Source organism: Macadamia integrifolia, chromosome 14 (genome assembly GCF_013358625.1).
Source record: "Macadamia integrifolia cultivar HAES 741 chromosome 14, SCU_Mint_v3, whole genome shotgun sequence".
Classification (NCBI taxonomy): Eukaryota; Viridiplantae; Streptophyta; class Magnoliopsida; order Proteales; family Proteaceae; genus Macadamia; species Macadamia integrifolia.
The window spans coordinates 5834412-5903981 of NC_056570.1; the positions used below are offsets into that span (position 1 = coordinate 5834412).

Below are 69570 nucleotides of genomic sequence, written 5' to 3' on the forward strand. Positions count from 1 at the left end.
CTAAATTAATACTACACTAATGCAAGTGAATGTTGGAGTACAGAAGATAGGAGATAGTAGGAAAACCCAAATCCCCAATACGCACCTAATGCTACGAGCCGGTTTGAGGGGCCAGCCACGCCCGTCCTAAACTAAACACGCCCTAAACTACGTCCCATATATTCATTTGCTGATTCAAAACCCTAACTTAATAGAAATTAGTGAAACCCCATGGTTATCATATGATTAAAAAATAATGAGCAAAACCCAATCGGTTTCAGCCCTCGATCCTAAGGGGCTGGATTAGAGTGACCCTAGGACTCCATATGGAATCCCCTAAAAATGTTAATTGAAACACGGCGAATTAATTAAAACACGGCAAAGGCAAAAGTGAAATGGGAGAAATGTCACACAATGATAGGGGTTGGGAGCATATTACAATTTGAATTACAAAAATAAATAAATAAATAAAAAATGAAATGAATAAACAAAAGAAAATGAACACAAGAAAAAGAAAATAAAATAAAAAAAGAGGTAGAGAAGGAGATGGGGTTTCGGCCTTAGCAGCAAGGAAGGGCAGGGAAGAACAGAAGAGGAGGAGAACTGCATTGGTCNGGAGAAATGTCACACAATGATAGGGGTTGGGAGCATATTACAATTTGAATTACAAAAATAAATAAATAAATAAATAATGAAATGAATAAACAAAAGAAAATGAACACAAGAAAAAGAAAATAAAATAAAAAAGAGATAGAGAAGGAGATGGGGTTTCGGCCTTAGCAGCAAGGAAGGGCAGGGAAGAACAGAAGAGGAGGAGAACTGCATTGGTCTGTAAGTCTGGTGGAGATCGATCCCACTTTGATCAAGAACCGCTTCGTTGTTTTGATCTGATGCGAATAGACCTTCAATCACCTTGCAAACACTTTCACCACTCTTATTGTTGCTTTCATCATCATCAAACCAAGTTTGTTCCATTTCTTCAACTGTTTCTATTTTCCCATTTGAAACCCCGGAATGATTCAAACTGGCATTATTTGTTGCAGACTAGAGTGAGGAGGCAGCAGAGAGAAGTGTAGCCAACGAAATGTGACTTCACCGCTTGAGCTATCAAAAAGACAACAAGGATAACAGTGTACACGAAGGGAGAAGGGAACAGAGACATGACCAATTGCATAATTGTCAATGTCTTCCTCGGTTCTTGGATCTGCCTCTGAAACCTTAGAGAAACTCCTAGAATCTAAAACAATGGAACTCAAACTTGCAATGCTTCTTGTAAAACAGACTTGAGAGACTATGCAGAGGTGTGTGACAGAATATATGAACCTCACTATGAGAACGATCGACAAGACGATGAGGGGGATAATAACCATGACAAGGCAAGGACAGAGAGCTACCATTACGAAAGCACATTTGCTGTCCGCGAAATCCTCTTTGTCGTCTGGATCGTCTCTGATCTCAAAAGCATAACTTGGAAGAGGAGCAGCAGTGGTGGCCATGAAGATGGGAGATTTGAGTTCGGTTAGGAGGAATAGAAGAGGAAGAAGAAGGGAGTGGAGAGGGTTAGGTACGACTGCGGTTCGGTTGCAGCAGCAGGGAAGGAAAAAAGAAAGAAAAAGAAGAAGAAGAAGAAGAAAAGGAGGTTCGGTTGCTGCTGCAGGAGAAAAAGAAAAGAAGAGAAGAAGAAGAAGAAAAGAAGAAAGAGGGGGAGGAAATCAGGGTTTGAGATCCTAATCTAAGGGTCTAGATAAAAAGAACAAAAAACAATTTAAAAAGACTAAACCAAATCAAATCTACATAAAAAAAAAATTAAACTTAATTAATCTAAAAAATCAATTACCTAACAATTACCTAAATACCTTTAATTGGACCGAAATAAACCAAACTGAGACTAATTAAACATAATTAACCTAAACAAATCAATTATTAATAAATTAGAGATTAATTTATCAAATTAGATAAGCTAGTTCTAAACTGCAATTAGGAGAAGAAAAATACCTTAAGCCGGCTTTAATCAAGAAACAAGGGGAGATAACCCTTGTGCTTCAAGGCCAAAATCGAATCGAACCGAATCGGACCGAACCGAATCAGACTAAGTCTCCCGGCTCAAGGAAGGATTACACATTTAAACTTTTATACTTTGAGAGATTATTTATTTAGAGAGAGGGAATTAGCAAAAACCTTCATGGGGCCATATTCCTTCTCTCAAATTTTTCTCAATTTTTTCTCCTCCCCTTTGGAAGAGGGGAAGGGCTATTCTTATAGCCTTGGGACTTGGGACAATTCTCTCATATTTTCGATGTGGGACTAAAACACTATAGAGAATTGTCCAAAAAGCCTTGCTTTTGGACAAAGGGGTTTGGGCGCCATGTGGCACGCTTTGGTTGCTCGGAATAGAATTTGATACCGAACTTTGGAGTCAACTTTCGGGGGTCATATCTTTCAAACCGTTTGTCGGAATTCGACATGTAATATGTCATTAGAAAGCTCAGTCCGAGCACTATCCAATAATGTGAGACACGATTGCAGTCTCGATCGGGAACCTTTACAAAAATATGCATAAAGTAGTGACCCGGATCATATAATGAAAGAGAGAATCGGGCGTCGATTCGCATAGTTCTCGCATCAAAGTGTAATGTCCGACTTGAGAGGACAAACAACAATAATCCACAACATCGAATTCTAATTTTTGAAAACATTTTCTCTTGAAAGTTTATAGGAAAAAATGGTCATTTTCTACTCCAAGTTTGAAAATTCTTCAAGTCTAAAATATCCAACATGTAATCCTTCATATTGTCATCATTGCCGGGGGGTGACAAAATTCGGTGTCTACAACTCCTGTTAATATAACCCATTAATGGAAAACACATGACATATGGGTCAAGATTGAAGAAAAATCAGACACTAAAAGGTAGAGAAAGAAACAAAGAAAGAAAGCAAAATTCAGCCATGGCAAGAATAGTATAGTATAGTATACTTGATAGGGATAAAGAAAGTCATTGGGGGTGGGGTTCATTTGTTTGATTATTTCTTCTTGAGGATGGATTGAAATATCTTGGCCCATGGCCCTGTATTCAGGTTGTCTTTCCAAGCTAAAGGCAACGGTGTACTGCTATATAATTTTCCTAAAAAAAGAGTTAAACATTAGACCCTTTCCTTAGCAAATGATTCTGGCTACAAAATGTACAGGAAATGGGGAATTGGATAATAGTTTTACCCATTTGGATCCTTTCTAGTATTTATCTTTTCACTACATATGGAACCAATTTAGAGGACAGTTGAACATGATTAAACTCCATATTCATCACTTCTGAATATGGGTCAGATTTATTGCTGCTCAAGGACCTTTCACATTAAGAATGAGAAGATACAAGTGAAGGCAGCATGTACCGACTTAGAACTTAGAAAGAACCAAAAGGACAACAGCAAATGAATTAAGTCTAGATTAAAAAAGAGAAATGAAGTCAGATTAATCATTCTCAAATTATGGAATAGAAAGGTAAAGTTCACTACACATTTTGATAAAATTTCAAGATTAATCCATTTAATTCATCCAAGAATCAAATTAAAATAGGTTTAGTGCCTGCAAATTCTCACATTCATCTAAACAAATTCCATGATCTCAGCCATACCATATGTGAAGTTATCATTAGCATGTTTAAAAGATCAAGAATAATGAATTTAGAAAGTAAATTGGCAGAATTTTACCTTACTCTGAGATGACTGACTTTTCAAGATTGCAAACCTCAGTTGTCTCCCAGAATTGAAGAAATAGATCAATAGAGCACTTCAGTGCTTGAAATCCCCAGGCGAGCTATGATCCAAGGCTTCCATTCTCCCTTCTGTCCTTTACTCTTTCTCTTCCTAACCTGCGAAATCATCTCCTTTGAAACCCTCTTCATGCTGTGATTTCTTTCTGAAACCCCCTCTTAGTCAACCGGAGAGAGCTACCTCTTCTTCCCCAGCCAGCGAAATAGCTTCTCCTTCACTCTTCTCTAACCCTCACTCTCATTCTTGCTCTCTCTTTCAAATTTTCAACTCAATAGGAACTTAAAAGAACCCTTCCCTGTCTCTTTAAAATCTAAACTTTAAAGAGACAAACCATGTGAATGGAAGCCTATTCTGAAATTACAGATTCGTACCTTTTTCCTTCTTTTTTTCTCCCTTTTCCCTCCTATTTTCTTACTCCTAAACCCTCTCAACCTCACTATCTCCCTAACCTTCAACTCCCCAAAACAGAGAAGAAGGTTCCCCTTCTTGGCGCAAGAGAGGATTCCACTTTTTTTTCTTTTTCTTTAGCAAAAATCTCATACTCCTAAGGCCGAAAAGCACCTCTTTCACTCTTTTGTAACTCACAAAATAGGGAAGGAAGAAGAAGAAAAGAAGAAATATTAGATTCAAGATGACCATTTTTATTACACCCCATTCACACAGAATCGGACCGGTGACCGAGTTAACTCCAGTTAACCCAAACCTGCCAGGATCATCTGATACAGTACCCCACCACAGTATAACCACATCTAATATAAGTGTTTAAAAGTTTAACGGAGGACTTAAATTACTTGTAAATATCCCCAATATACTTGATACCCAAATTGTAGTATATAGCTAAATACATGTGGGCCCGTAGGTATGATATTTACACAAAAAGAATAACAATTTACGTATCAAGTACACAAAAGAGGAGGTCATCAAAAAATCAAAAAGAGAAATCTTGTACGGTATCAGTACTGCAGTCCCGCAACATAGCCCTCGCACATGTAATCAGCACCATGCTCATACTCCTCAGGGACCCACCAATCCTCAACAGGAAACTCGACTGTGGGGCCCGACTCCTGATCTTAAGGCGGGTGACCTACAAAATCATCTAAAAGAGGTGTGCACGTGGGATGAGCTCACTAGCTCAGTAAGTGACAAGAAAGACCACATAAACATTCACATCCATATGTACTATATGCTATGCAATTCATTTTAAATCTTATCCACCTAAACAACATTACTAAGTCTTAGGTTATGTACTACTCACAATCACAGTGCGCGTATGCCCCAGGTACGAGTCACGAACTCCATCCTGCGATACACCTATAGGGTTGTCGGAGAAGGCCCACCGTGAGTACTCAGAAAAGTAAAGCATGTCGACTACTAGCTCTCAACATAAAAGTAAATGATAGAAATGTAAAGGTGTCGACCCCAATAATTTAAAAGCAGTACGATTGGCCCTCTTGAATATACCACTGAGGTTGCCGACTGTCCTAATAACCCATCGGGCGTATGTCTAACCGCCATAGTGATCCGATAACCACGACCACTGCTTACCCCAAGTGATAACCTAACACCTCAACCCCTATTGGGAAGGGTCGTAGCACAGGGAATGATAATCCTAAACCGTATGCTCCTATATGACAAAGTACGATTGCATAATGCCACCACGTCCCATACCACAGGCCACCAATGCACTCGTTTTCAAATCGACTACGGCGTCTAGTCTAATAATACATCACACACAGTAATCCAATCATTCATCAAATAAGCACATCTATCATTTAGCATTGAGAATGTAAAGCACAACACACATATCATAAATCATTTGTTTAGAATGCACAAGCAATGCGTGCGAATGGCATACGAGGATGACTAATCAACACATAATTTGCATGATGACATGGCTAGTCTAGATACAATTTAATGATACAAAAACAAGCTAAAAATAAAGTCAAATGTCCTCTTCCCACTTACTTGTTGGGTACAAAAGCTCACGTTCGGTACGGGTGAGATCCAGTGTGAGAAATATAAATTCTAGCGGAACTTATCATAAGCGAATGAGGTTGGAATTTCACCACCTTGGGTCAAAACTAATGAGGTTTGATGTTTAAATCATGTTTAAAATCATAAAAGAATGTTGCCCACCTGTTTTGGGCCCATTTGGGCTCAAAAATCTGACTAGTGGGCCAACAGGTGGGCTGTCTAACCCACCTATCTTCGTCTGCCAGTCCAACAGGCGAGCTATTCAACCGGTGGGCCCCCTTAGGCAGGCAGCTTCGCCCGCCAGTCTTCGTCCACCTATGGGGGCAAAAATCAATTTTCTCCTTTGAAACGCTCCTCAACCTTGAAAAAATCAAATGGGGTTGTTCCAATCACATTTTTCACACATTTAAGGTCTTATAAGATGATTCTAACCTAGATCTAAGTTAGATTTAAGGATTAAAAAGAAATCTTACTTTCTTTGCTCAAGAACTCTTCCAAAACCCCAAAATCACCTCTTGACTCAAGAAATCACCAATGTTTCTCAAATCCTGTAAACACTTCTTTAAACCTTCAAAATCAACACATAGACCATCTGTTAAACCTTAGATTCATCATCTCAAGTGGGATTAACAAGATCTCAAGGAAATCTACCCAAATCAAGGGTTTCACTTGGGGTTTTGCGAAAGTTTAAGAAGTATAGCCTTCGCTCACCTCAAATCGTAGGTCTCATGTTGGGGATCACTTTTTTGATGCCGGAATGAGAAGACCAAACCTCGACGTTGCTTAAAATTATTTCTTCCTCCTTTTCTTTTCCTTTCTTCTTCTTCGTTCTCTTTTTCTTCCTTTCTTTTATCTCTCTTCTTTACTTTTCTCACCCACTCTTTAATGCATAAAATGAGAAAAAAAGAAAAACACAATAAGTACTATTTATACTAGAGAATATCTAGTAACCACATGGGTGGGTCACACTGGTGGGCGGGTTCGCCCGCCTGTGACCACCCACCTGTTGGTCAAAACTTTCCCAAACAATTGAGATTTCGATGGAATTCGACTCTCGGCATGTATCTCACTCTCGGCACAAGATATATATTACGTATACACTTTAGGATATGGCTACATACCAGCATTACCCGTACATGGCCTTATGATAGGTGCATGTATACGGTTTGGGTACACCCGTCTCCTTTTGCACTGACTCGGACTTGTTTGGCCAACCTGTGTTCAAAGTCACCCTTGCCATCATGGTCCATAGGGAACCCACCTTAACCCTCTCTGGTTTGGGTCCTACATTGGTTAAACCGGGTCAACCGTGTAAGTAAATCAGGCTTTAAAAGTAGGGTATCACAATCTTCATGCCAAAATCCCTCTCTCACTCTTCTGCAACTCACAAAACAGGGAAAGAGAAGAAGCCAAACTCAAAATCCAAAAACTCTCACAAAAAAACCCTCTTATTCCCAGCGAAATCTAGGTCAGTTGCCCTTTCACAGCCACGAAATCCATCTACATCTCAGCAAGATGGGAGTTTCGAGAGATGGGGGTTTCTAGATAAAGAGAGAGAGAAAGTATTGATACGAAAATCAGATTTAAGAAAGATTTGGCACGCAGGAAGGAAATTAGGGTTGGATTTTGAATCAAATTTCTTTAATTTAGGGACAGTTAATAATCCGTCGCTAATTTTGTGACGGAAAATTTTCGTCTCCAATGATAAATATGTACCGAATTAATTGTATAGATTTTGGTTCGTTCGAATTTAACGCAATTCAGAGATCTGATTGCATAGATTTTGAAGGAAAATATCTTTAATTTAGGGACAGTTAGTTATCCGTCTCCAATTTTGCGACGGAAAATTTCCTTCTCCAATGTCAAATTAATCGTATAAAATTCAATTCGTTCGAATTTAATGTTTTTTATTCTATTTTATACTTTTAGATATGTAAGGATGGAACCATTTTGTCTTAAATGATTTACTTAGGGACAGAAAAAAATCCATCGTAATAGATATAAATGTCTAATTGATTCGAGACAGCTTATTATCTGTCCTAAATGTGGCGATGGAAAATATTTTGTTACAAATAATAACTTATCGAAAAATAGTTTGCATTATCAAGTGTAATTTTTTATGACATTACAGGAGAAAATATTTCCGTCTCCAATAATAAATATGTAACGACAGAATTCTATCTGTCCCAACTAATACTATTTGTGATGAAAAATAAACCGTTGTAATTATATCACAGTAGCGATAGAAATATACTGTCCCTAATTTCTAACAATATATCCATCCCAACTGATAAACATATAGGGATAACACTATATTTGTCCCAATTAAGTTTAATTGCGATGGAAAATAATTTGTCGTAAATTCAATGACAATAGAGACGAAAGTATATTGTCCCAAATTTCACAACGGCACATGTCCGTCCCTATTGATAAATATTTAGTGACATACTTATATCTGTCCTTAAATGGGTTATTTAGAGACAGAATTACGACCGTTGCAAAAAAAGTGTCGTGAATGTCCATTTTTCTTGTAGTGGGAAGCTACTTACTAGTTGAACATATTAAGTCGAGCTGAGCTAATAACCACGCCAAAGTGTCGAAGGACAGACTTACTATGAGCGAGCTGAGCTGACTTCATCTCTCGAACAAACACGAAGTCTTTTGTGAAGAAAAGCGCCCTATTTATAGGAGATGAAGGCAGTGAACAAATGGTTGGATCTGGCCAAAATCAATGGCCACCCAAAGCGGTCTCTTTGCCTGCCCAAGGTGAAATGGCAGCGGAGTGACACACGGTAAAAGCAGTGCATTTCGTGTCGAATAGACAACGCACGCCATACGAAAGTCGAGATTTAATTAAATGCTCTAGAAAATCGATTCGAACTGCTAAAGCAGGAGGCTGGTGATGAGGTAAAATATGTCCCCATCCTCAGCTCGGCTAAAACGTGTATGCAAGCCTGAACAGAAGGTTGACCTGCTACCTCGGTCTCTCCTCAGGCAGACCTGCCACCTCGGTCTCTCTTTAGGCCGACCTGCCACCTCGATCTCTCCTCAGGCCGACCTGCCACCTCAATCTCTCCTTAGGCCGAGTCTCACCTTGGTTCGACACAAGCAAATAAAGCGCCCAGAGACGCACGCACATCCACTCCTACATTCAAAAGATGTGACCCCTAATTATAGGGGCAAGATTCAACCTACTGCACGTCACCAGAAGTGTCCACCCTTCTTAAGATTTATGCCTTCAAGATAAGAGAGGAATATTCCCAGAACATGCCCTTGAACCCGAAATATTCTTGGAATCATAGAGCCATTCCCCTCAAGGACTCCACGACTAACAGGACTCTCCACAAACGTCTCTCCTTCTCTCATCATCAGCAGGTTATAAATATCAAGGTAAGCCTCCATCACAGGGGGTCCAACACTTTTTCACTAAAACATCTCTTGAGTAACTGTTGTGGAAAGATCTGACTTAGGTATCAAAAGAGTCCCTCCTTGGGTCAGCCTGCATCTCCTATGTCTTCTCTTCTGTGCAGATCAACTTGAACATCAGGAGCTGCAAGGAAGATCGGCTGGTTAATTTTTACCACATCAGCTTAGATGATTGAGTGTAACACAAGATTTAGAGATCGATATCAGGGACAGTATTGGTTAACAGAAATATTGATATAAATTGGTCTAGATCGATCAGTTTTATCCTTAGTTTTCATGAAAAGTCGATTTTTTTTTATTATTTATTTTATCTTTGATCACTAATACCTCATTTTATGGTGTAGCATCCATCATTTCCCTAAGAGGCTTTAACTGCGACAGAAGAGGTAAGTTGTTGCCCCATAGTCTAGTTAAAAGGGCTTCTTACTTTTTCTTTTTTTCCTCATGATTGGTGGGTTATTCTCCCTCCTTTTTTATCCTCAGTGTCCTTAGTTTGAATGAAAGTTTTCTATTGATAAGAAAAAAAACTGTTGTTGCCTTCTGAATATTTTCGGATGAATGTGATGCAAAGATCTTCACATGTACATGTTCCGTCTTCCTATAATTTGACACTAAAGGAGACACATCCCTTCCTTTTTCTTTATTTGCAAGAGGTACAATTAACATAGCAACAAAAAAGGGTAATCTACTAAAAGGAATAGCTTCCAATTAAGGAATATAACTATACATGATTAATTCATCATTTGGGAAAATTTCTCAATAACTATAACGCCTCCTATGACATTAGGGGTGTCAATTCCAATCTCAATCGATAGGCCCAACCTAGGTAGGCTCAATAATTAAACCTGTCAGGCTTTATAAATAGTTCACAGTGCATGATATAAATCAAATCGGTCCGGGACATATTTACAAGCTCGATCATTTATATGATATATATTGATATTTTTATCAATTATTAATGTAATTAAGAGTAATGTCTTTTCTAAATTGTTGATAATTGATTTAATAAATATATTAAATTTTCAAAAATCTAAGAAAATTAAAGTTTGATTAAGACTTTAATGGTGCATATCTCGTTTAAGACTCGACCCGCCGCGCCGACTAGACAAATCCGAACCTAACCAGTTGACACCCCTAACGTGGCCCTATAGTATCTTCAGTGGGCTTCCAAACCACTCCAAATTAAGGAACCCATTTGCCATTGATAACGCTAATGAAAAGTGTATAATCAAGCCAAGGAAAGACTTTTGCCAATCTTTTGACTACTACACCCCCTCTCCGCTCATCACGCTACACATTAAAGGGCAATAGAGAAGATTGGAAAGAGAGGATGACTTCTTCATTACGCGTTAAAAAGAAAAGGAAAAGTTAAATTTCATAGGTCAAGTACACCAGGAATCGGGTTGACTGGCCATAGCAGTTAGCACAAACAAAAGGGGAAAAATTGGGTCCAAAATTTTATAACAGTATGGCCAATGAATGCCCAGTGGTGTTGACAAAAGAAGAGCTAAAAATGGCAAGGCTATACTCCTGCTGAGCCCCAAATTTTCTTTATAAAAATTAGGGTGGAGGAACCTCTCCGACTAGTGTTCCCATGCCCACATATAATCCCTATTTTTTTTTAGATAGGAGTAATTTTTTTCGTAACTTCCTTAAGAAATGGGTTCTGTTTATGGTAGGAAAGTTAGACGGACTAAGGTCAAGGTTCTTTCTCCCATAAAAATAGCATGCGTGTCCTACTATCTCAAGTCTCTCACGCACTCACTAAGATTTAAGAGATACGAAAAAGTGAATATTTTTTTTTTGGAGGAAAAGAACACTCTCCAATCATACAACCCGCTACACTAGCAGAGGGCCAATGACGGGGCACAAATGCACATCAAGGGGATGAGTTTTTTGGATTTCACAGTGGTGTGTCATCATTTCACTGCCCCTGTGTTTAGGCGCAATGACCACACAACCAAGGAACACTCATTTCCCACCTTTTTTTTCATGTCTAGTTATCCACAATCCATAGCGCCAAAAGTAGACCCCGTAATCTTGTACGTCATAAATTCTAATAAATTCTTTTGCTGATCTCTAACAAAAGAAAAATATTAAGAGAAAAAAAAAATTAAAGAATGACTGTATTTCAAGAAATACCCTGGTTTTGTTGTTATCAAATAGGATAGCGTGTTAAGGTCTCGTGCGAGAATGATTATCATATGGGACTAATCCACACAGATGGAATCCACCAGGTTCTCAAATTGTACGAGAATGGTTCTCATACGAAAACCTGATCCACACTCGTTGGATGGAACTCTAAAAGCGATGTGAGAGGAGTGGACATTTATGACCCTAGACTAAATTTCTTCAAAAATTAAAATAGAATCCGTAGAATTTAGGTCTGGTTCAGCCATTTGGGTTAAACATTTGTCTAATATCAATCTAACTAGCTAGCTGGCCCATCTCTTTCTGAGTTGGTGTTTGGAATTTTGTTTTTTTTTTTAAACAGGCCCAAAAGAGAGTTGAATTCACGACCTCTTAATTGCCACATTTTCAATTTCTTAGTTTTGCTTTTCCTGGCCTAAGTTTACTTCAATATAGCTTCTATCCATTAAATGGTTTGCTTGGATAGCTCGACTATTACCTATCTCTGTAAACAATGCTTCTGAACTTGGCCCAACCTATTGCCACCAATGTACCTAACTAATGAATATATGCACTAGCACCTAGCTATGTCTATCTCTCTTCTCCTCTTTTATGAAATGACATACTATTGTGAGAGAAGACTGATAGACACAAGAGACACTGGTGAATGTTACATAGCTAGACAAGGAACTCAATGTCATATTATATAAGTAGGGAAAAAATTCCCCATCAGGTAGTCTGGTGTCTGCGTGGCTGCACCCAGACATAGAGAGAGTGAATGAGATGTGAATGTGTGACACCTCTTGTCACACTCCGTTCACACAGAACCGAGCCAGTGACCGGGTTAACACCGGTTAACCCAAACCTGCCAGGATCATCTGATACAGTATCCAACCACAACATACACGCAACTAAGAAAGTGTTCAACAGTTCAGCGGAAGACTTGATTTACCTGTAAATATTCTCATTATACTTGATATCCAAATTGTAATACATAGTTAAGTACATGTGGGCCCGCAGGCATGATATTTACACAAAAGAATACAATTTACATATCAAGTACACAAAAGGGATCATCAAAAACACAAAGGGTACAGCTCAGCTCGGTATCAAAAGTAGAGCTCAGCTCGGTATCAAAAGGTAAAGCTCAACTCGGTATCAAAAGGTGGAGCTCAGCTCGGTATCAAAAGAAAAGCTCAGCTCGGCATCAAAAGTGGAGCCCAGCTCGGTATCAAAAGTGAAGCTCAGCTCGGCATCAAAACTGCGGTCCCGCAGCACAGCCCTCGCACGAGCAATCTGTGACGTGCTCTAATTCCTCGGGGACCCACCAATCCTCTTCAGAGAATTCAACTATGGGGCCCGACCCTTGCTCTTCAGGTTGATGACCTGCAAAATGGTCTAAAAGAGGTGCACACGTGGGATGAGCTTAGTAGCTTAGTAAGTGAAAAGAAGGACCACATAGCAGTCCATATAATCAATCACAATCATATGCACTATATGCTATGCAATTCATTTTAAATCACATCCACCTAAATAACATTACTAAGTCCTTGGTTTAGTGTTACTACAACCACAGTGCGCGTATACTCCGGGTACGAGCCGCGAACTCTATCCTGCGATACGCCCATAGGGCTGTCGAAGAAGGCCCACCGTGAGTACTCGAAAAAGTAAAACATGCCGACCACCGGCTCTCAACATAAAATAAATGATAGAAATTAAAGGTGCTGACTCCAGCAATTTAAAAGCAGTACGATTGGCCCTCTTGAATATACCACCGGGGTTGTCGACTGTCCTAATGACCAGCTGGACGTATGTCTAACCGCCACAGTGACCCAACAACCGTGACCACTGCTTCCCCCCAAATGGTAACCCAACACCTCAACCCCTGTTGGGAAGGGTCGTAGCACGGGAAGATGATAAACCTGCACCGCATGCTCCTATATGACATAGTACGATTGCATAGTGCCTCCGCGTCCCATTCCACGGGCCACCAATGCACTCGTTTCCAAGCCGACTACGGCATTTAGTCTGCTAATGCATTATGCACAATGATGTCATCATTCATCACATATTCACATCATCATTTGATATTAAGAAAATAAACACAACACACAAGTCATAATAATATGAGGATGGCTAAGTTACACATAATTCGCATGATGACATGACTAGTCTAGATACAATTAAATGAATGCCAAACAAGCCTTAACATAAGGCCAAACGTCCTCTCCCCACTTACCTGTAGTGTACAAGGACTCACGCTCGGTACGGGTGAGATCCGGTGCGAGAAGCGTACATTTTGGTGAACCTAATGTAAGTGAATGGGGTTAGCATTTCACCATTTTGGGATCAAAATTAACACGATCCAATGACAAAATCATGTTTAGAATCCTAAAAGAAGGTCGCACGTCCGTTTTGGGTCCGTTCAGACGTAAAAATCACGTTGGGAGCCTCTCGGGTGGGTCGGATAGCCACCTGTCATGACCCACCAGTCAGACCCATCGGTCATGACCGGTGAGCAGGTCGGCCCATCAATCGGCCCGTCGGTTGGGCCCGCCGGTTGGGCCCGAGGGTCCTGCTAAGACCGGCGGGTAGGTTGGCCCCGAGGGTCTGCCCTCTCAAGCAGATGCCCTTAGGCAGGCCATTTGGCCCACCGGTCTTGGCGGAAAAATGCCATTTTTCTCCAAACTTCCCCCAACCTTTGGGGAATCAAATGGGGATTTTCCAAACCCATTCTTCACACGTTCAAGGTCTCATAAGATGGTTCTAACCTAAATCTAGGTTAGATTTAAGGAATGGAAACCATCTTACCTTCTTTGCCCAAGAAACTCGTTCAAATACCCCAAAATCACTTCAAATCACCAATGCTCCTCCAATCGTGGAAACACTCCTTCAAATCCTTCAAAATCAACACATAAACCATCTATTAAACCTTAGATTCATCATCTCAAGGGGGATCTACGAGACCTCAAGAAACTCTACTCAAATCAAGGGTTTCATTTGGGTATGGTGAAAGTTTAAGGAACCTAGCCTTTGCTCACCTCTAATCGTAGATCTCGTATTGGAGATCACTCTTCCGACGTTGAAATAGGAAGATCAAACCTCGGCGCCACTGAAATCCATCTCTTCTTCCTCTTCCTTCTCTTTTCCTCTTCTTTCCCTTCTTTTCTCTCTCCTCTTTACTCTTCTCACCAAACGTCCGAGTGTCATAAATGAGAAAAATGAAAAATATAATGATAGCTATTTATACCTTTTAAGACATCTTGTAACCTCATGGGTGGGTCACTCAGGTGGGCGGATGCGCCCACCTGTGACTGCCCACCTGAGGGCCAAAACTTGGCCAACAAGTGGGATTTTGACAGAATTCGACTCTCGGCACGAATCTCACTTTTGGCATAAGATGTAATATACGTACGTGCCTTAAGATACGGCTACATACCTGCTTTATCCGTACATGGCCTTATGATATGTGCATGTACACGGCTTGGGTACACCCGTCTCCTCTGGCACCGACTCGGACTTGTCTGGTCAGCCGGTGTTCAAAGTCACCATTGCCATCATGATCCATAAGGAACCCGCCTTAACCCTCTCCGGTTCGGGTCCTACATGGTTTAACCGGGTCAACCGTGTAATCAGACCGGGTTTAAGAAGTGGGGTATTACACCTCTCTACTAATTCAGTGGTGACTCTGGACTCTGCATAGTAAAAGATATCAAAAGAAGCACCTTTTTTAGGTAAATAAGGAAGGGCTACCTTTTGACCGAATGTGGCACAAGTAGGAAAGGTTAGGTGTGTATCATATTATCTGATCGAGGATAAGGGTGTTAATCGGTTTGGTTTCGATTTAAATGGTGCGATTTGGTTCGGTTCACATTTATTTGGCTGAAATCAAAACCGCATCATTTACTAGATGATTGCACTTTCTTAAATCGTAACCATTTAGTAAACAGTTTTGGTTCCACGATTTTCAAACGATTTCAGTTCCACGGTTTTAAACGGTTTCGATTTATTCCATACAGTTTCTAAACTGTTAGCAATCGATTTGCTAGTTTATTCGCATGTTTACTAAAATTTGCTTTTAGTGATAAACGATTCAATCTTGAGAATATGAAATACAAACTATTATGTTTTGTTAAAACAACGAAACAACTAAGAAAAAGAAAATATTACATTGAGAAAGTAAAATACAAACAAAACTACTAATGAATATCGATAGTAGTGGTGGATGATGCTAAAGTAGGAGTAGAAGGCTCTAAAAACACATCTTCCAAGGCTTCAAATAATTCTTCTTCATCCGTCTCGGCTATATAAAGAAAGAAAACAATTACTTAGAATATGAAACTAATATCCAAAAAAATTCATATGACGTTAAAAGAAAAAATATTACCTCCAAAAGTTGGTTACCTAATCATTATACGGGTTAATCGGATCAATTTTGAAGGTTTAAACGGTTTGATTTTCATGGTTTCAATTCGGTTTAAAACCAAGGGTTAAACGGGTAAAACGGATCCGACCCGTTTAGCTAATCGGCCTGAAACTTGAAACTATAACTGTAGAAACGCAACCCTAAAACGATGCAGAAGATAATGGAAAAACAAGAACAAGCAATGCACACAGATTTACGAGGTTTGGCAAGATTGCCTATCTCCCCGGTGAGATGAGATCCTGCTTCACTATCAATGGAGAATAGGGTTACAACGATTGTCCCTCACACCTTTTGGTATTGCTTGCATTACAGAGAAAGAAATCCTCATTACAAATATATAACGAAAAGCCCTAATCCGAAAAGTACACAACTGCCCTCAAATAAAAAAATTCAAGCGGGGGCTGTGCCCCCCTACACCTCCTGCTATGTAGGGGGCCTCATGCCTCCCCTTGTAACCCCCACAGTCCGCTAACCGGCAAGCTAGACCATCGTCCTACCTGTCAAGGTGTTACATCAGTACTCCTTAGATTAAACTGTGCTGGAATACAAGACATCGTACACCAACAAGAACAGAACCATTTACTAAATAGTTTTCCAGTTTCAATGTAAACGATTCGATTTGATTTCAATAAATGGTTTTGGTTTTAAATTCACATCCTTAATCAGGAAAGTGTAACCCTTTTGTGCATGGGTCAATAAAAATACAAGAGGAAACATCTATAGAGCTACCATTTTTCATTTTTCATTTTTCACTTTACGAGTGGGAACTCAGTGATTTCACCTAGGGGTGTCAATCGATCGGGCCGGTTCGGTTTCGATCGGGCTTAATCGGGCTTGAAGACTTTCAAAGGCTACACCGTGTCCGCCCATTTAACTAATCGGGCTTAGTTATTGAGAGCATGGTATGCTTTATATTCGGTCGGTCGGCCTCGGGCTATAATCGGGCCACCTTAATCGGGCTTTAGTCGGGCCTTAACCGGGCTACGGACATGTTTAATGTTAAACGGGCTTTAACCGGTTTTTAAACGGGACTTCTTTAAAATGTGCTCTTATATTCCAGCCCACTCATGCAAGCCCAAAAAAATGACAATTAATCAATAAATGATACCAAATATAACCATTATTTAAAATGTGAACATGTTTTTACATTTTAGTTTTTACTTTTTAATTTGGGGGGTAAAATAGGTATTCTACAATCATTAAAGGGTCGGGCTAGGCCGGTGCACAATAGGCTGGTCTCGGTCGGGTGTTAAACGGTCGGTCTCGATCGGGCGCCCGACGGTCCAAGTAGCAAAACCAAGACCGACTATTTATAAACGGGCCGAGCTCAAGCCCGACAAGTTTAATAAACGATTCGGGCCAGGCCTGTCTATAAATGATCGATCCCGATCAATTTAATCGGTTTGGACCATGAATTGACACCCCTAATTTCACCCCATGTACCTGATGCAGAGCCACACTACATCACAAAACATTTTTCCCTACATTTTATTTTTTTTGGGGGGTAAGAAACTTTTTCCTACATTCTCAGACAAAGTGAGGAAGAGCACATGTTGCGTGTACTGTAATCCAAATGCCATTATTTCAATGCCCCACCTCTCTTCCACAATCCCCGCATAATTATCTCTCTCTCTCTCTCTCTCTCTCTCTCTCTCTCTCTCTCTCTCTCTCGCTTACTATACTTTTTCTTTTTCGCCTTTGGTTTAGGGTCCCAACTTCCCAACTTTACTTACCCCTTCTCTCTTCAATTGGTTATACGAAATGGTATATATGAAATTAATTTGCTAATTAAGGCCAAACCACCTAAGTAATGCTAAAAATTCACGGATTAATTTTGATCATGAATTTAGTTATATATTAGTTTAGGCTTCTTGGGTATTAAAAGTGAGATATAATCCTCTATCTAAGCCTATTTAATACCCGTGATTGTTCCAATAGCATACCTCAAGTTAATGCTGAGATCATGGAAACTGTTCTATCCACAAACCATACTAAGAGGTATGAAAGGAAAAAAAAAAACAAAAAACAAAACACAGCATTTCTTACACAAATGTCTTCGGGGTAAGTAATATAATCAATTAAGAACAGATCTCTCTTGAACCGCCCTACCACGAGGAGGGACCCACCACCCTAATTTCATCATCCTATTCTCCTTTTCTGTTTCCCCGCACCTCATGGCATTGATAGGAAAAGTGAGAGAGAGAGAGAGAGAGAGATAGTCCCTCCCTTCACCCATCCATGCCTCCCTCTATAAAAGGATGACTATAACTCTTCCCACTACATTCAAGAACAACATTAGTTTTAGTCTTCACTTTTTAAGCCTACCCATTACCCATGGCTCCCTCTGCTAAATCCCTTTCTTTCCTCTTCCTTCTCTTACTCATCTCCTCTCTCCAAATTCATGCTAGGGAGAGCCAATTCTTTAGCAAGGTCACCCGTGTCAACAGCAGCAGCACAACTACCAACAACAACAACAATGATAATGCTGCCACCAAAGAGAAAGAGACTCATGAACTCATTCCAGAGAGTACTGAAGAACCTTCACATACCAAAGAGGAGGAGCCAAGCTTCACACCCCAAAACCAAAATGGCTTTGGCCTCTACGGTCATGGATCAGAGCAGTTCTCATCGAACTCTGTCAACGATGCTTACTACACTCCCACCAATTTCCCTCAGAAGGCCCATACTCAACAGTACCAGCAGAAGAGTTTCAGCACTGGCTACCCCACCAACAACTACAATGGCTATGACACTAACCAACAAGCCAAGACTCAGACTGACACCAGCTACGTTGACACAGCTTACCTCAACAACTACAATGGCTATGAGACCAAGCAACAAGGCAAGAGTGACACAAAGTACGCTGACACAGCTTACCTCAACAACAACTACAATGGGTATGAGACCAAACAACAAGGCATGAGTGACACCAGGTATGTTGACACTTCTTACAACAACAACAACAACTACAATGGCTATGAGACTAAGCAACAAGGCAAGAGTGACACCAAGTACGTTGACACAGCTTACCTCAACAACAACTACAATGGCTATGAGACAAAGCAACAAGGCAAGAGTGACATGGCTTACCTCAACAGCAACTATAATGGGAAAGAGATGAAGCAACAAGGCATGAGTGACACCAGGTTCCTGGAGAATGGAAAGTACTACTATGGTAACAACAACAACAACAACCAGAATCTGTATCAAGACCAATATGAAACTCACAAGCAAAATCAAAATGGGTATGGCTCATACAGAGGAGGAGTTGAGTCCAGTAAAGCTGGTAGGGGAGCTCCTGTGGAGTTCAGTAATTCCATGGATCGGTTCCAGAACCAGTATGATCAGGAGTTCCAAGAGACCCAGCAGGAGGAGTATGTTCCATAAGCTATTGTGGTCATTGCCATCACCACACTACTGCAAAGCATAGTTGGAGAGATTTTTAGTGTGTTTTTTATTTTTCTTTATTAAATATCGGATGTGGGTATTATCACTGTTCAACCCATTATAAATTATGGTTTGTATTTTTCTTTTGAAAAGTAGAAAAATAGACTTTTTAAGTGATGAAGAGAAATGATGAACTTTATCGTTTTCTGCTGTAGTCATTGTAGTAGCAGTGTTTTAAGCTTCAGAGTGGTCCTCATCATTAATTACTGTATCTTAGTTACAGCATTGTTAGCTTAAGCATCAATTTTCTTAAGAAACAAAATGTCCATGATACCTCTTCTTTATTATGCTCTATTACAGACTATTTACATGGATCATGGGTAAAGTAGAAACCTATAAAGATGTCAATTTACCCTTTCCAACTGGTTATTGTTATGATTAGACATCATAGAATCTAATGTAGCCAAATTTCAGTCCAAATCTCCAAAATATAGTACATTGGATCCAATGCCATTGACAAGATCTAAATTATAGTCTTTTCCTTTAGAGGGGGTTTAGAGCTTCGTGTCCTGGAGTGCGGTCCTTGCACCAACATATGGACCAACGGAAGCACATGTAGATGTATCAACAAGACAGATATTATTGCTTTCATAGGGGGCAGAGCCCCCCCTATTAGCCGATGTGTTTGGGTGCATCCCCCGCACTCCCAGAAAACTATAATGATGAATTATTTTAGATGAACCATGTGAAGTGCAATGTGATCAACCTAACCCAGGGAATGATATAGTCCATTTTGACTGATGGATCTCACGGTTTAAAAATGCAATGTTATACATTATAAAGAAGTCCACATCATATATGCAAATTTCATAGCACCCTCGCGTATGGTAGTGGTCTTGTTCCACTGCTGGTTTCATATAGTTGGATAGCATCATAAAAAGAGACATTATGAGAAGCGTTCCCAGGAATCATCAGTTTACATGTATCTTGCCGCAATCCATGGGGAAAAGTACCCTTCTTCAGTCTCCATTTTGACATAACATTCCATTCTTAATAAGGGTGGGTGGTCCATCTTCACCGAACGCTAACTGCTTGAAAAGGAAGAAAGTGTAATGCATGGGCTACTGTTGTGAAACATTTAAGGGTCATAGTACGAAGAACCCCAAAACAGTGCATTTACCTACCCTACCAATCACTTTATCATTGCAGAACATTTAATGGGTAGGACACTTCTTAAAAGATAAGGGTTTGATTAATTGGATCATGATCTTACCCTAACAAGAGGGAACCCCATTAGTTGAATTGTAGGTGAAGCTTCAAAGGGCAGGTCCATCAGTAGACAACTTTCCAAAGCAACGGAGAAATTTGGAGGTAATTAGCTCATTTGGGTCAACCAATTTGTCCGTGATTGAATGAGTGACCATGGGCTTGGAATTAGGTTTAGATTTGGACTTTAAAGATTCGGACAAATGGTTGGCTCTGGAGTGTGAAGATGGCACCTATCTTGAAGGAAATAATTTGATTATCATCCGGTTACAATCCTTGTTGGTAGTTAAAGAAATAAAATAATTTAAAAATTAAAATTTTTATATATTTTGTTAGATTTTAATATTTTTAAAAAGACCTTTTAAGATTTAATTTTTTTACCCTGGTAGGATTACCGAACTAGACATTTACATATGGTGCAGTGGGTAGGTGGCTCTGTAGCTATCACTCATCAGTGGTGTGTTTTCTTTTTTAGAGATAGAGAGAGAAGCTGTTCTGCACTGCACTGCACTTTTTCCTATATCGATTTGGAATGCCTTTTTTTCCCATTGATGGTTTTGATACCGCCTTTATCACGAGTGGTCCTAAGCTATCATCCACAAACAAGAACGAAGGAAGGAAAGCAAACAAAATAATTGCACAAGCACTGAGGCTGTTGGGAGTCTTGGGACTACAAGGTTAGAAATAGGAAAAGCACATTGGGATTCGGTTTTGATATAATAACGGTTTGTTTACTTTCTTCGGTCACAGGCAGCCAGGAAGGGACATGTTTAAGGAATCGAATCGGATCGGATCAGAGTTGGCCTGATCGGGTTCTCGAAACTTTGGGCAGGGTTATAAGTATTGGTATCATATTAACTGGATCGGATAACCCATTTTTTATAATAATAATAATAAGATCAATATCGATGGATCTATAAATATGAAGGTATCCATAGTGGGATGATATAAAGGGGATGTTATTATTTTATATTTAACAATTCGATAAATTACTCATGATAGTTGCTAGTTGATAAGAGTTACTTTGGGAACAAAAATAAAATAAAGTAATTTTTTGTTATTTTCTCAATTTCAATAAAATAAAACTCGACATAATATGAACTGTTGATCAGAACCTATTTGGATAACAGGGTTCCGAAAAACAAGCAATTTAGATTGGTATTGATTCAATTCTCGAGATTTAAATCCCTGATCACACAGCGCAGCTGAGCGCCTTTGTTCAATCTTCTTCTACAAAACTTTTTATTAATATTTGTCAGGCTTGTTGGGCCTACTAAACGAAGCTCATTCAGACAGACAGCTCAAGCTCAACCGCTCAAGTTCTTAGCTCAATTATTTTGGCTCAAGTCTAGCTTAGTTAGAAGCAGGCTAGGCCAAGGGTCAGCGTTCTTACCACCCAAACATAATAAATTTGAGGGGAAAATATCCCACAACGTCAGGATAGAGGATTCCTTCTCACACCCTCTCATAATGAATTGTGATGCCTATAATGATACTTTCTTTTCTCTGAGAAAATGTAGATTAAAATGTGGGTCCCCCATTGAAGGATTCCGTCTGCCATACTCTCATTTGTGTAATTTTCCGCTGGCATCATGGGAAACTTCTGCCTTAAACTTAATTCAAAAGGAAGTTTTGTTTCTTTTACAGCAGAGGAAATTGTAAGTACAAGATCAATTTATATAAAATATTTTAGCGAAGGAGTTTGTTGCCAAGATGTGTGGCCCTTACACAATGGAAGAATGTGCACGGGCATTCAAAGAGAGGGGTAGTGGAGTGGTCAATTAAATACCCCATGTCAGAAGAAGTAGAGGGCACAATCAAGTAGTGTTCTTTTCCCCAATGTTTTATATGTTGTGTTGTAACATTAGAACAACATCATTTACCTTGCAATTTAGGGCTAACCCTAGTTATCTTGTCAAGTTGGGCTCTAGATACTTTTCAAGTCGGCCATCAAATCTCAGGGCTTAAACTTGAAAAAGCAGTGTAAAGTACAAAGTTGGAATACAATAAGAGCAAAGGGAATTTCTGGTCATGTGGTGAAATGCGTAGATATCAAAAAGAACACCAACAACAAAGAAATGTAATGATCATACATCTGTAATGCATTGTTTGTCCCATAATAGATCTCATTATTCTAAGCTTTCTTAGGAGTTGATGACTATTTATAGTTATTACCATGGCACCAAAGAAGAGTTCGACCCAATATCATCTCAGCCGAAACTTCACTTGAGTATGGGCTGGCTAAAGTTGTATCAACTAAGCTGGGCCAAGGTCAGACCAGCTGGCAGTTGGTACCCCTATTGCTTAAATAGGCATGGCCTTTATCCAAGCCATAGTAATCTCTCCCTCTCTTCCCCCCCACCCCTCCCCCCTCCCCCCTCCCCCTCCCTTTTCTTTTTTCCCTCTTGTGCCATTCATGACATATATCAAGCAAAGCTGCACCATGAGCCAGGGGAGAGGAAAGTGGAAGGGAAGCTCAAAATTAAGAGAATTGAGATCTAGAGAAAAATAGGTGATTAGCAGAAGAGACATTGACTAGACAAAAAAAACCCATCACCAGCTAATGGTTTGAGCTTCACCCAAAAAAATAAGCTAACGGTTTAAGCCGAAGCTCATGCCACCTTTACTTAATTATGTGAAGGGTTAAAGCCCAACCAATGTCTGACATGGGCCCATAATTTAAGGCCTGATGGCCCTGACGCAACATGCCATAGTACTGTTTCCCACTGGGCTAAGTTTTTGTTTTCAGACGCGGCCCATAAGCCACTACGGTCGGTGTACCAATTCAAAGAAAGGCGGTCAGAGGGTGTGAGGGAAAGAAATTGTGGTAGGGTAGGGGACCTCTCGTTGGACATGTTTATTTTGGGGGGTGGGGGGAGAAAGGTGCGGGCTCTCGTTGCACTTAGCCAGTGCACTACTACACTGGCAGCCACTATCACATCAAGAGGTGTTTCCCCAAATAAGCTTAGTTTGAATATTGATGAATACTGTTAATTAGGAGTGAGGTTCCACCATGCCCTTATACGAAATCCCTCCCATCATGTCTTCTATAATTACCACATGTCAGTTATGTTGAAACCAAAATTTAGGCATATTGTCCACATCATCATCTAACTTCAAAAAAAATTAGTATTTCTATGATTAAAAAACAAGGGAAATGAGCTCAACCTATGGTGTTTTCAAAAAAATAAACAAACAAATAAATAAACACTAAAACTCAATCTCTGATTGGAAATGCCAAACGGAAAAACTATATTGAAGTGATACGATTGAAATAGGCCATCCAAAATTTTGATCATTATGCCGACAACTAATTCACTTGATCCAGAAGTTCTTGTTCTTTCAAAAAAAAAAAATTATGGATCCAATTCACTAATTAAATTTGGAGAAAAAAATTCTCTCTCTCTCTCTCTCATATGAAACAACCTTGTTGCCCTCCTATATATGAAACCATTCCACGACACATCATTGGTGTACTCCTCTATGCCTTTTGCTTAAAGAACCATCTCCCTTAATGTATCCACCCTATTCACATCCAAACTCAATCACGAGATTGTATCTCAAGTATGCCTCATTTTCCTATGGCACTACAAATAATATATGGTCTTCTTTTTCTTTTTCTTTTTTTAATTAATTAAAAGAATCTACGTGACTCTTGACCCAATTCTATAAAATTTCTCCCGAGTTAAAACCTAGTTTTCCAACTATTAAGACATAACTAAAAATATTAAGTTCCCTTCACTTGGGATGAACGGTGATGTGACATTATAATTGGACGTTAGGTTCATCATTAAATTTCACCCCTATTGTTCATAGTTCAAAATACTCTCTACTTGGTTACATAAAGTAGAAGAAGAAATTCTCTCTTCACTATAGATGAAGAGAAATGGAGTCCAATGGAAAATTTTAGGGACAATTACTATCACTCCCCTTGTACTTAGCCTATATTTTCTAATTCCTTCCTTGAACTTTGTTTCTAATTCTCCCAAATTACTTCTCATGCACTTTTTTTTTCCCCAAATTATCCCTCTTTTTCACCTATTAACAAGTTCTCATAAGCTCTCTTTCCCTTCCTTTTCTATACATTGTGTTTTATAATTTAAAAAAAAACAAAAAAAAACAAATAAAGTGGTATATAACCCTTGTTGGCAGAAAAAAAAAACACCACTGTTGAAGATTAGAGCTTTCCATCTTAAGAGGCGGTAATAAATAATGCTTCTATAACACCTGCTGTAGAAGTGGTTTCTAATTCTAGCCAACAAAAAAAAAAAAAAGAAGTGTTATCTGATTATGACCTCTATATGTTGAATGTAAAAAATTACTTGAAAAGTTTGCCAATTTTACTTGAGCCATGCACCCTTGCATTTAATATATATCACAACTAGCCCTTGTCTGATTAGTACGGCACTGTTTAGTGATAACATCATGAGTGGAAAAAATATTAAATGCCCAAACTATCATTTAAAGGTATTAACTGAGAGGGAAAATCCTAAATGCCCAAACTTGTGAAGTTAAAATAATCAACTTACCCTTTAAAGGTGAACCAAAAGGAAAGGTTTTCTGAGCAAGCAGGGTAGGATAAAATCTCCCACGCCTCCCCACACCCCCAACTTAGTGACCATTCAATCTCCCTTTATGCATCTCAATTGTTCCATTAAGGGGAATTACTTAGATCCACTAGATAAAAAAATTTATTACAAGATAAGAAGGTCTAAAATTTGTTATACATCCACTAGTTTCAAGTTAAAAAATATTTACTCAATCCCCAATGTTAGTTATTGTTCATGAGGCCCAAGAAAAAATAAAAGTGAACTCCCTATAATAACTCCAACCTTACTACTGTGTATGGCAGCTGTGGTGGAATCACGTTAATACTGCATCTTGGAAACCAAAGTAATCCACCTAGCTACACTGAAAGAAAATAATAGTTCAGAAAAGAAGTGGGATGACCAGAGATATTCTTTCCCTTCCGTGATTCATCTGAAACTAGAGATTTCCTCATCTTTTTTGAGGTGTTGAGCTATTGTTGATCAATACATATACTTTCCAATGCAGTAACATTGATGGTAATCATTTCTATATATGGTTTCAGCCTCTCAGGTGTCACTTTTCAACTTTGATTTCATGTACTTCTATTCAACTCTGATTTTTTTTTCTTTTTTTGTTGCTTTGACTTGGCTTTGTGAATCCATTTGAGGTGTTTGTTATGTTCGAATATGATTGTCCCATAATTTAGAAGCAAATAAATCATTGATCTGTTATACTGTGGTGTAATATTATGTATCAATAACATTTATTAGGCGACTGGATGAGATGAAAGACAACAAACTTAACTTGCAACAACCGATCTGCGTAGGTGCCTCATCAACATCTTTTGTTGTTAGTTTTTTTTTTCCTTTGACATCTTCTGTTGCTAGTTGCTACACCCAAAGTAGGCTTTTATGAATCAAATAAATTATTGATTTATAGCAGTCCTAATGTTTTATCTCTAGAAATGTTTGGGGCTATTATTTATCTTTTATCTGTTTATTTATTTATTTATTTTGGAATTATCATTGAGTCCATAAACATGTTGCAGTTTCAAGCCATGTTTTTTATGCTTTTTTCTTACTTTTAGATACCAAAGCGGATTAGCAGTTCCCTCACTTGGCATGTTACGCGTTTTATTTCGATAAATCTATAATCTAGACCTAATTACAATTTATCTAATGTCCAGTCCAGTGCAGATTCTCCAAAATTTTATTTAGAATACTTTTAAGGGGAAATCAACTTCATAATGTCTTTTCAATATGCAATGAAACCTGGTAATAGTGTTCTTGTATTAGGTATGCTTGGAGGAAATGTTGAAGCCGATTTGGGAACCATAGAATATTCTAGAGGTGATTCATATGCTTTGAGAATTGATCGGAGTTTCACATATGATCGGTTTGTGATTAAATTATCTGCCTTAATGAGCATGGGCCATCACACTTTTAGGCTAAAGTATACCCTTCCTTGTGCCACACCAATAACACCTAGCCCACCACATGAGGACATACATAATAACCTTATCGATTACTCATTTGAGTCTAGGGTTGCGAAGGTGTACATTTTCAAGGAAATGCATTTATGCATGGATCCTCACAAGTGGCCAAGTAATTTTAATTCACTTTTGTTTATAAAATTCCTTATAAGTGTCCTCAGTTCCTGCGTTTTTTCTTTCAATTCCTTGCGTTACCAATTCAATCAATGAGTCACCACCGAGTTAACTAAAACCCCATCGCATCTAAAGCTTGAAATATCAATCGGACCTCTAGATGAGGTTGTTGACCCATCAAAACTTAGATCAATAATTTTATTTTCTCTTCGTGTCCTTATTTGTGGCTGTCCCACTCCACTATTCAGTTTCAAGTCTTGAAGTGATTGAGCCAAGTTCCTTGTGAGTTCCCTTTTCAGATTTCTTATTTTGGTTTCTTTTGGGTCTTATCAAGGGTTACTACACAAGTGAAGCAACATTAGGGTTAACCTGCAAGCAAGCACGTAGTCTCCAACAAGGGTGGATTGGTATGAAGAAAAACCCTCTCAGTAATTCATGCTCGATAGGCATTTTAAAGGTGCGTTGACTAGTCACTATGAAAACCTCCGTTGAAACAAGGTTCACCCCTATAAATCTATTCAAGACTTGTATGAGCTTCCACGTTCCTTCAAGTTCCTCCGATGCCTGGGAATGTTTGTCGAGGTAGCGAAGTCATTGTAAGGGAGCATGGTGGAACAGGGAGGAAGGGAGGGAGGGAATGAGGTGGGGATTTGCCAATGGCGATGGTGTAGCCGTGTAGGGTGGTTTTCAAAGAGGAGGGTGGGGCAGGGTTGCAACGGAGGGAGGAGGGAGTGGTGTTCCATCCTTGGAAGAGGAAGAAGAATGAGGAGAACAAGAAAGGAGAGAGGAGGAGAAAGAATGGTGTAGGGGTATTTTTGGCAGTTCATTTAGCTTTATTTATTCATATGGGAATTTAGTAAATCGTTTTTTACATTGAAAGTTGTGATTCTAAAACATAATTTTAATCTACTAATTTTGTAAATTTTTTTATTATCTGATAGATCGAGACAATTTCCCCTTAAAAAGGGAAAATGAACTTTTACAAAGTGAAATAAGATAAAAGTATTACGAGTAAAGAGTAAGTTCTAATTTTGAAATATGATCCTGTGAGCGAAATCTCTTCACTCTAGCGTATTACAAGAGTCAAGAGACATGAGATTTTTTGGAGAAATGGGAATAGATTCTGGGTTTTAAAATGAAATCTGTTCTAGACTTGAAATAATTATCTGACAATTATTTTTTTTTTTCAAAGAATTAGAGTTCAAGCAATAGTGTTATTGTAAGACTTTGACAATGACAATTCTAAATAAATAGTAACTTACTTGTTAGATTTGATCCACTAAAATGATGACAATAATCCACCAATCTATGTAGAGTTGGGTCGTATAAATATATATTTCTTTTAAGGTATTTGAATACTCTATATACGTATGCAATCGAATTGACCGTACGTCCTCACCTATAATACAAAACAACTCTCAAATTGCTTAAGATGCAGTCTAATAAGCAATTTCCACAACTATGTTCAAAGGTAATGCTCAGAAACTCAAAGAAGACGGTGGAAAGAAGCAGAAACCAGCGAACAATACACTTGCAGAGAAAAGTGAACTTAAAACAACACAGCATGTACGTAAGGATTTCGTATAGAACCACATATAGTAGGACTATGTAACCAATAAACAAAACTAGAGTCATGTATTTATAAAATGTTGATCTCTATATATGAATGGATATACATGTACAGGTACCCATACGTATACAAATGTGACTATATGCATGGGACATCGTGTTCATGAACTGATATGTACATGTGCATGTAAATATGTATGTACATTGATAGTTGGGTCATATAGGTACATGTACCAATGTGTTCCTTAGGACAAAGTATGTAAATGTGTGTCTATACAATTTTTTATTTCAAAATTCAAAAATGAACTTTTGGAGCCAAAATTTTCAACTAGTAAAAAGTAGATTCATTGAACCCACACCCACACCCGTACTTGACCTCAACCATGGCACGGCTCGGTGTGCACAATTCAAAAGTACCCTAGGAAATTCCCACACACATGACAAGGGAGAGTTCCTCTCCAAATGGCTTGCACCCTTAAGAAACAATCATATATATATGCCCAAGTTTTCTTTCCTCCCAAACCAACATAGAAGTAAACATTGTGAGATGTCTTAACTCATGACAACTCCACAAGTGCTAAAGACAAAATAGAAAAAACACTTTTGAGGGGAAAAACTAAATTCAAAAAGACCATTTTAAAAAGACTATTTTGACCATAATTTGAAACTTATTCCAATAATTACCGAGAGTAACATTCATTCTATTAGAATCAATTGTAAAAACCTCAGTAGTGCTTCTTAGAAGAGTCATTCTAGAACCTCACAAGTGATGTGGTACTAAACACATAAAAGGCGAGGGTTGAAGGGCCATGTAAAATATGAGGATATGGCTCCTCTCCAACGACTGCACCCTCCAACGACCATCTAAGAGGTTGGGAGGGCTTGGTCACGTATCCCAACACCTACCAACACTTGGGGATGTGCGTCCAAGCCTTTTTAGCCTTTGGATGGGACGTTGGAGGGTCGTTGGAGTTCGAAAGGATCCTAATCCCAAATATGAAGCCCAAACCCAAGCCCAAGCCCCTCAATTACTTTTCTTATTTCGTTTAGTTTCACTATCAATAAAAATTATTTACAAACAAGATTTGTTTCCTTATTAATCTCTAAGGTGCCGTTTGATAACACTCTGGGAGAATGTTTCTGGTGTTCTTCTATTTTGCGGGAATGCAAATAGAACAGAAATATGTTTGGCACGTCCAGTTCATTTTTGTATTCTCCCGGAATGAACCAATGAAAAAGAATGAGTAAAGAATACATTGCAAGAGTACCAAAAAGTTGCTTTTCTATTCTTTTAGAAACTAAAAGAACAAAACTATTCAAAACCCCCCACAATCCCTTTTCTCCATCTCACGATCAAAAACCCCCAAATCCTAAGGAAAACATGCAATAGGTTTTCACCCTCTCGGTCGAGGCTTCCCTGCAACTGTCGCCGCTTCCCTGCAACGGTCTCTCCTCTCGAATGTGGATAGATACCACCACCTCCCGAAATCAAAGGGGGAACGAACTCTGCATCACATCAACGGTTTCTAAGTTCTTCCTCCCTCTCCGATTATTGTAAAATCCGTACCTTTTTTCCCAACCTTCTTCAATCTGTAAATCTCTTATGGGTTTTAAGGTTTTAATTGTTTGATTTGGCGAATCACTTAATTCCTTATTTTGCATGTGTTTTGGCATCTGTCATTGATTTTTGTTTATAGATTTATTTTGCGATTTCGATCTGGTTATGTCGTTTCTTTGAACATGGATTTTGGATCCTTCTCTAAATGGGGATTTTGAATTTCTTTCTCTGATCGAATTGGTGGGCAGCCGGTAAGGTGAGGGTTAGGTGTAGGGTTTGGGGTTGGATTCGTCGCGATGGTTGGGGGAAAGTGACAACTTGTTACCCATGAAAAAAAAAAAAAAAAGAGCACCTTGTTAAGGTTTGGTTTAGGGATTCACAGATAGATCGATAAATCTTGGTGCTGGGAGTTTCAGTTTTGGTCGGAGTCAAATTTGATCTCGCAAAGGAGATGTTCTTAGAAACGAAAACAGGTTTTAGGGGGTTTTCCGTCTCTTCCCCCACCCCCCTGGCCCCCACTCGGATGAGGTCGGTGGTTTTCTGATAGTACCAGGTGTTGGGTAAGGCCGTAAGGGTGATGATGGACTCTGAAGTTGTTTTTTTTTTTTCTAAAATAAGCTACAATAATCAGCATATTTTTCAGAATTTGTTTCTGTTTTTAATTGACGTTATATTAAATTCTTTTGAACGGAGCTGCTGATTTCATTCCACTCCACTAATCGGATTGCAACTTGTCTTTCACTTTCAATTTGGCTTATAGACTAGATTGAGTCTGTACACAAGGGGTCAGGGTTTTTGTTTTTAAGTTTGCTTTTTCTATTGTTGTTGAATAATGTGTACATGACCATCATCTTTATTCCGCCGTATAAGTGCAGGTTTTAGGACTCATTGGGGACTTTGTGGATCGTGAGATAGTGGTTAATGCTTTAATCCAAGGCTGTATTTTCTTCAAGATTTGTTAAGACTCTGGATTGTTTGTTACATTCTTTGGAGCATTAATTGGGGACTTGGATTCTATAGGATTTCTCCAACAAGATTTTAATCTTTTCACATAAACAAGCTGATTAGTGTCATAAGGATTCAGAAGCTACAAGTAAGGCAATAAAATTCAAGAATGAGCTAAGGATACAAGTAAGGCAATAAGATTCATCAAGGCAGTCAACGTGTACAAGGAAGACAGATGAATGAGCTAAGGATACAAATTGCAAATCAGATGGCAGTAGATAAGGGTTACCCCCTGATTTGATTGTTTATGGAATAAAATTTCAAGACACCTATTTGCAGCTATGATTTTTATTTTGTAATTCCTATAAACTTGTATAGTAGACTTTTGTTTTCTTATTAAGATAAATTTGGAAACTCTTTATGTTTATATTTTATTATTTCCTTTAAGTAATAGTATTTTAAAAGATAATTTCATAAACAAATTATTTCCTTATTTAAGTTAAATTTGACCACAATAGCATGTTTGTAATTATTGATTTCATTGTTCAAAAGTGAATTTTCATTATTGTACTCTCCAGGAATAGAAGTGTTTGTCAAACGTTGTTTCTATTCTTTTCCTGTTCTAAAGCCATTTCTGAAATAGTTTTACCAAACGATTTTTCTGTTCCGCCAGAGTGTCTTCACAGCATGGAATCAAAAAAGAACACTTCTGTAAAAGAACACTCTCCAGGAATAGAAGTGTTGTCAAACGGCCTCTAACTCTCCCACCCCCTTCACCCTAAAACTAATGTTTGGCCTCACCCACCAGCGCTTCTTCCTCTTCTTTGTCTCGTCTCATCTGGTTTGGTTGATCAATTGTTCACCTTCCCATCTTGAGCAATAGAAACCTTTCTTCTACTACTCTACTTTTCTTTCTGCAAAACTTCCTTCACCAAATCCACCATCCCAGATTCCCAATAATACCATAATACCAATTCCATTACTTGTTTCTTTGTGAATAGATTCGCGCTTCTCATTTCGCTACTTCTCTGTGCCTCTGTTTTTAATGGCCCTTTAATAATGACTCAGCTCTTCGGATCCAAGTCTCTGTTGAGTCCTCTATATCTCACTAACAGTGAAGATGAAGAAGAGGAAGAGGAAAAGGAGGAGGAGGAGGAATTCAAAGAAGCAGACTATGATGAAGATGAAGAAGAAGAAGAAAGTGATGGGTGTTGTACGAGAACAATATCCACTGCTTTAGGGAGAGAGCGGAATAGTATTTGCAATGATCAGCATCACCAGTTCCTATTATGGATAATAGATATTAAAATTGTGTTTGCTCTATTATATTATTGTGATAGCCAACCCCTGCTTTATGGTTGTTCCTATACCAAGTAAGTTAAAATGGGTAAAGTGTCTGCGAAGGTGAGATTTTATCCTTCTTAAGTAATCCCTGAAGATTCTTCTTGCAGATGTTGAATAGGTTATCATATTTTAAGCTGGCAGGCTTGGCGACAGAGTACATTCTATTTGGAACTCTAAAGGAGGTCTTGCTGATATTGTCCAACTTTGGGGTTTTTATTGAAGGGAAATCCATTCTATTTCAACAACGTTAAAGGCTTGTTGTAGCCATGCAAGTAGTATACTTCCATGCAGATTGGGACCAATCTTAGAATAATAAATACCTACTGCAATTTCTCTATCACTGTAAACATTTTTTTTTTTTTTCTGAGGGGCGGGGGAAGGAAGTGAGGAGAAGTAATCCTGTTAAGTTTATTTCTTTGCAAAGAGATTTACTTGGTTGATATACAGTAAATGATGGGTTACATTCCTCTGCATTTATGACATTAATACAGACGTTAGATTGTTTTCTTGGATATTTTGATACATCAACTTGCTAACTCTCAACTTTTTCCTTATGAACAGTTGGATGGGTTACCAAGAGCTTTGATTTCATACAGAAGAAGATTGATTCTTAGGTGAGATGGGTTATATTAAAAACCATCCTAATTTTGCACCGTCATGAAAATTCAAGTCAGAGCTAGCTAAAGCCATGTCAATGGAGAGTTTAGTGGGATTTTGTATTCAAGCCATAGATGTTGCAAACATTTAGTGGCAAGTGGGTAGCAATTCGATGTTGCTGATGATGTCAAAGAGCCCTTGTCAGGGTGCTTGAATGGGCACAACTTTTTGTGAATATGTTTTCTATTAAATCATTTATTTGCTCACTATATTTTACCCTAATCCTATTGAGTGGTTGTTTTCATTATTTTATCTATCAGGTTCTTTGATGGCTGTTAAGGAAATGTTTGACAATCTAAACATTTTTTGCATGGCATCTCTTATGGAAATCAAATTCTTGCCTACCTATTGTTTATGCCATCATCATCTGGTTTTCTAATTTTTAGTCTAATCCCATTTTCCTTGTAGGGATATAAGGGTTTAACAACTTGGTTGAATACAATGTTAATGCGGCTGTAACAATATCGTATACTGCTTGAATGTTTTGTGTCTGTAATTTTACTTCTTCAGTGGAACATAGGGTTTATTTAGTTAAAAATGGGATGAGTGAAAACAAGGAAAAGTGATGTAATTTCTCACTTCCAATATCATCAAAAGGCCCAATAAACATTTCCCTTTTTTTTTTTTTTTTTTTTTTGCACTTCCCCCTACCCCGCCTTAATTTCACTTCATTTGTATCCAAAAGTGGTGCTTATAGTTAGTTGCTTTTGAGAGAAAAGTTGCATTAGGAAAATTTATGTTTAACTTGAATGGGAACTTTTCAATCCAAAACTAGAATATTTGAGTCTTGTTTAAAAATATATACTTTCTTTAGGAAAACATGCAATAAAAATCAGCTTTCATGATGAATTTTTATATTTTCGATGCAATTTAACTGAAAACAAAAGGGTCTTAAGTATAATTTTTTTTTACTAAATATATTTTATAAGGTGAAATATTATTGTCACAAGTTTCTATAATTTTTTCTTGTCATAAGTTTTTACTATCTTTTTCAAATGTTGCAAGGCATCTATGGCCTGTATTTTGCCATGTGGATAAATGATTTATCAATTATGATCATTGGATATAAAGGACATTGTATCGGTTACCCATGTGTTACTTTATTTGGTACCTAACAACATACCTTTTTTTTTTTAGTTTCAATACTACTTCATGAAGAAATTGCAGACATGAGAATCCTACAAACTCTTGCCAAGTTCTTGTGGCAAAAAGACACCTTGAATTCCATTCAAGATTGGTAATGGCATCAAATCTTTTAATAGGAGCAAAGGTTAGAAGAGTTCTTTTAATTCCTCCGTTATTATTTTCTCTCAAGAGAACATGCTTGCTTTCACTCGGTTTTAATTTAATCATGGAAGTTGTATAATTTTTTACACTTTTTCTCCTGATTTCTCAAGTATTACAAGGAATAGAGGTTGTAGCTTTCAATGTTCAATCATAAATTTTCAATTAATCAAAGTTTGGAATCACTTAATGGTGGTTGCGGATGCTTATTGTACCTTTTTATCGAGTAGGGTAGCAAATTCACTACTCATAATTGTACTTTCATTTTTCCCTTAATAGAAGCATCGCAGTGGGAAAAAAAAAACATAGTCTTTATTAGCTATGGAATATTATATTTCAATTTGGTTTTCTTCATCTTTCTTTCATTATGGCTTTTATTATTTAAATATGAGCCTTTAACTTATTTGGTAGAGTACTTGCGGTGTAGGAAATGGCTCCATACTTGAAGAGGATGGTGGTTCAAATCCACCAAGTCCCTACTCTATATTTTCATTTAAATCTCAATGGTAATGTCATGAGAATATTTGGGTTTTTTTATAGGAAAAACATAACAATTTTTTAAATGAATTCCATAAAAGAAATTTGGTTATAATTTTACTATGGATCATGATATTAACTAATGAGCCAGAGCAAGTAAGCTCAACAATTCAATAAATTAAAAACTTTATTAAAGTGATAAAGTTTACTCGAAATAATATTAACTGAGTCGAGTCATTCAACTCTCTCTCTCTCTCTCTCTCTCTCTCTCTCACACACACACACACATATACACACAAAAGCCACACATGCATTTGCACATGCATATATATATATATATATATATTCATTTTTATTTTTTTATTTTTTATGGTAGACATTAACATTGTGGGGTAGAAAAAGAAACATCAACACATTTCTTCTTAATTGTACTGTTCAGTGGCCCTTTATCCCATAAGATACTTTCAAATGGAGAATTCACTATTCAATCATGGATCCAAGAATAGGACTATTTCAGCCTGTTGGGAAAGAAACAAAGCATAGTGTGCCTTGTAGCTTATGTGGTTTTCTAGCTTGGTATATTTGGAGGGTAGGAAACGATGTCTTATTTGTTCAGAGAAGATGCTCTCTTGCTGATGTTATCTTTTTTTTTTTTGGTGGAACTCGTGCTGAGGTTATCATGCATGGCAGCTCAAAATGCTCATGAGGAATTTTTACAGGCCAAAGAATTTGTTGCAACTCCTCGTAGTTCAGCTCCATCACCTAAGGTACAAAGATTTTGGAAGCAGCCACAAATCATTTCTATAAGCTGAACTTGAACACAGCGTGGAGGAAAGATTGCGAACAGAGATGTATTTTGATTTGTTATAGAGATCATCAGGGTCATATCTATGTGGTGACATCTGAGTCTTTGAGCTTTTAGTCCGCTTTATTGGGTGAGGTATTGGCAATGTAGAGCGGTATATTAGAAGCAATTTCTGAATCCTTCGATCAGCTAGTGGTGGGAATTGATTGTAAAGAGCTCTGCTCTTACATCTTAGGGAGAAACTTTAACCTTTCTCATTCCACCGGTTTGATATATCCCATATATCGTCTTATCGTTTTTTTACCGTTAGTTCCAATTTGTGCCTAGGGAGTGCAATTGTGTAGCAAACTACATAGCTAGGAATGCCCTGTGCATCTATTTTGAACAGGACAGTTGGCCAAATTCCACTTTGTTGTTGATAGAATCCTATAATTTGACAACTATGCTCAGTTTCATGGATAGATTGCAAAAAAAAAAAAAATTGTGATGAAGTGATTAACTGAATACATAATCACTCAAGCACCATACATAACCAACATCTAGTTCATAAGTGGAATTAAAATTATTAATCAAGATACTGACATTCCTTAGGCAAACTAAAGCAATAAAATTGACAACCATTGAACGATATCACCAACCTTGCGACCAACTCTAGCTAGAAACCACAAGACAAGCAAAGACAGAACAGGTTGAGAAGTAGTGGAGGGGAGAGGGAGAGGGAGGACATTCTTGAATTCATGTTCTAATTAGACACACTTGAAGCCTGGGGGAATAGACTTCCCACATGTGGAAATCAATAAGCTAAGGGCAACAGACCATTCCAAGTTGATACCTGCTACATTCTCTTTAATGACAGTGCAAAGGCAGACGGCAGCTTCAAGGTCAGCCAGCCCTTGGAGCAACGAGCAACACTTGCTCGAAGGTGGTGTCCCGACTACCACATTCACTACTCCAAGCAAGTCGATGCAGATGCCAAGCTTCAAGGTGTCTTTGGGGCAGAAGGGGTTCACTGGAGGAGCCTTAGGAGGAGGTTTGGGCTTAGGCTTGCAGGGTTCACAAGCACTAGCTAAGCCTCCAAACAAGAAGAGATAAAATATAGCTGCAACAGATATCTTGTTAGCCATGGCTTTGCTAGTAGTTCTAAGGCTAGTGATGAAGGCTTCTTTTAAAGGGTGTTCGAGGCTTTGATGCCATATGTACATGTTTGGTTGAGTGGAAGAGAGTGAGAAAAGTTAAAAGGTGATAACAGTTGCAGTTAGAATACTGTGAGAATAGGAAAGGGCAATTCTTTACTTTCTACTCTCCTTTAGTCCTTTCTACTTGGATGGTAATTGAATAAGGTGGGTGACCTCAGAGAAGGGGATGGGATCATGGGTGTATCGGACATCAATAATGGGTGCCAGCTTGTTACTAACGTGGCTGCTTCTAACTTGTTTGTCTGTGTGTCTTTTGCTTGGTCCCTCATCGCAGTCTTCTTCTGTGATACAGACTAGTCATAGAGATAAAATATTTAGGAGTATCTGTGTGGATATAAAAGATGGTATATAGGTGTAACATTGCAACTATTGAAATATTACTAGATACACAGTTTTGCTCGGGCTAATTTGATTGCAAAAAAAATTTAGATGGAAGTAATATTTTAAAATTTAATAAAGAAGTTTTTTGTAGTCATTGTCTCATTCAATTGTGTAAACTATTTAAACTTTTTATCATATTAATCATAATATATTTTATTTATTATTTTCATTTTACATTTATTAAAAAAGGGTTTTGAATACAAAGGAAAACGAAATTCAATAACCAAATATGAAATGATTTAGAGTTAGTGATATAATCATATTGGGTCATAATTACAAAGATGTCCTTTTTAAGTTTGAAAATTTTCCTTCCCTTCCCTTTAATTTCCTTTGCAAACTGAGCCAAGTAGCCAACCTTTCATGAGTAAGATCACTTCCATATCATTGACATGGACAGATTCATACACAGTTTTGCTTTCCATTTACCGTAAAATTTTCTTTACCCTTCCTTAAAACTTAAAAAATGGCCCTTCATGAATTTAACAATAACACTACTAGATTCAGTACCAATTTTTCCAGTGGAGCACCATATTTTCCTTCCTGAATAATCTGCAACATTTTTTACTCGTCAAAATGAAGAGAATCAAGGATCATAATAGATCCCCCCCCCCACCCCAAAAAAAAAAAAAAAAAGCATCCCAAATGTATGGCCTACGATAATTCAATTAGATTGGCATCATTCAAACAGAAAGGATTAAAATATGATAAGCCAGTATCTTCATGTTCTCATCTTCCCTGTCAACGGTTGTATTCAACCAACCACTTCTGTAATAACCGGATAGCAATGAGATCAGAAGTTTTGACAACCAGGACGAAAGACAAAAACCAGCCACTTCAAAGACTAGATAGCATAGAAAAGTTCTTGCTTCAGACATTTGCAGACACTGTTGGGTGGACTACAAGACATGGATAGCATATAAATGTTCTAGCTTCATAAGTTAAAATCCTTGAGGCAACTCTCATGACAGAATTGTCATTTAGAATCTTTCATGGTTTTCACCCGGTGTCTGAGTCAACCAACTACTGCAGTCTGGGAATAATTACACAGAGAAACAAACTCCATTTAGGCTAATGCCGTCTCTTTCGATCATCTTCATCTTCATCGTCAGAATCACCACTTTCACGAAAACGAGGATTCTTCTCCTGTGGAAATGAAACAAAGTTGGATTGCAAGATGAAGGTAAGACTTCAGCTTTGCTACATAGAAGAAAGCAAAGCTGCCAAAGCTTGTACATAACAGGAATTCCTAGGTTGTCTATCACTCTATCAGGTCTGGTTCCTCGTTCAGCAGGGCAGGCAAGAAATAAAGAGTCATAACTTCTAAATGTACCATTGCTTGGGTTCCAACTTGTTAAGGTTTGTGAGTCTGAGCTCCATAGTCTACTTATATAATTAAACAATTCCTACAAGTACTAGCACCATGGTAATTACCGGTCTAGACTCGTCATCAGTTCTTCGGGACTCATAGTCAGAGGTTCTCTTTGAGTTCTCTGGTGCACGGCGATCATCTTCCCTGTGCCGCTTGCGATGGTAATCTGTTCATTATGGTTTGTTTGTCAATCAGACATATAATCTCCACCAAAAGAACATATATGTGATTATGGGGAAATTCAGCAATTCGGTAACATCAAAATGAAGGATCTTTAACCCCCAAAAAAAAAAAAAAAATGGAAGGATCAGATATTAGAGCAAATTTAAGATGCTAAGAGATCACAATAAGCATGTGAGAAACGCTCTTTAAGCACAAATACCTCGACTCTGTCTGTGAGAACCCCCATGCCCATAGCCTCCTCCAAGTCTACCACCAACTGCAGGAACCAGAAGTTATTACTCACTGAAACAGAAACTTTGGCATACCTCAGAAGATCCTTGCCAATTTCTTGGCAATGCCTGCTGTTCAGTAGGGCATCATAAGACCATCTTTCTCATTGTCATTAAAAAACTAGTGAATAAACCCAATAATGACTTTTGACCAAAAAAATCCTTCAGGTAGGACTCAAATAGGATGGTGGGAGTTTGACCCTCTACTCTGCACCCTAACAAACATTCAACTTATAGAAAAAATAATAAGTCAGGTCACGAAACAGTAAACAGAGGAGGAAGGGTACAGAGCCATCAGATGAAAGAATATAAATTGTCCACTGATCAAGTCTAAAAACAACCTAAGTGATGCAGATAAGTTACTTAAAGGGCTTATTTTATTGGAAATAAGCCTTGGGTTGGGTTATGTAGATATGGGGCCTTTGATGCCATGGGTTGTCTCTGTAATAGGCTACTTTAATGAGCCTAAAATATGGGCAGAAAGTAGGAAAACGAAATTTACTTCATTAGTTTAGTTAGAGTCTTAGTCTTGATATGTTTGGTTGTTTTGTTTGAGTCCAACTACATGTTGGAGTCTTAAGTGTCTTTTAGGAGTCCTATTATGAGTCCAATTATGTTTTTTTATTTGGTGGACAAATAGCTTAAGTCCTAAGCTAAGTAGGTTTCCTTATAGTCTATTTTTGTTGTCATTTCAGTTTTCTAGTTAGTCGAGGTTTCCCAATAAGTTAAGGATTGGTTAGGCCTTTTCTTTTTAGTGTTTGAGTCTGTTTTGAGTCTTCTATAAAAGTTTGTAAAGGACTACAGCATTGGACACGAATTTGATTGAATGAAATTGTCTCTTGCTGTTTGCAAAGATTTGCTTAAGATAGGTTGTGTTCATCAGCTGTGAGAGCAAAGGGTGGGAGACCTAGGCTGATAGCCACTCCCCTACCCCCATTCTTTCCCTCCTCTATTTTTCTGTTTTATTTTTCTGTTTTTTCCTTGAATTTGAAATTTATTGAATTTACTATAGATCCTACCTGAGATTTGATCACTTGTGATTTGATCGTACATTTACTAAGTATGCAGTATGATAAAATTCTTTGAATGCCAACTAACTAGCCTTTGAAATCATGAATAATTAGCCCGAGTCCTGATATAACTAACCAGAATTAGTCAACCCATTGGAAAATTGAGCCCGAGTACCAAAGGAAAAAGAGGGGGGGATCTTTGGCTATGTCATGGAATCTGAAAAAACAAATTCGCTTCCATAAGCAAGCCTCACAAGAACCAATCTCCATGTTAGCCTCTCCATTGACAAGACAGACCCTATATTATTTTTCAGGTAAAAATGTCCATCTTATGTGAAAGGCTTTGACTCCATTGCCTTCACAAGACAATGCAGCACAGTTCAACTCTATGTAATCAGCACAGTTCACCACTGAACTGCTGCACACATATGCTAACTGGCTTCACCTCTTTTATTATTTTTTTTTTTTGGCTGAACTGTAACCTGAAAATATCCCATCATCCAACCTTTGAACCTCTAAGATATTTTGGGGTTAAGAACTGGTGGCTAAAATTTGACCCTGATCAGACTAGTGGGTTGACAGTTCTTGATAGTTAATAAATTGTGCTATATAGTTTCTATTCTGTCGATGTACTGTGGAATCTGACCAATGGATGATGCTGGTTTTTAGTTATTGTATACTAAATGTTGAATGGGGGGAGCTGACCAAGGTTTGATGTTGTTCTGTTGTATGGTTGTAAAGATATAGCTTTGTTTCTAATTCTAAAACCTAGTTTCTAAATTGGTTCATCTGTTCCTATATCCATATCCAACCATTGGATTGGAATCAAACTTTGAGGGATTGGCGTATTATGGGAGACCTAGTTTTGGTAGTAATTTGGGACTGCTCAGAGTTCTATTTTGGGAGTTATCGAAGATCTCCTAAGGCTGGTTTGATTTCCAATGCTTCAGCTTGTGGGTGGGATTCTGAAGTCTACTATGGTGTTAGATTGAATCCATTAGTACCGTAATTTTGAATCCTTCTGGGACACTATGCCTAAGAAAGATGATTTCAGTGATTATTGTCAATTATAACAACAGTTATCATAGTGCCAATGCCAGGTCAAGGCACTATGATGCCAAAGCACCCAAGACACATGCCACATTCCAGATGTGTTTCCTTCAACTTCTGGGTAACCATCAATTAAGGCAACTGGTTGCCATGGTCATCAAGGCCCGCCTTGTCACCAAGGAATCAACTTGAGAACTATGGTTATAATAGAGTGAATGAACATTTTATTTAGGCAACAATAAAACCATGTTAACCTTCATGGAATTACTCCAAGATTTTCATGTGTACCTAGCATGTAGCACAATGTGAACTGTAGACTAAAACCAAAAGCTTGAATAGAAAAAGCACCACAATGGTTTTTTCAGAGAGGGGGAGGGAAGATGAGTTGTACATGTCCTCCACAAAAGCAATAATGAGACATTCCGCTTCCATTAATAGTAATAAGTGAAAGGTATAGAAACTATCAGAGTACTTAACTACTTATAGGATTTAAAAGAATGGTGATCTGAGAAGTTATAACTTTCTTTTTAATGCCCCTCGTCTTATTCCCAAAAGTTCTTTAAGTCAAGGGTAAAAAAAATGTTTTCAAATAATTTGAAAATGACTAACCATTATGTCATTCTCAAGAGACGTCATCGACTTGCACACTTTTTGAGTATAGATGTCAAATGATAGGATTTTATCTCATCGAAAAAGAAGTGCATTATACTAAAGGGTAAAAAACTAAGTTCGTTTCACTAACTTTGGTTACAACAAGATTTCCCCTTAAAAAAGAATAAGCCGATATGCATGCACAAAATAGACTAGCAATTTAAAGATTATACTGATTCCAAAACTTACAATGAGATGGCATAACTTGCATAAAAGATCCCAGAGACCCTGTGCCATAATCTACTAGCTGCCTCTGTGCTTCCAGCTCTTTCTGAACCAATTTTCCATAACCACCTCTACGTGTAATCCGTCAAGGAAGCAGAAGGAACAAAATTCATAATATAACTAGGCGCTGAATTTAAAATTCATCCTTCCTCAGAAGCACCATAATTAACTGATTCTTGAAACACAAGTCACCAAAGTAAGCCAGGAGAAAACTAGCCAATGTAGATAAATAAAAGTGGGCAGGACAGGAGGAATTAGAAAAAACAGTCCTTGGCATTAAGACTTCAACTGCCACACCAAACAGCAAGACTTTTCACTTGCTTATAAACAGAACAAATACGAAATAATACTTATGAAATTATATAAAACATAATAATAATAATTGGACCCCTACAAGAAGGATCTCCACATGGTCTTTATTGACCTAGAAAAAGCATATGACAGAGTCCCCAGAGATTTAATCCAGCATGTCCTAGCGAAGAGAGAGGTGTCGAGTACATATGCAAATATAATTAAGGACATGTATGAGGGCGTAGTGACTAGTGTGAGATCTATGAGAGGTCCAGGCAAGAAATTCCTGATAACGATTGGGTTACATCAAATAATCCTTAAGCCCTTATCAGTTTGCGCTTATCATGAATGAGTTAACCAAGAGCATTCTAGACGAGGTCCCTTGGTGTTTGCTCTTCGCAAATGACATCATTTTAGTGGATGAGACTAAAGCAGGGATTAATGCTAAGTTGGAGGCTTGGAGCTATGGAGAGCAGCCTTGGATACAAGAGGTTTTAAGATTAGCAGATCAAAGACGGAGTATGCCATGTGTAACTTTAGCCACTCTATGATGGATAATGAAACGGTGAAAATTAAGGAGTGATTCCACAAAATGACTATTTTAGATATCTGGGGTCAATCATAAGTAAAGAGGGTGTCATAGAGGATGATGTTCTGTAGAGAATTAAAGTGGGATGGATTAAGTGGAGAGGTGCGTCTGGAGTTAAAGCTCAAGAGAAAATTATACAGGACTATTGTGCATTCAACTATGGTGTATGGGGCGGATTGTCGGGCAGTTAAGAGGAGTCATATGGAGAAGTTATGTGTAACTGAGATGAGGATGTTAAGATGAATGTGCAGGAAAACTAGGAAGGATAAACTCCATGAAAATCATTTGAGGTGGTATAGAATGAACATATTAGAGCTGGTATGGCCATGTTCAAAGGAGGTATGGAAAGAGCATATTAGAGCTGGAATGAGCATATTATAGCTAATTTGGTAGTTACCCCGATCAACGACAAACTCCGTGAAAATCGTTTGCGGTGGTATGGCCATTTTCAAAGGAGGCCTGAGGGTGCCCCAATAAGGAGTGACCGGATTCATATTGAAGGAGCCAAAAGCTAGGGGTAGGCCTAAAATGACCATAGGAGAAGTGGTGAGGAATGACATGCATAGTCGCGGTCTTATCCCAAGTATGACCTTGGATAGAGCCTATTGGAGGGCAAGGATCCATGTAGCTGACCCCATTTAGCTAAGATCTTCCTAACTTGATGGGTTGTGCCTCTTTCCTCCTATTCTCATCTTCCTACTCTCATCTCTCTTTTCCCATCTCTCATCCTTCCACCTCTTCCTCCCCCCTCTTTCTTTTCGGACTAGATCTATTTTGTTATGTTGTGATCCATGTAGCCGACCCCATCAAGAGGGATAAGGTTGAGTTTGTTGTTTGTTGTTTGTTGTTTGTAGTTTGTTGTTGTATAATATTAATAGGTAAAATTCAACGGTTCCATTCAAGGCCCATGAAGCTAACCTTGTTTACACAGCCCTAAATATCTGCTCCTTGGCAGCTCAATTTATGTTCAAATTTTGTGCCCATGCTGTTCACCTCAGCATCATAGTTGTCATGGCGCCTAGGCGGTGCCTTGGTGTCTCGGCGGAAAAAATAGACCATGGCAGTCCTACGATTTGCATCTCTCACAGTTGGCGGTCGCCACTGGATGCTAGGTGTCGATATGGCAACGCCATGGACGCCATGGCACGATTTATTCCCTAGGCGGTCGACTTTATGTGTTATTTTTTTTCTTTTTTTTTTTTACTAACAATATTTTGTTTATTATATAGCAGCGTAAAATTAAAACACCCGATGCCCGAAGAGACCAAAACCCTCGAAGCTCGAACTCTCGAAGAGACCAAAACCCTCGAAACCAGCAGCCACCGCCTACAACTTCTTCTTCTTCTCCTTCTCCGGTAGCAAGAGCAACCAAAACCCTCGAAGCCAACAGCCACCGCCTGCAACTTCTTCTTCTCCTTCTCCGGCAGCTAGAGCGACGTCTTCTCTTTCTCCGGCGACAACAGCGATGTCTTCTCTTCTCCTCCGGCAGCAAGAGCATTGTCTTCTCCTTCTCCGGCAACAAGAGCGACGTCTTCTCTTCTCCTTCTTCGGTAGCAACAGCGATGTCTTCTCCTTCTCCGGCAGCAACAGCGACGTCTTCTCCTTCTCCGGCAGCAAGAACGACAACAACCACAATACCACATCGCCTGCGACATCTTCTCCTCCGGCAGCAAGAGCGACATCTTCTCCTTCGGCAGCAAGAGCGACAACCAGGTAAGGGCCCCACCTGCAAGTAACTTCGATCTTTCTCCTCCTTCTGATCTTTTTTCTGCTCCAGTTCTTTTCTTTTATGCAGCTTACCTTCTATTCTCTTCTCCGGTTGGTTATTCTCTGCAACCTCTGCCCTCTGATTCTTTGAGTTTCGCTTTGATTTTTTCAGTTTCAGTACCTTCTATTATTTGTTTTTTGGTGGGTTGAAAGAAATGCAGCAATTATCATATGGGTTTAGATGGATTCATGTCCTTTTTCTGTTCTATGTTGTTTTACTTTTAGCCTTTTCGATATTTATAATATGTTTTCCTCTTTAGTTGTATAACTAGTTATCTACTATCTAGAGCTTGATCTGAAGGTGGGAAATCATATATTTTAAATTGCTGGAAAAAAAAATATAAGAACTTGACAATGGTCTTGGTTGTGTTAAGTGAAATGATTAAGTTGGATTTGTGAGTGTTTGACTGTTTTTTTTTTTTTTTTATGTTATCATGTTAATGTTATTGGTTAACACTTAACATACTTTGTTACTCTGTTTTGTAACTTGTAGGATAATAGGACTATAGGAGTTCATAATGGATGGTACTGTTGGTAGTAGTAGTGGGGGTGATAATATAAGCACGGCTGCATATGATCCATCCAAAGACCCAACCAGGAAGGCCAAATCAAATGACCCTGGGTGGAAGTATGGGTATTGGCCTGACCTTTCAGACAAGAACCTTGTTAAATGCACTCTTTGTGGAAAAAACCTCAAGTGTGAAATTAAAAGGTTAAAGCAACATTTGGTGGGTGGATATGGAAATGTTGCTAAGTGTACCAAGACAATTGTAGCGATTGCTACAGAGATGAATGCAGCTCTTATGCGTAATAAGAAGAAAATGATGCAAAATATTTTGGATGATGATGATGTTGATGTTGATGTTGATGTTGATGCTGGTGTTGGTGCTGGTGCTGGTGCTGGTGCTGGTTCTGGTGCTGGTGTGGATGTTGATATAGAAGTTGAAGGTCAAAGATAGTCTGGTAAGACTTCTTTTTCTACAACCTCTAGACTTATTCCTAGCTCTGGGACAACTGCTAAGAGAAAGAAAGTAGTCATTCAGCCACAAGTAAGGGGCCCCATGGATGTTCATGTTAGACGGACTCCTGAGCAAGTGGTTGCTGAGAGGCATCTTAAAGGTAGTACTCAGACTACTATAGAGAACCGGTTTAGATCAGCGAAAGAAAAAAAGAGAGTTGATAATCACATTGTTGACTGGGTTTATCAGTGTGGTATTCCATTCAATGCTCTTAAGTCAAGGAGGTTTGAGGTGATGGTGGAATCTATTGCACAGTACAGGTCAGGATATAAGCCCCCAAGTTATCATGAAGTGAGAGTGCCATTGTTAAAGGCATCAAAGGATAGAACTGCAGAGATGAAGAATAAATATGAAGAGTATTGGAAGCAGTATGGGTGCACTCTAATGACTGATGGGTGGACGGATAAAAGAGGAAGGCATTTAATTCATTTCCTCGTTAACTGTCCAGAGGGGACTTATTTTATGGAATCTATTAATGCATCTAGTATATCTCAAACTGCAGAGAAGTTGTTTGAATTGATTGACAACAAAGTTCAAGAAATTGGTGAGGACTATGTTGTGCAAGTTGTGTCAGATAATGCATCGGCTTATAGATTAGCCGGTACAATGCTGATGCAGAAGAGGACAAAGCTATATTGGACTCCCTGTGCAGCGCATTGCATTGACCTGATGTTGGAGGAAATAGGATTCTTTAAATCTAATAGGAATGTGATAAAGCAAAAAATGTAACCAACTTCATCTACAGGCACACGCATTCTTGATGCAATGAGGGCTAGAACAAATGGGAGGGATATGGTGAGGACAGCAGCTACTAGATTTGCAACTGCATTTCTGACACTTCAAAGCTTGTTAAAACATAAAGATGACTTAAGACATTTGTTTATTTCTGAATAATGGACTAGTTCTAATTTGGCAAAGACCAAGGCTGGAAAGAAAGTGGTTGAGACGGTGTTTGCTGTAGCATTTTGGAATGGTGTGGAAAATTGTCTTAGAGCTTCAAAGCCACTTCTTACTGTCATGAGGATTGTGGATGGTGATGAGAGGCCTTCTATGCCTGAGGTTCAATTTGCCATCGATGAGGCAAAAAAGAAAATAAAAGAAAATTTTGGGGATAAAGAAAGGCAATACAAGAAAGTGTTGGATATTGTTAACAAGCGTTGGGAGATTCAGATGGGGCGTCTTTTGTATGGAGCAGCACTATTTCTTAATCCTGGCAAATTTTTTTCTTATAAGGAAGGTGATGATGGTGGCTACCAAATTATATCTTCTCTACAGCTTGCATTTAATGAAGTCATTGAAAGAATGATACATGAACCAGCTTTACAAGACAAGATAAATACTCAAACCACTTTGTATAGATATTCTCGAGGTGGTTTTGCCTCGGATATGGCGATTAAATCACGGGCAACCATGAGTCCTAGTAAGTAGAGTACATTGTTTAGTTGTTTTGTTTATGTGATATAGTAAATATTAATCTAGCTATTTATATATATATATATATATTTTATAGTTACTTGGTGGGGTTCATTTGGAGGACATGCTTTTGAGCTTCTAAAGATTGCAAGACGTATTCTAGGGCTTTGTTGCTCCTCTTCTGGTTACGAGCGCAACTGGAGCACATTTGAGTTTGTAAGTAGCTGGGTATTACATCTATTTCATATTTTAGACTTTTTATTTTTGGAACAATAACTTTGTTTGTTGTTCTCCATTGTTTATGAATTCAGATTCATACCAAGAAGAGGAATAGGCTGAAACATCAACGTTTGAATGATCTAGTCTATGTTCAATGCAATTGCCGCCTAGAAGAAAGGTATCAACAAAGGCGTCTTGATAACAGAAATTATGATCCACTTGTGCTTGACGAACTGGATTGGAGTAGTGAGTGGATGATTGACGAGCAAATGGATGATGTAGTCCATCCCGATACTGATCTCACATGGGACATTGCTGGTAGAGCAATGGGGGCAACAATGGAGGGGCCCAATTGACCCAGGAGAGCTCAATCATCAACCTCTAGAGGAAATTTGTGCTACACACGCCGTGGTAGAGGGAGGGTTGTTGGGGAGTCATCAGAATCAGATGGGGAAGAAGATTTGGAAGAAGAGAATGATGTGAATGATGACTTGGATGACATACATAACTTTGGTGAAAATGCAAATGCTTCTAGTGGACAACAAAGGAATCTGCCATCTGCTGCTAATTTGTTGGATGATTATGATGATTAAGTTATTTGTGTTTTACTATTTGAGTGTTTGGATTTATGTATTGACTTTAAACTTTAAACTTGAACTTTGAACTTGGATGATTAGTTAAGTTTTCTTTTTTTATTTTCTGTTGAGTTCATTTGCTATCAAGCTTCATTGCGTCAGTAAGTCATTAATAGCTTAACAGGTTAGCCACTTATCTTATCATTTGATCTATTCTTAGGTTTCCAAATATATATCTCTGATTCATATATGATATATTAACATATATATCTTTTACTTTGTTTAGGTTGCTCGCTCACTTCCAATCATTGCTTTCAAGCTTCAGTCACAGGTTAGCCTTTTACTTTTTACTTTTGTGTGATGTACATGTTGATTTTTTATGACTTGATGAGTGATGAATTGATGTATAACTGTATAAGTCAAAAATTTATGTTGATTTTTGATGACATGATATGACTATGTTGATTTTTTGATGATTTGATGTTACTGAATGTTTGTTTTATATGTTATAGGGTATATATTCTAGGCTTGTATAGGGAAAATAAAAAAAGTAGCATATTAAATAATTTTAGAAAATAGAAAAAATAAAAAATGACACACGGGCAATTTGACCGCCATAGCAACGCCAAAACGGGCGATTCATCGCCAAATCGGTTAGCCACCCCTCCACCGCCTTGGATCGATTTGACGTCGTGACAACTATGCTCAGCATTTAGTCATTTGGTACTCCAAACATATCAGGTCATGTGGTGATATAAAGCTTTGGAAATGGTTGAAAAATAAATTCTAAGTGTGGCTTCATGGATGAAAATAGAAGGGGAATAATTCAATATGGACATAAAATTGACATGGAGATGCAGAGGAAGGCCTACTTATCCAGTAGTCTGATTGGAGAGATAAGACCATCTTGTGGCCTAAACAGGTGGACTGTTAGCAAAAGTCTGCCTTCATCGGACCGTCAGTGATAGTCTCCCTAATATACATAATCTTGACAAAATATAATTAGATATGATCAATCCAACCCAAGCAAGCCTAGCCAGTCAAATATACTGCGAACCCTAAAAGAGAAGAAAAATCCTTAAAGCAAGGTTTAAAGTATCAGTATGTATCATATCGATACACTATTTTTAAAAATGAAGTGTATCCTAACGTATCAATACGATACGCAATGATACACACTATAGGTCCTTAGTAGCGTTGACAAAGAAGAACAGCCGGTTAAAAGACAGCGAATCTTTTTTTTTATATCTTTTATTTATTTTTTTTTTTAACATATAGGCCAGCTTGACAAGCTACCCTTCCTCTTGATCTGAGGTGCGAAGAGAAACATCTCTTTTTTATGACTTCCACTTCTCTTGGTTCACGGTTTGAGTCTCCATTCACTGATTGGCCCGATAACGGTGACAGTGTTTGGTTCCAGTATTGGGTCTCGCTCTTTGGACTTCGGTCTACCGGACCTTGTACTTAAGATACATATCTATAGAACCCACTTCTCTTTAAAACAAAAGCATGTTCTTCTCGCCGCCAATACTGAAGTTTCCAAAATTTAAAGCACATATGCACAATCGATCTCTCTTTCATTTCTTGGACTTGGGGCTTTGAATCATTCATAGAAAACTATTCAAAATCTACAATCAAACTGATGTTTAAAGGATTGAAGCATAAAAAATCTATTGAAGCTAAACATAGCACAAAACCAGCAAGTTGACAAAACTTGATTTTTCCGACAAATCTTTGTTTTACTTCTGTTTTTTGCTATGTTTGAGTAGATTTAGGTAAAACAAAATACAACATTGCATCAATTTGTTCATAGATTTTAAAATTTCCCTGAAAGTCAACAATAGACTATTACTGCATGTAAAAAACTTCATCTTTTATAACAATTTATGCATTTGTCTCTCAATATGTTCTCCATTTTAGTGTTTATGCATGATACATGTTATATACTTATATATTGCTTATTTATACTGTTTTTATGCAAAAGTGTATTTTCATACGTATCTTATCCATCTCTATGTGTATCTTTGGTGTATCTTCCGTATCTTTGATACGATATGACACACTCCAATACGTCTCTTAAAATTACCCAACCGATATGACGATTGATACCAATACTTTAATACTTGCCTTAAAGACCATTTAGCTGTCCACACTCCCCCAAAGAGGGAGGAGGGCCAAATGTAGGAGGGGGAGGGGGAGAGGGAGAGGAGGGAGACCAGATCCAAGAATGCATGTTGCATAACAATGAGCCCAATCAATGTTTTGCCACATCATGTTTTCCAACTCTCTATACCCTTTTTCATGGAAATCCAAAAAATCTTAGAAAAACAAATTAACAGTCAAACTATCAAAGAATCCTTCGAATGGAATGATCCAACTGCAGAAAGGCCCTACAGGTGTCCTTCACTTACTTGTGTGAGCCCCCCGCCTGCTCACGCTCCTTACCAACAACCCGGTGCTTCGCCGGAATACACCATAGGTTGGTCCAACAACCATATAAATATATATTCCTTACACAGCCTAAAGCCAAATCCAAGCAATTCAACAATTGTTCAAAGCAGCGTAAATGAAAACTACCATAAGTAGTAAACTTTTTCTAGTAAAAATGTTGAAATTAGGATCTAGAGAAAATATTCCATCATGAAAGGATTTACAAAATCTTAAAATAGTAAAAGACTTGTCCCCAAAAAAAGCCTATACAACCATAGTGAAATATATGGAATCACATAAATTCTGAAGGTAATAAGTTTGTCGATTCAAGCTTAAATTTCTCCTCTTTTTTTTTTTTTTTCCTCTCTTGCAGATCCACCTTTGCAATTGCAGCACTTATTTGGGTGCATTGCAGTCGCAATGAAGATTTGTCACACCAATATGCACCTAGAAGTACACCATTGTTATTTGAGTGGTTACTGTATTTATAATCTCAAGTGTAGACCAATGAATTCCTCTTGTCCATCATAAATTGGTGCTCAAGTCCATATTTTTTCTCTCTAAATGCAACAAAAAAAAAATCATGTCTCAAATCTGGCAGATGAAGAAACCGCAGAAACTAGTAAGGAAAACGAAATGCACAATGCAGATACAAGTGTACCAGAAGACAAATAAGGTCCAACTTCTTCCCTTTCACACAGAAATTTTTCATAACAAATAAATACACAGGATCTTAGACCAAGGCAGTTTGAAATAATAATTTATAAATTTCAAAAGGATATCAGGATCATAGTCAGTGCGATACTCATCCCGCACCTGTGCCAAAAAAGAATCCAAGTAAATATAAATAGCTTCACAGGCAATGGCAGCCAAAGTCAATAGCAACAAACCTGCCCACCACTCCGACCACGGCCCCATTGCCTTCCTTCTTGGAACCCCCAATCGAAATCCGCACGAATAAGGCGATCATCAAGAATTGTCCCACTTATGTACTTTACAGCATCCTCAGTATCATCTCTAGAGTAATATCTGATCCGCATACAGTTATATAACAATCATAGAAGGTATCAATTTTCAGGATTCATGGGTTGCTCAGTGAAATTTGTGGAAAAAATGAAATCACAAACAGTTGCATTTCTCAACCAAATGGTCCTTTTACAAAAATGTCAAAAACCAAGTTTCAGAAACTGGAAATTTGGCAGAGAGAGAGAGAGAGAGAGCGAGCAAAAAAACTACCTATACTAGAGTAGTAATGCATGATTCAAGAATTAATAGCACAAAATTCACCATTTATTGTCATATTACAAGCCTAAAATATAAAAGAAATTTGAAATTTGGTGAACACATATACACAAGTTCTTATATGTCAAATAAGCCAGCTACTGTGTCCATGGTGTGCTAGTAAGCACAAAGAGCAGTTGGAAATTAAAAATTTTAAAAATAAATTGAGAAAACATAGAGGCAGCAAATGGACTCAAAATATCAATCACTTTACAAATTGATCAAGCACTTCAACAGAATATTATTGAGATAAAACGTAAATAAAATTACCAAACTAGATCAATAACCATTTCCACGGGACTATAAGGATCAGAACACAAATTAATGATACCTTGACCATATCAGCCTACCGTTTTCTGTAGCCCCCTTTTCACCCTTTTCAAACAATTACTGCTTCTCAATGTCCCACAATCCACGTCTTCATACATGATGTGGCCATTCAGCGGTTGCCAGTTGCCACGTGCCACCCTATGCAAATTTGATTATTACAAACCATGATCGATATTTTTATCCATCAATTTATACCATATTAAATCCTTCATTCTTAAGGGACCAGTCAAAAACCCAAATAAAAGCACTGGGGGAATGAGCACCATTAGTTCCCACAAGAGTCTCATAGAGTAACATATCAGAAATTCACCTCTATTAAATGCCTCCGTCAAAGTTAAAGTATACTGTCTATTCTTCAAAAGTGATGTGCAATACTTGATTCTCTATCCAAGACCAAGGATCCAACAGAAAGATGGTAACCACACAATCTCTTTTTCTTCTTTCAAAGAAACAATCAACAGAATCCTTTTATCACTGCCATTCATAAGCATGGACAGACCTCTCAAATCTTAAAAATCCCACAGCATATTGATCAAGGTGTCGCCTAGGCGATAAGGTGGTCCAGCCTGGACAGGCGCCTTGGTTGCCTAGGCAACAAGGTGTCGCCTTATTTTTTTCCGTCCTCCCTCACCTTGGGTTACCTTACACCTTGATAACCTTGTCCACAGCGATCATCTTACCATAATCTAAACCTTTAACTACACATTTCTGTGCATGCACACGCACAATCTTCCAAACCAGAGAACATCATGGGGATAAATGAACCTTCCACACAAACATAACCTTCCAAACCCCCACACCATAGAATAATGAAAACTTCCTCAGTCATAACCTCCAACCCTCATCCAAATTCAAAGCCTCAATCCATCACCACCCTAAAACTACCAGGAATCCTAAGCTCTACTCCCCTGAAAATAAGACATCAATATACATCACTTTCCAGTTCCAATGATTGGTTGACCAAATAACTCATTTTCTATGCTTTTTCTTTTTCAGTTATATACTGCTGAAACTGTTCCAATCCTGAGCTCAAACATTTAATCTCCACAGGGTAAGGAGGATGAACATGCTCATCCCTAAATACTATGTCATCCCCTACCAGGGTTGATAAAACTAAAAAATAAATTTTCTTACCAAGGAATTTTATTTTAGAGGGTGGACCTCGGGGCAACAGTAAGGTTGCTTCATTGCAACCTAGTGGTCAAAGACTTAAGTCAGGAAACAGCCTCTCCGCGATGCAGGGGTAAGGCTGAGTACATTGTGACCCTCTGATGTAGATCCACACTTTGGAAGGACCTACCACATAAAGAAAGGCCCAGCCAAAAGGGGCCCATCGATCCACACCTAAGTCCATTCAAGTGGACAAATTAGTTGTTAGAATGAGGGTCCATTGGGCCCATCGATTCTAGCTATAGGGATTTAATTAATTGTGCCCACCGATTGTAATGTCCTATTTGGACTATTAGTTAGTCAATCCTACTCCATGTTGGAGTTGTAGCCTTAGCCTATTTCAAGTCCTAGTTGTACTAGGAGTGTCTAGTCCTATTTGGAAACTAGCTCCTAGTTATAGTTTGATTGTTATTCTGCCCTCTATAAATAGAGAAGCTTCTATACTCATAATTCACATATTTGAATAAACAAAGATTGCAGTCAATTGCTTTTAAACAGCCAAGATAGCTGTGGGTGAGATGACCGGGCTGAGATAGCGACCCCACCCACAATTCGCTTGGTTCTTGATATTTTATTTGCTTCAGCTCATTGATAATTGCTTGTTGTTCGTGTTCACTGCTACTGTAAAACATTAAGAGTTCAGATCTGTCCAAGCATTCCAGCATCAGAATCAACTCAACAGATTTCTCCCCCTTGAAGCCTGTGATCTCTCTCCTAGGTCCGAAAATCAAGAATGTGAGTATCTCCATACCATCCGTCCAAAGTTCCTCAAATTTTTAGGTTTTTATACCCTTTTTAGGGGCTGCCTGGACCCAAATTGCAGCTCATTCTGAGCTCCACAGCAGCCGCCGCCCCGCCCTCTAGATTACCCTGTGCAGAAGATTTTCTCTCTCCTGCCGATTGCCTCTCTTTTGGGTTTATTTCTTGGTTGGGTTGCCATACTTCTTGTGTGGGTTGTCTCGGGGTTTTGTTCCTTTGTTTCTAAAGTCTTTTTTTTTTGTAATTTGGGGGTTGCTAGTTGTATTGTTTGGGGTTATACATTGTGGGGGTTAGCTTATTGTAATCTACTCCTGCATTACCCTCCCCAGACCCTGCAATGGCAAGAGCCTCGTGCACAGGGTATGCCCTTTGCTAATGGATTTTCTTGTCCCCAATAGAAAAGTGGGTGAAAGACTAACAGAGTAACAGGTAACTTGTCAATCGAAGTTGTACTCTCTTTATACCGCAACAAGTTTCCTGTCCAATTTTTATATTTTGCTTTTTTTGCACTTTTTTTCTTTGGTGAATAGTGAATGCATTAAAAGAAGGGGGCAGGAAAAATATAGCCCCAAAGGGGAAGTTACAAACCCAACAAGGGATACAAAAATCCCATAAAGGGTCCCAAAACAAAGGCCCATTAAGGCCTACATCTCATGCCCAATTGGATAACACTCAAAATCCCACATGGGATAATTGACAAGAACCAAAAGCCCAAATCAAAGAAGTGGGGCAATTTGGACAATTCCAGATAGAGTTCCACCAAACCACACCCAACTTTTCTCCACACATCAAACTCCTAGCTCGGCCAAGCATTGATGACAGTCGCAGAGGGGCGCTAGCTTTGCAGAGGGCAGAGGCGAGACGGCTCCCAAATGAGCATAGTTGACAGCCTTGCGGCATGCTGGCCCTGCAAGTGGCTGGCCTTGAGGGCACCGGCAGAACAAACAAAGCAATAAACACCGATCTGGGAAGAGACGGAGAGACCGGCGAATCCAGATCTGGGCAGTGATTTGGCCACCGGAAAGTTTCACATGAACTGGGCAGCGGCACAGGGATGGCCGGCTGCAGGTAAAGAGTGGAGAACTTGGTGACAACAAGGTCCAGATTTAATCTGCGGCAAAGCCAGCGGCACAACGTCACTCCAAATCTGAGCAGCAGCTCAAGAACTCACCAGATCTGAGGCTTGACGGAAAGGAATCCCAAGGGAGTCAGCGAGGGTGGAGCCCGACTTCCTGATCATGTGAAACAAAGAAGGAAAGAGAAGAGATAGGGAGAGAGGGAAAGGGAGAAGAAGAAAAGAAAGAGGAGAAGGAAGAAGACAGTGGAGGGTGAGAGGGAGAGGATGAGAGGAGGCAGTGTGAGAGAGGGGGGGGAAGCAGCCCAGCCTCGGCAGCAGAAACTTGGAAAACCTTCTGTGGGTAGGGCGTAAGAGAGGGGAGGCTGGGTACACTCGGCGTGCCTGTGACAATTTCTTAATCAAAATGGTTTTTTTTTTTTTTTTTTTTATCTGAACTATCATGATAGTAAGAAGCTAAAAATTCAACATGAATTCACAAATCAAATTATACTGAGGTGTCAAGGTAGTATTTCTTTTCATTTATCCAATTGTTTTTTTTTTTCTTTTTTTCACAAAGAACTAAATCTTTCATGAAATAATGTCGATATATTTGTATAGCTAGAAGTCAGATTGGTAAGAGTGCCACAATTAGGTCATATTTCACTACTCAAGTATATCATCACTTAGATTTATTAATCTATCTGGAATGTCCACATTGCTAGACAAACACATGATTCTTTGAACGCAATCCTTTGCAATACTAAAGGGCACAACATATATGCCTAGGATATCACACAACTGCAATGGATTCTCATATAGCACTGAAGTTCTTTCTACAGAAATCAATGTCTGTGCTGACAAATCATCAAACAGAGAGCTCTGATGGTACAGTTGGAATATAATCCATGCAAGAATCACCATTCAAAAAAATTTAAGAATTGCATCGAGAGACAGAGCCTTACAGAACAAAGCAGAAGCCACAAGGGGTTTTGGTGTTCTTATCCAAACCCATGATGATTTTTTTAATCTCGCCAGCTCGGGAGAACAGTTCATAAACTTGCTCCTCTGTAGTGTAGAAGGACATATTCCCAACATAAGCAGTTGTCGAGGTTTGTAGTGCATGTTCAAAATCTTCCTGTGAACCCGGAAATCTTCTATCTCGATATGCTGAAAGCTTGCTGGGATCCTAAAATTGAAACCATATAAGTTATTGAAGGGTAGTATGGGATCCTAAAATTGAAACCATATAAGTTATTGAAGGGTAGTATGGGATCCTAAAATTGAAACCATATAAGTTATTGAAGGGTAGTAATAACCAAAAAACAAAAAAAGAGAGACTAGATAAAGCAGTATAGGAAGAAGCAATTCCATAAGAAACAGGCCGGAGCCAGACCATTTGTGCCTCGGGATCAACAGTCTGGTTTCCAGGCATCCAGTCCAAATGGTCCAGCTCATTATGTGGCAAGAAATTCAGAATTTATATGAGACGCTCTTTCTGGATCAGGCTGTCCACTCTGAAAGTTCAACAGTCCGACCAGACAGTCTCAACCAAGTCAAATAGTTTTATCCAATCATCAACTGTCCAAACAGTCTGAACATGGTCAAATCATTTGGCCTCACATTTACGAGAATACTTAAGAGGAATGTCTGTATACTGGCTGGTCAACAAAAATTAAAATTTAAAAGGAACTGTAATGGAGTTAAAAACAGTAAAACAGCAAGTAGTTAAACCCCAACCATAAGTAGAGCCATAGGGTAAGATTCCAGCAGGACAAAGGGTTCGATGGCTATAGACTCGAGTTGTGTCGGTCTATGGCAGAAGAACGATATCACCAAATAAGGTGGTGATCTAACAGTGGACTACAATAGAGAGAATAAAAATAGGAACTTAGGAAATTCAGATTTAGTAACTAACAGGTACTCACAAACTACAAGGCAGATCAGTGGTCAACTGATGGCTGAATTGAGAATTATGAGTAAAATCTGAAATTAGAAATTAAAACCTGAGATTAGAAACTCACAAAGAGAGAATTATCTGACCAGTGGATGAAAGTCAATTTCTGGTTGATAGGACCCCAGTGGTTGAAAAAACTCCTAAATAACTTAGTAATATGCCGGAAAGATTAGAAGTTACAAGGAGTAACAGTTGCAGCAGGAGAACTTCAGAACTTGGTAACCGCAGGTCTTGAACAGACAAGGGACAGATCTAGTTCAACTTCAGTTCAATCCTCTTGTGAGAGTGGTAGCAGTCAAGTGTCTCTGTGGAGCATCTTACCATGGCAGCAATCATCAAACAGGATGATGGGTATTTTGTAGAAAACCAAAGAGCAGAATAGAAGGTAGAAAGAAGAGAGAAGAAGAGGGGGATATGACAAAGGCCTCTCAGCAAAGCCTTGGTCAGTATCTCACTACCCCAACAGGCATCTCACTTCACAACTGTATCTCGCAGCACACAAAGGCAAAGGCCAATATTCTTTCATTATCAAAATCGTTAGAATGGCACATAGCTTTACACTTGCTTATTTGGATGCAGCCTATTTCTAGAAAATAGAAACAAACTAAAAGCAACTAATAGGAACCTTCCATTGCAGAAAGAGATGTTTCCTTTTTACATAAGCAAACTTGGAAATAGAAAGTTCCCAATCTGAAAAGATAGAAACTAATCCCTATTTTCGTGTAGGCCTTAAGTCCTTCCTATTTGGGCTTATAGAACAGACCCATTATAATAGAATACTCAAAATCGCTTAGCCCATGACCCATATAACCTATTAGGGACTTAAAGTTCCAACTTATTGAACCACAGGCTCAATTTGTCTCAAAAAACTAAACCAAACTCAAATCCAACAATTATTCTTTTGCTTCCACGAGATATGATCTGCATCAATTCTACCGAGTCCTAACTTGGAAAAAAACTCCACCTCGAGTTTTAGAAAGTCGAGGAATTGGCTTTGTGTGACGCATGTCGTATTTAAGCACATAACAGAATTCTAGCACTCATAAAATCTGGGAATGTAGTTTTCAAGACATGGGACTTTCTCTTCAAAGAACTTTGGTGGCATGACGACCTCTATGAGCTCAACCTTTGAATTAGTATCAACCGTGAATGTCATATTCATAGAAACCTCAATTTTGGGAGCCTTTCATCAAAAACTTGAGGCACAATCTCCACACAATCAAGAACAGCATTATGAAGTTTTCTTATGGAGTGTTAATTTAGGACAGGTTTGGGAACCCTATTACAAGTCTTACCTTTGTTGTCCCGCTGCCTCCTTGCTGTTAATTGATGAATCCCCATCGTGTTTGAGGCTATAATTTAAGATAAATATGGGAAAATTAGGACTGGTAGAAAAGGAATAGGAGAGAGGAAGAGGGTGGTAGCATAAGAGGGGAAATTAGGGAAGAGAGAGGGGGCTTGGCTTCACAAGATCTTAGATTCACTATCCTTCATTCCTTCATTGTCTTCCCATCATGAGTATAAAAGGACTTATAACAGTACACACACACACACACACACACACACACAAAACAGTTATTTCCTAAAATAACTACCCATTTAACTACATATTAAACCTCTAAACAGTTATTTCCTAAAACAACTAGGCATATAACTACAACATAATAATAACACAACAACAAAATAATATAGTTTGGCCCAAATAAAAGTACGACAAAGTAATAAATGAACTACACATAATGTGGCTGCATATGGTCTTGAATAGAGCAGATTGGAGGGCTAGGATTCAGGTAGAGGACCTCCTTTAGCTGTGTTCTACTTCGTTAATGTTATCACTAATTTGTTTCCTTTAAGTCCTACTGTTCTTCTTCCTTGGCTTCACTTGGATCCATGTAGCCAACCCCTTTAAGTTGGCTGTATATGTTTGCATCTCCTCTAGTAAGTCCTAAATCCTGGATAATGTCCTCATCAAGTGTTCTAGACTGCTACCTCATCTTCCACTATTGCAGTTTTATCTGCTTTGATTTTTTCAACATAGACTTCTTCAGTAGAATCTTCCAGAGATCTTCCATCTTTGCACTTCAAGCACTGTCTTTTCTTTATCATCACAGTTCACTATGATCATTTCAGCTTTATCTTCAACTTCAGGATCTTTTTCGTAGATCAATGCTGTCCCAATTTCCTTTGGAAGTGCAAATTTGAGTTTAGCCTTCGCCTTAAAATTGTGGGTGTCAGACTTCAACACTCTTTGACTTGAGAACTGAACTTTATAGACGACTGCTTCAAGTTCTCTTCAACTTTAAGTGCCTTTTGGTGGTAATCTTGTCGAAGGAAGAATTTTCTTTGGATTATTCTGATAGTTGCTTTTCTTCAATTCATGGTTCATCTCTTCCCAAGTCCTAGGCTCATCTTCTAAGTTTGAGCCTCTCTTCATGGAATCTTCCCTATTCTTTAACATGATCAATCAATTGCAAGTAAATAAAACCAAGTTTCCGATCCTCTATCAAGCTTCATCACTCAAAATATTCTTCTAAAGAATCTAACCAATCAAGATAGGCATGGGTCCATCTATCCAGCAAAGTAAGGAACTTTTGGCTTCACCTTCTTTGAAGTAATATCAGTCTTAGGAAGTGCATAATATGTAGGTGCAAAATCAATATGCTGCACCATCCTTGTCAAGCATTCAGTCAACTGTTTCAACATATCAATCACTTGGATATTAGAATCATGGGGTTTGGTTTGACGTGCTAGGATTACCATCAACCTTAGCTCTAACATGAAATTAACGGGGTTGAACTCACTAAAACAGAAAGTACTTAAACACTTAAAACCCCACACACAAGCAGAACCATTGGGCAAGATTCCAGCAGTACAAAAGGTTCGACAGATTTAGACTCAAGGCTTAGATCAAGCCGATATTCTGGCCAGGTGTAGATCTATGGAAGAAGAACAATATCTCCAAATAAGGTGAAAATCCAATGGTGGCATTGGTAGTTACAATAGAGAATAAAAATAGGAACTTAGGGAATTCAGGTTTATTAACTACCAGGTTCTCACAAACTACAAGTCAGGTCACCTTCAAAGTTGGACTGGTTGTAGAGACTAGGCAATGGAGCTAACTCTCCAAGTATCATGGTCAACTGAGGTCTGGATTGAGATTTATGAGTAAAATCTAGAACCTTAAATTAGAAACCCACAGAGATACAATGATCTGACCAGTGGATGGAAATCAATTTCTGGTTGATAGAATGATTCCAATGGTTGAAGAAAACTCCCAAATAACATAGTGTTCTACAGGACAGACTAGGAGTTACAAGGAATCACAGTTGCACCAGGAGAACTTCAGAAATTAGTAACTGCAGGGCTTGAAATAATTGGTACAAACTTAACTCCCATTGTAACCAAAATAACTTCTGGGTACAAAATTCATGGATTTTGAATAATGAGGTGATGACCTTACCATTTCTGTGACCTTTCAGAATACCCCCCCCCAATCATTCTTGCTCAGTGTTACATAAATCTTCCTTTTTAAATAATTTTGATTACTTATCAAAACGAAACAACTGTAATTAAGCACTCATGAAAATCCTAGCACATGAACAACAACAACAACATCCAAAACCTTATCCCAACTTAATGGGGTCGGCAAAATCTTAGCATATGAACAGTTCCCAAAAAGATTATCTCTAATAATGTATCATGAGTCAACAAAAATTAGCTTCCTACTTCAACTCGGCACATCATTACGACAACAAGAACAACTTGGTACAATTTAGAAGCACAGGCTCAGTAAGTGCCCAACCTCACAGGTAAGCATCCAAGGCCCACCAAGTCAAGTGTTTGCAACACCAGATCGAACTCTTCAAAGTCCAAACACATTTTCCCTTGGGAACATCCAAATCAAGAGTAACCAAAGCTTGTCCCAAGATAAAGTTCGTAGCATACTCTGCTAGTATTTGAAATTCAAAGTGCACACAGGTCTTATAGTCTCCCTCCCCACCCCCACCCCCACCCCCACCACACCACGGAAAATAAAAAAATAAAAAAACCAAAAAAATAGGGTCCTTACAGAAACCCACCAGGCTTATGCAGAGAAAACAAGTATGCTGTTGGTTTGTTCGTACCTTAAACAAAGAAGCCATTTTTCCTTGATTGCCACTAACGCATCCAATTAAAGTGTCTGGGAAAGAAGAATTAGCTCCGCAGTGTATCTATCTGCACTGAGAAGATCTTGTCATGAAGAGATTATGGTACAAAGTACATTCTAGAATAGCGATAATCAAACCGAGGAGGTCGGGAGGGAAAGAGAGAAAGGTTGCATCCTCAGATTTCAGGTTTGATTTTCTTCTTTCTACTTCCCGTCCCTGCGAAGGTGGAAGAAAGTCTGTAGGAAGAGTGCCGGCAGCAAGGGTTTTCCAAAATTCCGCTTCCTATACTGTCCGATGGTTCAAAATCCCAAGTTACACTCGAACCCGACCGGCCGATCCGAACATGAAACCCTAAGTTGGTTCAACCGTTAGGAATTTGTAAACAACGAGGAAAAAATTCCTTTGGTGGATCATATGGTGAAAGTGAAACAAGCACTAAGATAAGGAATTTTCTTAAATAAAAATTCAAATTCGTTAAAAAGCACAAAAATTGACCAGGGGCATGGTTTCAAGTATCGGTATTGTTGCTTCCGAAATTCTGTATGAGCTAATCCTGCACAAGCACAGACGGCAAAGGCCCAGAGCTTTATCCGGGGTTAGTCCTCCAACGCTCAAGTCAGGGATCGACCGCACAGTTTTTGTTATAGGAGTAATGGTGTGGGTAGTAATGCTTGCCTTTTTCCTTCTTCTCGGACCCTCTTATATAACTTTTAGAGTTTAGGGTTTCCCTTTTCCTTGGAGGAGTCCTCATCGGGTCTACCTCCTTTCCTTATAGAGTTCTACTCGGATACGTCCTATCCCCTTCGTGGGGATATTCTCTTCACGCGGTTAACGTGGTAGAGTCCTTGCAGCCTCTGTCAGGTGGGTGACACGTGTCCAGGTGCGCGATGTGTATCCTTACCCTACTGGGCAGTCAATTTGGCCGTATCAGGAGCCCCCTTACTCCCCCAGGAGACTCTTCCTGTGGGAGTAATCAAATTTTTCGTCATCTTTTTTTTTTTTCTTTTTTTTTGCATCCCTTCGGCCTTATTCCTTTGGCTTCGGCTTTAGTTCTGCTTGCGACCGAGACCTTCCGTTAGCCGACATGAAGACCTTCGGTTAGCTCGGCTCAGCCATGCCCGAGCCCCCAACCGAGGTAAGGACCTTCAGTCAATTCGGCTCGGGCTTGTCCGAGCCCCCCGACAGAGGTAAGGACCTTCGGTCAGGTCCGTTCAGCCTTGGCCTGAACTCCCAACCGAGTTGAGGACCTTCGATCAGGTCCGTTCGTCTTTGGCCGAACTCCCAACCGAGGTAGGGACATTCGGTCAGGTCCGTTCGGCTTTGGCCGAACTCCCAGCCGAGGTGAGGACCTTCGGTCAGGTCCGTTCGACTTTTGCTTGAACTCCCAACCGAGGTAGGGACCTTCGGTCAGGTCCGTTCAACTTTTGCCTGAACTCCCCAACCGAGGTGAGGAACTTCGGTCAGGTCCGTTCGGATTTTGCCTGAACTCCCCAACCGAGGTGAGGAACTTCGGTCAGGTCCGTTCGGCTTTTGCCTGAACTCCCAACCGAGGTGAGGACCTTTGGTCAGGTATGTTCAGCTTTTGCCTGAACTCCCAACCGAGGTAGCGACCTTCGGTCAGATCCGTTCAACTTTGGTCGAACTCTCAGCTGAGGTGAGGACCTTCGGTCAGGTCCGTTCGGCTTTTGCCTGAACTCCCAACCGAGGTAGGGACCCTCGGTCAGGTCCATTCGGCCTTGGCCAAACTCCCAACCGAGGTAGGGACCTTCGGTCAGGTCTGTTCAGCTTTGGTCGAACTCCCAACCGAGGTAGGGACCTTCTGTCATGTTCGTTCGGCTTTGGCCGAACTCCCAACCGAGGTGAGGACCTTCGGTCAGGTCCGTTCGGCTTTTGCCTGAACTCCCAACCGAGGTAGGGACCTTCGGTCAGGTCCATTTGGCTTTTGCCTGAAACTCCCAACCGAGGTAGGAACCCTCAGTCAGGTCCGTTCGACTTTGGCCGAACTCCCAACCGAGGTGTGGACCTTCGGTCAGTTCAACTTAGCCTTGCTTGAACCCCCGACCGAGGTAAGGACCTTCGGTCAAGTCCGTTCGGCTTTTGCCTGAACTCCCAATGGAGATAAGGACCTTCGGTTATGTTTGTTCTAGCGCAAGCCTCGAGGGTTCGTACTCGGTGATGTGGCAACGCCATTAATGCTAGGGTAGTCGTACCGCTTTTCTTCCATCTATATAGTGTGGGGGTCCATTTGTGGGGCACTTTTATTTTTCCCTCGGAGAGCCTTCCTTTGGTCTATGTTTCCTTCGGAGAGCATACCCTCAGTCTCGGCTTTCCTTTAGTTTAGCAGTACTCCGAAAGTAAGTTTCATGTCTTGTTCGTCGGGCTACAGTCCGTCGTCCTCCTAGAGGACAAAGTCTAATCGTAGGCGTCGGAGTCCAGGGGAGGTCAGAGGGATGTCCTTGGACTCCACTGATTTGCCCTCTTCCCGTGACTCATTGTCTGCGGCCTCGTCGTCTGGGTCTAAGGGTGGCTCAAACGGTGCAGGATTTAGGGAGAGGATGCTCGACTCCCGAGCCCAGACCCAGGAACCGTTAGAGGTGGAGGCTCTCCACATCGTATCCACAATGGATGAGCCGAAACTGGAAGAGCTGAAGGCCTCCTTCGGTATCTCAGACGCTTTCGAGCTCCGGTTGCCCAGACCGTCTGACCGATCCAGCTATCGAAACTTCAAAGAGCTGTGCTTGTACAAGGAGGTATTTAAGGCCGACCTTCGGCTTCCCCTTCATCCCTTCTTCGCCTGAGTGTTTTGGCACTACAGGATTTGTCCGACCCAGCTGACGCCGAACAGATGGCGGCAGTTGCTCAGCTTCGTCGTCCTTTTCTCAAGGCACCAGAGGCCTCTCTCCCTCCCTCTCTTCATCAACTGCTTCTTCCTTCAGGCCTGTAAGGGGCTTTCGGTTTGGTACTACTTCTGCCCCCGAAAGGACCTTTGGCTGTTGAGTGGTTACCTGCACGGGTGGAAGGAGAAGTTCTTCTTCATGAGGTCGTCCAAGGGGGTGCCCTTCAACACCGTATGGGATATCCCTGACCTTAGGGAGGTGAACTCCGCCCCTTCCCTTTTCTAGGCATACACGGAGTTGTTGGAGGTGGTGAGGCGGCAAGAAACCTGCCCTCCAGTCCAGGCCGACTGCCTCAAGTCCAACGCCATACTGTTCAGATTCGGGCTTAGCCCGGGTGAGTTAGGCTAGCCTAAGTTTATTTCCCTCGGGCGTCGGTGTTTCGTACTGACCCCCTTTGTTTCTTCATGCAGTGCAAATCTCCAGGGCCAAGGCTAAGGCTACCGCAGCAGTGAGGCAAGGGCACGGGACGCCCAGCAGCAACAGAGGCTGAAGAGGAAGGAGAAGAAGGGGCTCTCCTTCGAGACTCCGAAGAAAAGATCTAGGGGCGAGGGGCCAAGCACCGAGGCAGTCCAGGCCCTCGCTGCTCCAGGCCATGACATGCCTGCCCCATACTCCTCCCCCGTCGTGGACTTTAGAAGCCCGAGGGTGGGGAACGTGAGGGCCAAAGTTGGATTCGTCCCTCAGTGGTCGGTCAAGGAAGACGACACACTGGCAGTTGAGCGTGTCGCTCATGAGCTGGTGATGAAGGGCAGTCTTCCCCGAGATGCCATCGAAGCTCAGCGACAAGGGACGGTGGCTATGATAACCAACGCCTGCATCTTCATGGCCGGGGTAAGCTTCGGTCCTCTAACCTTTGTTTAGTTTTCATCACAACATTCTGACCTTCGGTGTCTCATGTAGGCCCAAAACCAAATGGGTCAGTTGGCGGTTCGGGCTGAAGCTATGGGTCGAGACCTCGAGATCGCCGAACAAGAGAAGGTAGTCCTGGAGAATGAGCGTTCGGTCCTCCTCGAGAAGGTGGAGCACCTGGAAACGGACCTCCTCCTTACGCGCCAGGAATGCGATCGGAAGTTGGCGGAGCTGAAGGCTCAGATGAAGGCGAGGGTTCAGGAGGCCGAGGCCCGAGGGGCTGAGAAGTACAAGTCCTCCGAGGACTTTCGTGAAGAGATTAAGCGTGCCATCGCCCCTAGGCTTACCATGGGTGCTACCGAGGTCCGAGACTAGGTCCTCGAGCGTTACCCAGGGGTCTCTTTCAAGGACAACGGGCTCATCTTTGTCCAGCGGAGGCTGCAGTGGGGAAGGTGAGGTTCAACCGCAGCGCGAGGTCCCTCCGACTCCCGATCACGATGGCTCCGATCCGGAGACCCGCCACGTCGAGGATGAGGCCGTGGATCCGATGGACGCCCCCTGAAGCCGCTTTGGGTCTTGGCTCAACCTTTGAGCTCTTTGTTTTTGTTATGAGCCTTTGGGCTTCTTGATGTAACCTCGGCCTTCGGGTCTGCTTTATGTACTCTCGACCTTCGGGTCTTCTTTATGTACTCTCGGCCTTCGGGTATTTTTTTATGTACTCTCGACCTTTAGGTCTTTTTTAATGAACTCTCGACCTTCGGGTCTTTTTTAATGAATGTGTTTCCCTTTGTATGCTTCGACTTCCACTTTCTTGTATTCTTTCGCTTAAGGTGATCTTTAGCTCGTAGGTAGGTGCAAGAAGGCCGAAACCCACTGTTGGCAGCCTAGGGACCTGTAAGTACTTTAGCACGGCTCGGTCCCGCTCCCTCGGCTTATCCGAGAGGTTTCCCGAGTCCGAGGGCTATGGACTTTTAAGGGATCTTGAACAAGTGGTTTTCACCAAGTGGTGTCCCCCCTCAGCTTCGGCCGAAAGGGTGGTATTGATCCGAGGATCCAGCCGAGGGCAGATCCTTCGATCGTCGTCACTCCCTCCCAAATTGAGGACCTTCGGTCAGGTCCCCTCGGTGAGCACCCTTAGTCATTTCAGCTCGGCCCTTGCTTGAGCTCCAACCTAGGTGAGGACCTTCGGTCAGTTTGGCTCGGCCTTTGCCTGAGCCCTGATCAAAGTGAGGACCTTCAGTCAGTTCAGCTCAGCCTTTGCCTGAGCCCCCGACCAAGGTGAGGACCTTCGGTCAATTCAGCTTGGCCCTTGCCTGAGCTCCAGCCGAGGTGAGGACCTTCGGTCAGTTCGGCTCGGCCTTTGCCTTAGCCCCGATTGAGGTGAGGACCTTCGGTCAGTTCAGCTCGGCCTTTGCCTGAGCCCCCGACCGAGGTGAGGACCTTCGGTCAGTTCGGCTCGGCCCTTGCCTGAGCCCCCGACTGAGATAGGGACCTTCGGTCAGCTCAACTCAGTGCTTGCCTGAGCTCCCGACCGAGGTGAAGACCTTCGACTGTATCCGTTCGGCAGAGTTAAGGTCACCAAACAGTAGAATTCCTCTCAATTGTCGTGAACCAGCTTTTGTATTTTTCATGAATAAGATCATCCAGAGTTCAGGATAGGAATTACAACTTAAAAGTGCATAGGAGCAAAAATTGCAAAAATTACAAAAACAAGTGTGCTTGCTACTTCACTACTGATAGAATTTTCTTAAGTTCTTAGAGTTCCACGATCGGGGTACCCTTTCTCCCCCCATAGTCTTCAGGTGATAGGATCCTGGTCGTATTACCCTTGAGACTCTGTATGGACCTTCCCAATTTGGAGCTAGCTTCCCTTGATATCTCGGTTCTGATACTTCAGCCCTTCTAAGGACAAGGTCACCCATTCTGAACTCGTTCTTTTGAACTTTGGTGTTGTAGTGCCTCGCAACCCTCTGTTCGTAAGTGGCCATCCTTTCTTGTGAGGTATCCCTGACTTCAGCCAAGAGGTCTAAATTTGCTCGGAGCCCTCCATAATTTTCCTCTTCATTGTAGTACTGAATCCGATGGGTTACGGCCCCTATCTCCACTGGAAGTACAACTTCAGTGCCGTAAGTTAAAATAAAGGGTGTTTCTCCGGTGGTCGATCTCTCAGTTGTGTGGTAGGCCCAGAGGATGTGGTGCAACTCGTCTGCCCATAGTCCTTTGGCATCATCTAGTCTCTTCTTTATTCCTTGAAGCAGTGTACGGTTGGTTACTTCCGTCATCCCATTGGTCGGTGGATAACCGACAGAAGTTTTCCTGTGGTCAATGCCGAGGGCATCACAGAACAAGCCGAAGGTCGGGTTGGCGAACTGAGTTCCATTGTCTGTTACCACAACCCGAGGGATTCCAAATCGATAGACTACCGCCCTCTGGAAGAAGTCCCTTACGTTCTTTTCGGTTATTGTCGCCAGCGCTTCGGCTTCGGCCCATTTCGTGAAGTAGTCTACCACCACCACAACAAATTTCCTTTGTCTCGTGGCTAGGGGGAATGGGCCCAGGATGTCGATTCCCCACATGGTGAATGGTATTGGGCTCGATAAAGATGAGAGCTCAGTAGAGTGTAGCCTGGGAACAAAGGCGAACATCTGGCACTTGACGCACTTCTTGAATAATGATTCCGCGTCCTTCCTCATTGTCGGCCAGTACAGACCCTACCTTAGCACTTTATGTGCCAAGGCCCGGGCTCCCAGGTGTTGGCCGCATATCCCTTCATGCACTTCTTGGAGTGCATACTCGCCATCGGCGGGATCCAGACACTTGAGGTACGGCATGGTGAACCCTATTTTGTACAGTGTCTCATCCTTTAGAAGGAAGCGTGGTGATCTCATTCGTACTTTCCTTGCCTCGTCCCTATTCTCTAGGAGCTTTCCTTCCTTGAGGTATTCGATTATGGCGTCCATCCAGCTATGGCCGTGTTCACCTACAGGTAATACCTCTTGGGGTCTTTCGGTACTTGGCTATGGTAGCACTTCGAAATACACCGATCGTCCGAGGTCAGTGAAGTCGGAGGTGGCCAATTGCGATAGTGCATCCGCACTAGCATTCTCTTCCCGTGGCTCCTGTCTTATCTCAAAATCCTTGAAGGCTGTTATTCTTTCTCGCACTGTCTTCAAGTACCCAGCCATCCTTTTTTCCTTGGCTTCGTAGTCTCTATTCACCTGTCGTACCACGAGTTGTGAGTCATTATGCACCACTAGCTCCTGTACCATCAAAGCCCGAGCCAGATTAATTCCGGCTATTAACGCTTCATATTCTGCTTCATTGTTGGAGGCATTAACGTCGAACCGTAGGGCGTATTCTATCTTGAAACCCGGGGCTGACCAATATGATTCCCACGCCGCTTCCTGCGCTGTTGGAAGCACCATCCACGTATAATGTCCAAGCCTTTTCTCCTCGGTCCTCGGCAAACTCTTGGGGATCATCAGGGAGCGTCGTCTTGGCGCTGAAGTCTGTGAGGGCTTGTGCTTTAATTGCGGTTCTCGGTTTGTACTGGATGTCGAATTCTCCCAACTCTATGGCCCAGTTTACCAGGCGACCGGACATATCCGACCGTTGCAGTATCTTCTTCAGGGGCTGGTCTGTGGGCACACATACCTAATGGGATTGAAAATAGGGCTTCAGCTTTCTTGCCGCTGTTACCAGGGCATACGCTACTTTCTCCGTCTTTTTGTATCTTGTTTCGGCATCTAGCAGGGTTCGGCTAACGTAGTATATTGGCCGTTGTTGCCTCCCTTCTTCCTTCGTCAGTATTGCACTTACCGCCACTGCTGATACAGTAAGGTACAGCTGCAAGGTATCCTCGGTGTTTGGCTTCGTCAGCAGTGGGGGTGCGACCAGGTGCTCCTTCAGTTGTTCAAAGGACTTTTCGCACTCCTCCGTCCATTCGAACCTTTTGGTCGCCTTTAGTGCTTTGAAGAAGGGCAGTCACCTGTCAGCCGACCTACACATGAATTGCCCGAGGGCGACGACCCGACCTGTTAGCTCCTGGACTTGCTTCACATTCTGGGGTGATCTCATATCCCGAATGGCTTGTATTTTCACCGGGTTGGCTTCAATTCCTCTCTCCGAGACAATAAAGTCGAGGAACTTTCCCGAGGCTACTCCGAATGCACACTTTGTCGGGTTCAGCTTCATACCGTACTGCCTCAGCACCTGGAACGCCTCTTCTAAGTCTTGAATGTGTCATTCTGCCTTCAGGCTTTTTACGAGCATATTGTCCACGTACACCTCCATGGTTTTGCCGATCATCCCCTTGAATATTTTATTCACCAACCTTTGATAGGTGGCCCCTGTGTTTTTCAGCCCGAAGGGCATGACTTCATAGTAGTACAGTCCCCCCTCGGTCACAAAGGATGTTTTCGGGACATCAACCTCTGACATCTTGATCTGGTTGTACTCCGAGTACGCATCCATGAAGCTTAGCGCCTCGTACCCTACCGTGGCATCAATGAGGAGGTCTATCTTCGGCAGGGGGTATGCATCCTTCGGGCAGGCCTTGTTTAGGTTGGTGAAGTTGATGCAAATCCTCCACTTTCCGTTTGCCTTCGGGACCATCACCACGTTGGATATCCACTCCGGATATTGGATCTCGCGGATGAACTGGGCCTTCAACAACTTCTCTACCTCTTCGTCTATTTTCTGCTACCTTTCGGGGGCGAAGGTCTTTTTCTTCTGTTGCACCAGCTTCTTCGTCAGGTTAACATTCAGATGATGCTCTATTACCCCTCCGTCTATTCCAGGCATGTCTGAAGCCGACCAGGCAGACATCGGAGTTGTTTCGAAGGAATGAGACGAGTTTCTCTTGTTATTGCCTTGGCATTATAGCCCCGATCTGGAATTACCGAGCGCTATCCCCCTCTTCGGCCTCGACTTGTACCAGATCCTCAGCCGGCTCCCCCCATTGATAACTGGCATCATCGTGCAGGTCTTCTATCGGGAGCGCCTCGCCCGTATTTTCTCTTCCCCACAAGGTAGTGGCGTAGCACCTTCGGGATGCCTCCTGATCCCCTCGACATTCCCCGACACCGTTCTTGATTGGGAATTTCATCTTGAGATGGGGTGTGGAGACGACAGCCTTTAGTATTTTCAAACCAACCCTCCCTAGTATGGCGTTGTATGTCGAGGTAATGCCTACTACCAGGAAGTTGATCATGACTGTTACTTAGTGATCTTCGGTGCCGGCTCTTACTGGCAACTCAATCGATCCTTCCACTTTTACTGGGACACCGGAGAATCCCTGCAACGGGTGTTCAACTTTCTTCAAATTTCCCTCATCCAGGCCCATCTTCTGGAAAGCT

At 40.3% G+C, this 69570-nt stretch overlaps 3 protein-coding genes across 3 annotated transcripts; 1 reads left to right on the forward strand and 2 right to left on the reverse strand.

Annotated features, from left to right (window-relative positions):
• Positions 1-17975: 17975 nt before the first annotated feature.
• Positions 17976-19308, forward strand: LOC122060414 (protein E6-like). Its single transcript, XM_042623500.1, has one exon. It carries the CDS (start codon positions 18038-18040, stop codon positions 19088-19090), a length of 1053 nt encoding a protein of 350 aa, XP_042479434.1. The 5' UTR covers positions 17976-18037; the 3' UTR covers positions 19091-19308.
• Positions 19309-35646: 16338 nt separating this feature from the next.
• Positions 35647-36255, reverse strand: LOC122061728 (14 kDa proline-rich protein DC2.15-like). The gene is made up of 3 exons (XM_042625177.1): positions 35964-36255; positions 35770-35786; positions 35647-35670 (listed from the first exon to the last, which is right to left on the reverse strand). The coding sequence occupies exons 1-3, from the start codon at positions 36253-36255 to the stop codon at positions 35647-35649; spliced, it is 333 nt and encodes a 110-aa protein (XP_042481111.1).
• A 1098-nt stretch (positions 36256-37353) lies between these two features.
• On the reverse strand, positions 37354-60744 carry LOC122061138 (nuclear cap-binding protein subunit 2). Its single transcript, XM_042624337.1, has 8 exons — positions 60444-60744; positions 55328-55551; positions 50659-50797; positions 50551-50584; positions 41430-41540; positions 38460-38516; positions 38140-38243; positions 37354-37851 (listed from the first exon to the last, which is right to left on the reverse strand). The coding sequence occupies exons 1-8, from the start codon at positions 60459-60461 to the stop codon at positions 37777-37779; spliced, it is 762 nt and encodes a 253-aa protein (XP_042480271.1). The 5' UTR covers positions 60462-60744; the 3' UTR covers positions 37354-37776.
• Between the last annotated feature and the right edge of the window lie 8826 nt (positions 60745-69570).

Bases quoted from the DNA above. Each gene is read 5' to 3' on its own strand.
- LOC122060414 (XM_042623500.1), top strand. From the start codon at position 18,038: ATGGCTCCCTCTGCTAAATCCCTTTCTTTCCTCTTCCTTCTCTTACTC.
- LOC122061728 (XM_042625177.1), bottom strand. From the start codon at position 36,255: ATGGCTAACAAGATATCTGTTGCAGCTATATTTTATCTCTTCTTGTTT.
- LOC122061138 (XM_042624337.1), bottom strand. The intron at 50,585-50,658 runs GTTTGTTGCTAT...TTTTTGGCACAG, and splicing joins GTGGTCGGAGTGGTGGGCAG to GTGCGGGATGAGTATCGCAC. The intron at 41,541-50,550 runs ATATCCTTTTGA...GACGGATTACAC, and splicing joins TCGCACTGACTATGATCCTG to GTAGAGGTGGTTATGGAAAA.